This window comes from Polypterus senegalus, chromosome 3, assembly GCF_016835505.1.
Source record: "Polypterus senegalus isolate Bchr_013 chromosome 3, ASM1683550v1, whole genome shotgun sequence".
Lineage (NCBI taxonomy): Eukaryota > Metazoa > Chordata > Cladistia > Polypteriformes > Polypteridae > Polypterus > Polypterus senegalus.
In genome coordinates, this window is record NC_053156.1 from 305735250 (window position 1) to 305807338 (window position 72089).

The 72089-nt window shown below is 50.0% G+C and overlaps 1 protein-coding gene across 1 annotated transcript; it reads left to right on the forward strand.

The window, feature by feature from the left end:
* Positions 1-24834: 24834 nt before the first annotated feature.
* On the forward strand, positions 24835-46531 carry gnmt (glycine N-methyltransferase). The gene is made up of 6 exons (XM_039749550.1): positions 24835-25145; positions 31119-31246; positions 33482-33595; positions 41040-41182; positions 44089-44207; positions 45137-46531. Exons 1-6 carry the CDS (start codon positions 24940-24942, stop codon positions 45306-45308), a joined length of 882 nt encoding a protein of 293 aa, XP_039605484.1. The 5' UTR covers positions 24835-24939; the 3' UTR covers positions 45309-46531.
* Positions 46532-72089: the final 25558 nt, after the last annotated feature.

Below are 72089 nucleotides of genomic sequence, written 5' to 3' on the forward strand. Positions count from 1 at the left end.
ACTCTTTGTCAGGGGCCAACAGCTGCCCACCGGTGCCCCCAAGAGTCCAAACACTTGGTGGGCACTTCACTGTAAATGATGCCGGGGTCGGGGGGATTCCCCTTGGAAATTTCAGCAGGCAGACCCTCGATCCTTTCTGCGAGGTGGGGGCTGTTGTGAGGATGTTTTTGCCCCCTTGGTGTGGACACTCGGTCATTTCTGGGGGTTTAGGGAGCAGGCACTTGAGGGTCTCTTCAAGCAGAGGGGCGACTTACAAGATCCAAAGACCCTCTGCCCCCAGGAGCCCCTGAGCCCCAGTGGTACTGCAGGTGGTACAAACCCGAAGCGTAAGCCCACCTGAGGTGCACAGAAAGGGGGTTTTCATTGTTTTCGGGTTCATTAATAAAGGAATTGACTTTCTTTGTGAGGAGAACTCGTCTGTTAATCACGCGGCTTCACTTCTCTGGTTTCTCATTTTATTTGTGAAATATTTCATCCCTCAACGTCAAAGGGTCACGTGATTTAGTGAACTTACTGAGCCAACAGACGAGCAGCTACGTCGGGACCCCAAACTCCAGCCAAATAGCTGCCGATTCTTTTATTAATGAAATCCCCCGTTTAACTCGATGGCTCAGCGTCTGTCACAGTCGGAGACCCCTGGACTCGGCCATTTGTGACACAACACTGACATCTAGTGGGCTGCCTTGACATGTGGCGATGTCACTGTGTATTCGCAGGGCACACGCGACGTGTTCTCCGTCAATTATCTGTCACCTCCTACAGGACTTCTGGGAATCCGCACTCCTGGGCGACACCGCGACACTCCCTGTCCTCAATTCGCCACGCAGCCGACACACTTTCTTTCGTCACGTGACTTCGTTTATCCCATCCTTCCACCTTCTCAACCCATTGACACGGGGCAGCTGCAGCCTTTACTTTCGGCGTAAGGCAGGAGCAGCACCTGGACGGGGCACCCCCACACCACCACACATCAAGGGTCACTTCAGCAAGGCCAGCCCACCTCACCTGCCTGTCTTTGGACGGTGGGGGGACACGAGGAGAACATGCAGACTCCACAGAGCAAAGCAGCTGCGCGAGCACTGCGCCACCGTGCCACCCTCCAGTGAGCCCAGTAACGGCAGCACCGTGAATTGTGTGCAGCTGACCTGTGGCTGGAGGTGCGCTGAATTAGCACGCCTGGGGCCTCATGTATAAACGGTGCGTACGCACAGAGATGTTACGTCAGAACTTTTCCACGTTCAAATCGCGATGTATAAAACCTACACTTGGCGTAAAGCCACGCACTTTTCCACGGTACCTCATGTCTTGTCGTACGCAAGTTCTCCGCTCGGTTTTGCAGACTGGCGGCACCCAGCGTCAAAGCAATGGTACTGTTCCTGTGTGATACTCTTTATTTTCATGACGCGGCTTTATAAATACACCGAAACTAACCGCATATTGTTTATTAGTGTAATGCATCTGATTGTAATGAACTCGTAACAATATAATGGTCCAGGGAACAGCCATAGTATTCCAAATACCAGAACTGCTTTAGCGTTGTTACTCTCACTGCACCTTCTTCTTCTTCTTCTTCTTCTTCTTCTTCTTCTTCTTCTTCTTCTTCTTCTTCTTCTTCTTCTTCTTCTTCTTCTTCTTTCAGCTGCTCCCGTTAGGAGTTGCCACAGCGGATCATCTTTTTCCATATTACTCTCACTGCACCACTCAGAGTATTTATATCACTGTATCTGAGTGTGAATCACAGCAGCAGCTGATCAGAAAGAGAATTATCGGTATACGGCATTAAGCACACGCTGTCTCAGCCACTGCAAAATGTTTTAAAGCCTTTCCTGTACGGACCTCGCGGTTCACAAACAGTTTCATCCCAAGAACTTTAAATGCACTCAATCAGTGCTCCTTGTAGATCTGCTAGGACTTATAAGTACAATCACCCCACTGTAAACTTATAGCACTACAGTTATAATATCTCACAACCTGAGCCACTTTATAAAGCGCGTATTCACATATGATGACGATATCATTTTTAAGGTGAAATGCAGCAAAATATGTTTGTTAAATTATACACATAAAACTTGAACTTCATTTAAATAATCTATATTCTTCACTGGGAGTGTCTTTAAGGATAGAATAATTAAACATGTACTACGAAGATATTTCAATGTTCTTTAAACGTTTTGAAGAATCGGCGCTAAGCTTACAGATGGCTTAACTTCTATTACAGAGCTGATTGTGTGGCGATCGGTTACTTGGGGAAAGAAAAGCACTGACTGCAGTGACGGCTACGCCAACATATATTGAATATAACACAGAAAGATAAAATAACAACACAGCTAAAAACGCAGCGACAAATTTCGACAAAAGATAAATGCTTGTCATGAGCACGAGGCTCATGAAACATGTGTTTAATAACGTGCTTTAGCTCCTATCATCATGAAAATGACTTCACGTATACATCTCAGTATTTCAGTTATTCAGAGAGCTGTAATGTCACGAATGTCATGGACTCTGTGACCAGTTGGAGGAAGAGAGCCAGTTTAAGAAGCAAGTAGTGATTCACACACATAGATCACATAGAAGATCAAATACAAAACAAAGCATTTAACGTGCTACTTTAATTACGATGTGATTTGAGAAACTGGTTAATTAAACGATTTTAAGATGAAGTTTATAATGTTCTACTTTAATGACAAAATAAACTACGTGATTAAAGTGGAAATGTCGAGATTGAAGTTGACATTTCGTGCTTTTTCCCCACCGTGTGCCTATTTTTTTTTCTCTGTACCCTAATAATCTTTCATACGACACTCAGACGGTGGGCTTACAACTCTTCTTTTCACGGCGACTTTGATATGTGACTTCTTTTTTATTTCCGGCACTGTGCGATTTTGTGGATGTGAGCTTTCAAGTTTCTCCAACACGCTATGTCACTCGATCAACTTCATTTTGTTGATTATTCCACGGTTTATTTGAACAAATTGTATGTTTTTCCTTTGCCTCCACTTGGTATTCGCTGAAATTCTTATATTTCCCCCCGTGCTTTTCCCATTGTCTTTTTACAGAAGGCTGCGCTTAAGGGCGATTTATATGGCGTTATTTCAGTGCCACTATTCTGAGCGCACGTAAAAAAATATTGCAAGTGCAAGTGTTGCATTTTGAGGAGAAATTTATTTTGAGCGTACAAAAGCTGAATTTGAGTGAACAAAATTCATTGCTGCGTGCAAAAAATGTATTTCAGTGTTTGCACTTATCCATATACACACACACACACACATAGCACCCCCTCTCGCTCAGTTTTTCATTTGCGCTTGCTCGCAATGTGTTGCTTGCGCTCACAACATTCTCTGCTGCAAGCGCTCAACTCTCTGTACACCGTTATAAGTGTGACACAAAACCAACCAATCACAGACTTGGTTTCAAAAATTCTGATTGGCTCTTACGGTCTCCAATCAGCTCGCTAGCTTCCGCATTCCGGAAACAGTCCGAAATGTAGCTAAATCCAGCTAAACTCAATTAAACCCCAATTTGCGGATAATATCTTTAATAATTTTATTTTAAAATATATTATTTGTTAAGACTATCGTTGGTGTAGTATAATGTAGTTGCATTATACAACCATGCCAGCTAGCGAGCTGATTGGAGACCGTAAGAGCCAATCAGAATTTTTGAAACCAAGTCTGTGATTGGTTGGTTTTGTGGCACATTTATAACGGTGTACAGAGAGTTGAGCGCTTGCAGCAGAGAATGTTGTGAGCGCAAGCAACACATTGCGAGCAAGCGCAAATGAAAAACTGAGCGAGAGGGGGTGCTATTGTGTGTGTGTGTGTGTATATGGATAAGTGCAAACACTGAAATACATTTTTTGCACGCAGCAATGAATTTTGTTCACTCAAATTCAGCTTTTGTACGCTCAAAATAAATTTCTCTTCAAAATGCAACACTTGCACTTGCAATCTTTTTTTACGTGCGCTCAGAATAGTGGCACTGAAATAACGCCATAGATTTATATTGATTTGCATATTCAAAGAGACGTAATTCTGGGTGGATTTGGGGCGTTACATAATGCGCGTGCACGAGCGTTAGTTTTCACGCTGATCGGGATTTATGTAGCAGAAGAACGTGGAAGTTGGAGTTCGCACAGATTCCTGCATCTGGATTTTTCTGTGCGTAAGCACATTTCGGCTTTTGTGCGTACGCCATGTTAGAGTGCGAGTTCTACGCACGGCGTTATACATGAGGCCCCTGCTCTTTTTAAAATGAAATAAAAATGAAAATCAAATAAACTAAAATAAAAATAGACACCGGACATTTGAAACAGGGCGGGGCTTTGTGCTCAGGTGCAGCCGTTCGATGTGCGCGCGAATCACAAAGGCACGTGACGGGTCGGATTTCTTGTTTGTTTGTTTATTTGTTTGTTTGTTTGTTTGTTTGTTGTGTCGGAGGCGCAGGCGGGCAGCTCGTGCGCCACTCAATTCCTTTCGATTCGCTTCTGCGCGTGCGCATAGTGGGCGCCTTTCAAGTTCACCGATTCACCGCCGCACCTTCAAAACGTTGACGGGCATTTCTGAGCACAGGTGAGCTCGAGCGAATTACCGACGGGGATTTGGTGGTCGCTCGGGGCGAAGGAAGGCGGCGCTGCGCGGTTCATTTTATTACAGGGCGCGTCATGGCGGGGCTTCGCTGAATTCTTGTTTTAGTGGTGACCGCGGCGTGCGTAGCCTCTCGTGTTTTGTCCCGTCATGTGAAGCCCCTTAGAAAAAGTGGAAACGAGGGGCTGTCTACTCAGCTGCCGTAACGGAGGTCTCTGATTGTGTCCAATGGCCTCTAAATACAAGTAAATGGGGGCATTTGGTGGAGTGGCACACATTCGCAGGCTACGTCATGATGAGTGAAACCCCCAATGGACCCTAACTGTGGACCTCCAGAGCGCCGCTCCATCGACGAGGCTGTCACTTTGTATTTTACGTCACTGGTTTCACTGTGGCGGGGCGGGGTGTTGGGGGCTTATCGGATTTAAGTCGAATAAAGCACGTGACTCAATCCTGCACTCCAATTGGCTGTCCAGTGGAGCCGCTGAATCGCCGAGTTGCGGGGGTCCCCAGCAGGACCCACCTACTTCACGTCGAGTTTAGCGAAATCCTGGAAAGGTTCGTGAGTTTCGGCGAAATGCATTGAAGTCAAAGTGGAAGGAGAAACTGCGAGAGCTTTGAGTGGATTATAGCGGTGAGGTGGTCTTTTATGTGTCCTTGAGGTCTGCCAGCTGCGTGTGTTGGACTGATGATTGTCACCAAAAGTGCGACCTGAGCGGAGAGGCAGCTGTGCTAACCACTGTGCCACCCTGAGGTAAAATGAATAGAACTTATCAGCCTGCAGTGACATTCCTGGGAGACATTGGCAACAGGAAACAAGAATTCCATGAAACTCGGCCCCCCATAAGCCCACTCGACCTAAAGGCTGATTTATTCTTCTCCCTTGAGCCCACGCCATAGCTTTGCTGGTAGGGTACAGGAGGAGCCTCAGCACCAACAGTTTTGCCACGAGCCCATGCAGAAGCTGGCCGCTTACACTTCAGCGTCTGGGTGACAGAGGACTGGCACTGTAAACCAATAGGAGTGGTAGGGAAGGGCATGGATAGGAAGAACTGCCCACCAGCTGGTGACCTCTGGCTGTCACCTGGGCACAGGAAGCTCTGAGCCTGTGATTCAAGAGACCTCTGTTACATACTTGGGGGTTAGGGGGGTGGCACTACCTACCTACCTACCTACCTACCTACCTACCTACCGACTATTGGCTGGTACAGCTCTGTGATGTCACACTGGCCTTGCAAAGCATCATGGGGTACAGGAGAAAAAAGAGTCCTCTAAGCCGACTGGCCGGTGAACTTTCATGTGAAAAAAATTTGGAGAAGGAGATCAGCGGAGAAGCCAGAAAATATGCCAAGAAACCTACTTTGGCGAATTGAAGAGCTCGACCCATCGCTGCCCGCTTGCACTTTTCTTTGAAGGATGGCGGCTCTTTGAGTAGAACTTGGTGGGTGAGGGGTGAGGCAGTGAGAACAATTCAGAAGGACCTGGAACTTCATTAGGGTGGGCAAACACCTGGAAATTGGGGTTGAATGTAGAAGAGGGTGGACAAACAGAGCAACATGGCAGACAAAGAGCTGAGGGGGCCGACCTCTGAAATGGACTTTGGAAGCACTCGCTGAAGCACCTGACCATCCCGTGACGTTTTCAAAGCCCACTTAATCCGGAGCAGGGTTATGGGGGGCTGGAGCCTAACCCAGCAAGCACAGGAGCAAGGCAGGAACAGGGTGCCAGTCCATCGCAGGGTGAATACACACATGCCAAGGCCAATCCATATAAACTGCATGGCATTGGGAGGAAACCCAAGCAGACATGAGAAGAGCGTGCAGACCCCACACAGGGAGGACCCCCAGCACAATCCCTGGACTTCTTTCTGCAGGCTAGCAGCTCTGCCACTGTGCCACCCTGAATATAAATGAAAATGTGCCATGCTTAGTGAGACTGCAGAGCAGCTCTTGTGCCCGCACTATGGTGAAGACAATTCAGCCCCCGCAGATGCCCAGAGGAGACCAAGCAAGAGCATCAAATTGTGGCCGAATGTGACAGACGCAGGGAGCTCGGTCGGTCCGGTCTGACCAGAGGGGGCCACTGGGTGACACCTGCAGTGCCCTCAAAGGCATCGAGAATGCCACTGGCGGGTGTACACAGTGACACGCTGTGCTGAGATATTGTCAAGTAACGGTGAGACGTTTCATGGTGATTCTCTAATGCTGGTGCCAGGGACTGGTGATTGGCACATGAAGGTAAGAATCTGTCTGTGCGTGTCACAACGAAGGACCTGGCAAGCCTCGCAGCTGAACATCGGGCACTCGAGGACCCCTAGGGGCGAATAAGGGAAGAGCAGTCAGGACTGAAGCCAAGGCGCCATCTTCATGCTGAGGGTTGTGGGGATCAGAAAGAAGGCCGAAGCAGAAACTCTGAGAAGTTCGAAGGACGACCTGCAGGAGACGCGGTGACCGCTGAGCCATCAGCTACACACACGAGTGACAATTTCACTGAATGGCCACCTCTGCTGTGACGTTTAGGTGCAACAATGAAGCCTAAGAGTGCAAAGGGCAAGGGTCACTCGGTTTAAGACGATTCTTGTGATCATCCGATGATGACGGTCACTGGTGTCACTTCTTAATGTTGTTGGTGATGAGAACTTTAGTTGTCACCGGGGGGAAATTTGGCTTTTTACAGAAACTCAGAAATACATAAATAGGAAGATAAAGAACTAAACACACACACACACACACACACACACACACACACAGGGACGCGTACAAAGCAGGAAAAACTCAGAAGACAGTAAAGCTCTGCCTTGTCTGTCCCCATCCCAGTGAGGCGCTACACAGACGTATTGTCTGTCACAGAGGGCGCTCAGATTTGTCTTCATATGACAACCTCCAGAGGGTCCAGAGTGCATCCCATAATTGACCTGCCCCTTTAAATGAACTTCTTGGTTGGGTGGTCTTCTCTTGAAGTGATGTCACCAGCTCAGCCCCATCACAGAGTTGTAGAAGGACGTGACTGTCAAGTCAAAGTCTGCTCTGGCCTTTCTTCTGTGGCTCCTCTGTGGTCCGAGACCAGTCCATCCTGTCACCAACGTCACGTGGACCCCCAAAGTGCTTCCACACATGCACTCCTTGAACTGTGAGTGGACGCAGAGCCTGTTTGGTGCGGTGGAGGTCAGTCGGCAGTCCCGTGGTCTTTGCTGATGTCAAGTTGCAGACAGCTCTCCTCTGTCTCGTCCCCCCTTATCGATGCCCCCCAGTAAGTGCAGAATCATCTGAGACGTTCCACAGGTGACCTGACCTGCTCTTACATTTCTAGTCGGAGGTGAAGTGTAAAGGTGACAGGCCTGTTCCTCGTGGTGCCCGCACAGTCCTTGACTCTCACAGACGGTGGTCCGCCTGACAGATGGTCCGTCATCAGGACCCCACAGACTCATCCACCTACATATCTCCCCTTTACCTGAAGACGCTGAAGAAATCAAACAACGTCGTCATCGTCACAGTGCAGCCAGCTCTGCCAGGTGTGGAGCAGATGGGTCATCGCGTCCTCCATTCCAGTCTTTGTCTGATTGGCACACTGCAGTGGTCCAGGTGGCCTACCTACTCTCAGATAGTCCAGTAGCAGCCCCTCAGAGGTCTTCATGATGGGATATGTAAGTGAAGAGACGCCTGCCTTCTGAAGAATGTGAACAACAAGGAGGTTTTCCACAGCAGTGGCACTTCCTGGAGCCTTAGTGACGCACTGACCAAGTGACAGGGGACATCACTAAGGTGGTCAGTACTGGCCCACTTAAGAACTCGACGACTGACTCCATTTGGTCTCTTTAGTGTGTTTCTTCCTCAGTTATGGACATTGATGGTCAGCGGTGGTCTTGTCACTGGCCAATCCACTTGACGTGGTGTGTGGAGACTGGTCACTGGTGGCAGAGGTGGCAGAGGGAGGGACAATCTGTTAAACAGCTGGTTCAGGGTGTTAGTGCCCTTGTGGCACCTGAGACCCGTAATGATGCCCTGTTCATGCCAGACATCCTCCATTTTTAGGCTGTGTATGCCCCTCCTTTCCTTGGCACTCGCTGCACGTCCCTCAGACCCTCTTTGTCACCCTAACCCTAATTTGTTTTCTCCTCGTTCATTGAGCACCTTAGTAATCAAGGGCTGAGCAGCGCAACGTCTTTGAGGGGACAGTGGTGTCGACACAGACGCTATACAGTAGACTGTGACACAGTGACAGTGTCACTCAGTGTCACCCCCATGTCACCCAAACATCATTTTCCAGTCTGTCGTTGTTTGTCATTCAGAGCCTCCAGGCTGCTCTTCCTCACTGTCTTGGTGGTGACAGGGTGCCATCTAATGACAGGCTTGTCACTGATAATCAGATCTGCCTAAAGGTGCCAGTGGGTTTCACATTTGGACACCGAGCTCCTGTTTGTTATGTCCTCGAGTGGCACGAGTCACAAACTGGTAGGAATCTGTCACCGTTTCCTTCAAAGTCACATGGGTGAAGTCGCCACTGCAGGGTCGAAGTAAGTGGTCATTAAAGTGTTGGTGACACAGTGAATCGTTTCTGTCACTGGGCCCCCTTTGGCAGAGGGAGGAAGATGATGGGATTTATCTGAGAGCCAGAATTTCAATGTCTGAGTGACAAAGTGAGTGACAAAGTGCAGTCTGAACTGTCATCTGCTCCCCTTGACACTGATGGTCCTTCACGTAGACGGCTGGTCCTCCTCCTGCCTTTGCTGCACACCGCCTGGGGGTCTCTGTCTGCTCCAAGAAGATGAAGTCCGGCCATCAATACCACCATGTCAGCTATGAATGATTTGAACAAATTCAAATTGGAATATTTATCAGTGACATATTTGGCTCACACCATTGGAACACAGGAGGTACAACTGGTACAACTGTTTGGGGTCACACGTTGGTGTCAGGAGTGGGATTGGAACCCAAGGCCTCAGAGTTGGAAGTCCAAGCATTAACCTCCACGCCACAAACAACTGAACTTCATTTGTTTTTTTGGTTTTTTGCCTCTGGCACCTCTTGACTCAAGAAATTCCAACATGTGACGCACCGTTGGGCTGATGTCAACTTATGTAAGATGTCAAGTTTTTTTGGGGCGGTTCTCACCTATTTTGCTCAGGAGGAGATGACCTTAGGATAAAGAACAAACCAATTGGGGTCTTCGGGCAAAATGACCAGGGGCCTCTCGTATAACGCCATGTGTAGAATTCACACGCAGAAGAAAATCCTAATACTTAAAACAGTGCGGATGCCAAGGTCCACGTGCTGCCCTTTAAAAAACCCAATGCATGTGAAATTTAACACACGTGTATGCACTGACAGCCCCGCCCTGACTCCGCCTACAATGTTTGAATATGCAAATCCATGTAAATAGCCCCTTCCATTTAGTGTTTTGTTCAAAGTGCCTTTCGTATCTATCTATCTATTATATAGTGCCTTTCACTCTATCTATCTATCTATCTATCTATTATATAGCGCCTTTCACTCTATCTGTCTGTCTGTCTGTCAGTTTAGTTTCTGTACATCTCAAAGTGAGCGTGGAAATGGGCGTATGTGACATTTAGACATGAGACCCCTGAAGGTCGCCCCCTGACAGGACATGAGGGGGTCACACACCTTTTGAAGGAGTGGGGGTCAGTGACTGAGACGCGTGGAGGGTCGTTTCATGCTGCCTTGAGACTGCTGAGCACATTCATGATTAGATTTTGGATTCTGTAGTGGTGGTCCGAGCCCCCCACTCCCTGGAAGGTTAAAAATGACACATTTCAACCCCTAAGCATGTGGGGTGTCATTTTAGGCCACTTCAAGGGCAGCGATTTTAACTATGAGGTCATTTTGTTTTTTGGATCATTTACTTGCCCTCTGTGGACCCCCGCTGGAGTGGAAATGATGACAAAGTTCCGTTACACAAACTTCCATTGCAATCGAGAACATCGAGGAATTTTAGACGGGAGACGTTTCAGCTGAAGCACACGTTTGAATATTCAAATATCTGACTCCACTATTCCGGTTTATTTTCCACGTCCACCTCATGAGGTCAGTCATTTCTGATGAACACCCCCAGTTAGGGGGGCTTACGCTCATTCAGGCTTTATATATTTTATTTTACAGAGTCCCCCTGATGATCTCTGCTGGAAAGCACTGGATTGGAGTCGAGTGGCCGTCATGATGGCAGGCTGCTCATATTTGGGGTTTTCTGCCAACACAAAATATTTATTTATTAAAAAAAGCCTACATAAAAAATAACAGAAAGACTAAACATAAAGAAAAGGCAGTGAAGTGAGGGATGAAGACGAGGGTGAAACCCGCCAACACCTTCACCCCATAAAACGCAGGCCTGGCTCCTTGTGATCTGTGGAGGCCTCAGAGCCTGCCTCGTGAGTTTGGTGCCCGGCCTACTTGTTGAGCTGGCAGACCCTAAAGCCCCCTCAGCCAGAAGAGCCGCGTCCCACAGCCTGGGTGGGTTTAGCACGAGGCACACAGCATCAGGCTGCCCACAGTGCTGCACTCTTCATGGATGTTTCTTTTTAAAGGCCTGGCACTTGTGGCACCTGCTTCTCTTCTAGGGGCACCAGTGAGCCCCTAACCCCAAACACACAAGGCAGTCCCAGGCTCAAACAAAGGCTGTTTTATGACATGCGAGCACCAAAGCGAGTTTTCTTGTCTTTCTTCCTCCATCTCCTCCAGTGGAGTGTTGCCTTCCTTCCTCCCAGCTCAGACTCACCTGGACAATGCAGTACAATCCCCTTGATTAAGGGCCAGAATGCACTTCTGGTGCCCATTTGAAGCACTTCCAGGTCACATGAAAGTCCCAAATAAGAGGGAGTGTCTCTCCCTGCAGCGCCCTCTTGTGGCACCCCTGGACCCCAGCAGGGCTGCATACAGGCACCTCTACCCAGGACTGCTGCCATCTAGCATCCTGGAGGAACAAAGATCCTTTAGAGCAGTGGCACCTAGGGGGCACGAAGTAACAAAAAGGGGGGCATGAAGATGTGAAACAAAGAAAACAAGAATCAAAAATATGAAAAAAAAAAACATCTGTTGAGACCAAAACAAAAGAACTGAAACTCCATTCTGATACTAGAACAATAAATATAGAGTTAGATAAATGTCGATAAAAGTGAAGTAGGTAGAATAAAATATGAATCATGATGTGTCATACATTAAAAAAAGAACAAATTGGTATTAGTGGGCTCTTTTCAAAAAACGTTACGGGCGTGCGATTAAAACTGTCATGAAAACTCAGGTCACAAATACTTAAAGGTTGAGAAACGCTGCTTTAGAGCAAACACTTCCCTGGCCTTCCCTTTCATCCTGGCCAGGGAAGGTACCACAAACACGCCCAGTTGGGACACCTCTCTGTGTGCCAGGGCTTCCCAGTCAGGTAAGAAATATTCTTTCTGGTTTGTGATGTCTGTCCATCCACCCACTCCTCTCCCTTGGCTGTGACGCCTGCCTGTTCTTTTGGAGCTTCCTCTTTGGATAAGGAACCATCTTCTCACCTGGCTGGGATGCCAGTCCACCTGTGTGGCACTTACAATGATGTGAAAGGCACTATATGATAGATAGATAGAAAGATAGATAGATAGATAGATAGAAAGGCACTATATGATAGATAGATAGGGTGAAAGGCACTATATAATAGATAGACAGATAGATAGAAAGGCACTATATAGATAGATAGATAGAAAGATAGATAGATAGATAATGTGAAAGGCACTATATAATAGATAGATAGATAGATAGATAGATAGATAGATAGATAGATAGATAGAAAGGCACTATATAGATAGATAGATAGAAAGATAGATAGATAGATAGATAGATAGATAGATAGATAGAAAGGCACTATATAATAGATAGATAGATAGATAGATAATGTGAAAGGCACTATATAATAGATAGATAGATAGATAGATAGATAGATAGATAGATGTGAAAGGCACTACTATATAATTAATAGATTGATTGATGTTTTCTCACCGGGACGATTTCTTGCACTGCCCCCTGGTGGAATCCTCCAGATTTACATGAAGTCAGGGCTCGTTGCTGGCACACGCGTGTCACGTAGCATTAAGTAGATTAGATGGTCACGTCAGGGTGGGCTGCAGTTATGCTGAGCAGTTCTAGACCTTTGCAGGGAAGTTAAGGTTAGGAGTTGGTGGGGTTGGCGAGCACCACCGAAGTCCTGAAGGGGTGGGCCTGTAGTGACACTTGGGTGTTTTTGGACGGGTTTTGATTTTTTGTGAGGTCGGGCGCTCAGTGCACAGCATGGAGCGATGAGGAGTGAGGCACACGCGTGGTCTGAGCCTCACCAATAGAACAGAAGCTCCTCCCGTTCAGCCGATGTCACATCACGTGACATTTTTGTCGTGGGCTCTGTCACATTTGTTATCACTGTGCTGTGTCAAATTACACGGCTGAACATCGCAGCCCAGGTGGCATTCACTAACTGAGCGCCAGTCTTCCAGTTGAGTTGTGCCCGCCCCTTTTTTTTGACAGCCAATAGCGTGCTGCCTGACTAAGCCAGCACTGTAAGGGTTAACAGGTATGGGGAGTTCAGCCACAATCTCGTCTCTTTTGTTTTATTTAATTAGTATTATTTTTGTTCTATTCTTTCCATTCCATTGTGTTATGTAAAACACGAGGCATCGGACAGACGAGCTTCCCTTCCATTGGTCAGGTGCCCGAGTTTCTCACTCCTCGCTGCTCATTGGCTGTCAGCTCTCGCGCACGCACAGCCTACCACTACGACTGAAGACAAAATGAGACCTTGAGTTTGCCAGGGTGAGTCGCCGACTCGCTGCCCAAGTTGATGGTGATGTCAGAATACCCGACCGGAGGGTGACGGGCATGCTCTGCCAACTGCCACCAATAGGCTAAGATTATGTAAATGAAGGCGGTGGCTGAAAATCACTGGGATGGTCGTGTAATGTGACAGGTAAAGGGAGGGGATACCTGGAGAGCAAAAAATTAGGAGGGGACAAAGACAAAGGCGTTCAAACCGATCTGATTGTTCCTCGAGCCTCGTGAATCCATTGTCATGAACGGCACTCACTTTAGAGCCCTGTCATGTGATACACTTCATTTACATAATCTCAGTGACGACTCAGCCAGTCAAAATCGGGGGGCCGATGAGTGCTCAGATGGGAGTACAAGGCACAGAGTGCAGCGGTGGGTGTTTGAGACACCCAGGGGTCTGAGATCTTCTGCCTTATCTACCACAATAGAATGGATAAATAAAAAGACTGCAGATGATCTCAGGGTGGCACCACAGGCACCATCATGTCACATAGGCGGGCAAGACTGTAACACTTTGGAAACATGAAACAGGCAGGCAGTTGACGAGCAGTCGTGTGATTTGTCATCGCAGGTGACGAACTGAGCAACTGCAGCTGGCCAGACGTGTGTCGCACTGCAGCTTGTGGGCGGAGCTTTTCAGTTTTAAGGCCCCTTTGAAGATAAACTGAGTGAGTGAGCGAGGAGTCATCTGGGGGTCTTCAGCATTGATCATTAGTCTGGAGGAGATGGTGGGCGTCTTTCTCATTATATATTTAAACAGACTGATCCAATGGAATGCGGTGGAGCAGATATGTGCTTTGGTTTAATAATATAGCGCCTTTCATCATCACTGTAAGCCATACACAAAGACAGTCCATGTAATCATCCATTTACACTGGACCTGACTGCTGACTTTGGGGGTCCCCATCTGGGTGTCCCACTGAAACTTTTCTGAAGACACCACTGACTGCCACTTCTCCGTTTGTAGGGATGGGGGCGGAGCCTAGGAATGGACCATGTCATTAAGTGACTCCGCCCCTATGGCTCTACATCAAGGAGGCAGGGCAGAAAGTGATGCCCATGTGACCAAAATAAATAAATGAATACATACATAATCTAATATTAAATAGATAATGATTTAAGAAATTAAAAACAGAATTCTAACAAAAAAAAATGAAGATTAAATTAACAGGCAGAGATTTGTGGCTTTGGCTCAGACATCACAAGTGCCAATGGGCACCTCCTCAATCTACGAGCTAAGACTGTGGCACACACTCTCAACAGCCTTATCAGATGCCAAGTGATATGCCCGCACACACCTACAGATAAGCCATAGGTATGTAACTGTGGCAGCAGTGCCACTAAACCAATGAGGTGCCCGTAAGGCTGATCGACATCATGTCGTGTTGCCCTGTTGATACCTGATGCCAGGTATGTGAGGGGGTGGGGGTCCTCGATGGCGGGGCAGCACTAACAGCCATCTGTGCCCTTCTGAAGGTTGGCACTCATGTTTGCTCACTGCAGCTCACCACCTTTGCCAGCTTCTCTGCGACTCCTGCTCTCCTCCAGTACCCTCAGAGCGTCTGGTCCAAAGGTGACGGCTGCCTCCGGCCCACCCCGTGTCCTCAGTTTGTGATTTCATCGTCTGCGTTTCTCATTTTCTGGCTGTAAATCGCCTAAATTCCTGCGAAGAGCCGAGTGCAGCTGATGAGCGACATCAGCAATCCACAGCTGTGACCTTCACAAGGGGCTCACATCTTAGACGGCACTGTGGGCATTACGTCTGCCAGGGCTGTAGGGCAGAGGTGCAGACGTCTGGGTCTCCCGCAGGTTATTGAAGTACACAGTGGGATGACATTTCAGCTATCAGTCGCTGTTGGCACCTCCTACTGGTCTGATATCACAAATTGTAAAGTCCCAGTAAACCAAATCCTGAAGATGACCAAGCCATGGCTGTGGACCCTCACAAGGCGCTATACAGACTGAAATGGAGGACACCTTGAAGAAGGTGGATCAGGCGATGTGGGACTGGCATTATATAGCGCCTTTCAGTAATGAAGTCCGTGCCAAGATGTGGTAATCATGAGTGAAGTTAATGAGCCCAGCTGGGTGACGTGACACTCTGAGCGTCACACACAGGGACCGACTGCTCTGGGTTGAGCAGGATTCCTGCAGTCTCAATGTAGCGCCTTCCTGTAGTGGACCCCATGCCAGGATACGCTCCGTGCAAACACCCAATGCCAGTCTACTCGCAGGTGACGTGGCCTTCTAAAGGCCCCATTAGGAGTTGGCGCAGTGGCCTGAAGAGCTTCCATGCAGGCCTTTATAGCGCCTTACCAAAGTGAAAAGGAAAAGGCCCGCCAGGTGAAGTGACTCCCTAAAGGACACACAATGAGTCACATCAGTGCAGTTCTCACATGAGTCCATATAGCGCCTTTCTAGAGTGACCACTCTCACGGAACAAGCAAAGGTCCAAAGTCGGCCTGTCATCTGTCATTTTCATGAGTTTATATAGCGCCTTTCCAAGTGAGAACCCTGTTGTGATGCTTTACATGAGTGACCCTAGCCAGGTGATTTGTGACACTAAATGTCACAAATTTGGTCCACTGCTTCTCTAGCACCTTTTACCACAGTGACCACTGGGACTTGTGTCCCCTTCTTGTGTCACACACTGAGCTTCTGTTAGGGACTGAAGAGGCTTCCTGATGACTCAATATAGCGCCTTTCCTCTACAACTCCTCAGGTGCGTTACAAACAAACACCCAAAGTGACTGTTCATAGGTGAAGGGACTCCTTATGGGTCATGGAGGGAGTCACTTCATACGAGTCTATATAGCGCCTTTCCAAAATACAAACCATGTCACATAGTGAGTCACTTCAGTGCAGTCTATAAAGCGCCTTTCTAAAGTGACAACTGTCACAGCACAAGCAAACACCCAAAGTTGGCCCGTTTACCCTCCTGTGGTGAGGTGACTCTGCCAAAGTCACATGGTGAGTGGATATAGCGCCTTTCCAAAATAAAAACCATGTCACTATGCTTCACATAAAAAGCACACTCAGGTCACACAGTGAGTCACTTCAGTTCAGTCTATATAGCGCCTTTCAAAAATGAAAACGAGCACAGCTGGGAGCAGCGACCCTCTGTTAGTCACACTGCCCCGGACTGCACAGGCTCCCTGAGGACTCTTTATAGCTGTCAGTGTCCCCAGGTTCTGTTAACTGGTCACAGGTGAAGTCAGGTGACAAGTCAGCTCTGAGGATGGAGTCTGTATAGCGCCTTTCAATGGTGAGCACACACTCAGAGTCCCACCGTTTACTGTATGGAGGGGGACATACAATACAATAATACAATACAGTTTATTTTTGTATAGCCCAAAATCACACAGGAAGTGCCGCAATGGGCTTTAACAGGCCCTGCCTTTTGACAGCCCCCCAGCCTTGACTCTCTGAGAAGACAAGGAAAAACTCCCAATAAAAACCTTGTAGGGAAAAATGGAAGAAACCTCGGGAAAGGCAGTTCAAAGAGACCCCTTTCCAGGTAGGTTGGGCGTGCAGTGGGTGTCAAAAGTAGGGGGTCAATACAATACAATACACAGAACAGAACAATTCCTTAAGACAGCATAATAATAAAAATTTTAGAAGTACAGTTTAACAGTAGATGATATGACATAATTAGGTTTCGATATTTTTAGAGTCCTGGAGACCTCATCCATCTAGCTGCATCTCCATTTGGCCATGCCACAGCTGAAACGTTGCTCCGATGAAAGGACCCCTCTTTCCCATGATTCCTGTGATCCTCCATCAGGGATGACTTTACCATAGGCAGGCAAACAACTTGGCAGGTGGGCCGTGGCACCAATGGCCACATTTGGGTACCGAGAAAAGAAACAGAATAGGTGAGGGTTAGTATTCAAATATAATTATCATGTTACTTATGTTATAGTGCTAATGACTAACAACAGAGATGCAGTCTGTACAGTTAATCAGCAGCTCTAGTCAGGATATGCTAAACTGAAGTAGTGAGTCTTCAGCTGGGATTTAAAGGCTGAGACTGAGGGGGCATCTCTTATGGAAGCAGGAAGACCATTCCACAGTTTAGGGGCCCTGTAACTAAAAGCTCGACCTCCCACTGTTATTTTATTAATCCTTGGAATCCTAAGCAGACCAGCATCTTGAGATCTTAATGTGCGCTCAGGTTTGTAAGTCATGATAAGTTCAGACAAGTAAGCCGGACCTCCGCCATTTAATGCTTTATATGTTAAAAGGAGGATTTTGAAATCTGCCCTGAACTTAACTGGGAGCCAGTGTAAGATTTAAGAACTGGAGTTATGTGTTCATATTTTCTTGTTCTTGTAATAATTCTTGCAGCGGCATTTTGGATTAACTGGAGGCTGTATAAAGAACAGTTTGAACAGCCAGTGAACACCGCATTGCAGTAGTCAATCCTACTAGAGATAAATGCATGAATTAATTTCTCACAATCCTGTTTATTTAGAAAGCGCCTTAATTTCCTAATATTTTTAAGATGGAAAAAACATGTTTTGGACGACTTTGTAATATGCGCTTTAAATGACATGCTAGAGTCAAAGATAACTCTGAGATTGTGGGCTGATTCAGTAAAATTAATTGGGATTCCAACTGAGTTAAATGACGACAGAATATTGCTGTGATCAGCGTCATTCCTCCAACAATTAACATCTCTGTTTTATCTGTATTTAAAGACAAGTAGTTCTCATTCATCCATTCCTTTAATTCACTAACACAACTAATTAAAGACAACATCGGAGAAACTTCATTTGATTTAAATGAAAGGTATAACTGGGTGTCATCTGCATACGAGTGAAAATTAACATTATGTTTCCTAATGAGAGATCCCAGTGGAAGCATGTAAAGTGAAAACAGTGAAGGTCTGAGTACTGAGCCCTGCGGGACACCATATTGAACTTCTGTGTATAATGATGGAGTACTGACAGCACATTTCTGTACATACTGGAATCGATTTGATAAATAAGACATGTAGGGAGACAGCTCTGAGGACTGAAGTTTTCATGACTCTATATAGCGCCTTTCCAAAATGATAACCGTGTCTTAGCGCCAGGTGAAGTCACACTGTAAAGGACACCTGGTGAGTCATTTCTACAGATTTGTCATATGAGTCTGTTTAGCGCCTTTCTATAGTGAGGCTTTACAAGCAGGCGAGGTGACTCTCTAAAAGTCACGCACACTCAATTATGTGGAGATTTCAGAAGAGTCTACTGTATATAGTGCCTTTCCAAAGAGAAGGTGGCATCACGAGGTTTCATATATATAAAGGGACACAGTCAGGTCAAGTGACAGTCTAAGTGTCACACGGTGAGCCACCGTTTTGAACTGAAGAGGCTTCCCGATGACTCTGTATAGCGCCCGTATCTCATAAGGTCACATGACGAGTCAATTCTGTACAGCTCTCACACAAGTTCAGGTGACATTCTTCACAATGAAAGTCACACCAAGATGTGTCACCACTGTGGTCCACCACAACACTTCCATACTTCAGGGTGGAGTGCTGCCAAAGCAGGGCCACCATGGGGCACTCATGACAGTACTGGGTAGTGAGTCAAGTGCAGGAATGTTTTCTTTGCACCCGTGTCTGCCAGTGACGTCATTCTATGAGGGTCACACCGAGTCTCTGTGTGACTGAGCTGGCAGGACGGTGGCTCACAGTCCAGAGCCTCACCACGGGGCCACTTGAAGATGTCCAGTGTTTGTGAAGCACAGGCAAGAAGAATGTGGGCACTAAGTAGAGGCGGTCTGCTTCCAGTGCTGTGAAAAAGTATGTGCCCCCTCCAGATCCTCTTTATTACTGCAAATGTCCGACTCTGAACACGTTCAGGGCTTCAGCAGAAATCCACTGGTAGGTAAAGAAAGGGCATCTGAGAACAAAAGTCACGTCATTTATCTAATGATAAAATCAAAATCATCCAACTGCACGGTGTGAAGAAGTAATTGCCCCCTACCCTTAACAGCTGCTTCGCCTTACTAGTGAAACATTTCAATTGGCTGTTAGCCGCCACCTCCCCTTGTTCATTCATCCTACTCTTTCCTTCTCCTTCTGTCACAGGTGATGCCAATAAGTGACTGTCCCCTGCCTCGTCTTCTCTTAGTGGCGGGTGCCAGTTGTGTCTCAGGCTGCTCACTTTCAATCTAAGTGGGTGCCATGAGCCACACCGCCCCCTGCTGGCCTCTAAATGCAGCCAAGACATTTGGCCAGGTGGTCACTTTTAGAGCCCCCTGCTGGCCACTATATAAAGTGACTTTCTTAATCTCTGTAACCCTTGGCAGTTGACACACCAATGACACCTCAGCACACAGGGGTAGTCGGGGGGTGGGGGGGCTCTCTTTTTACAGGGGTACATCATTAAACCCACAGAGCAGAGCAGGCCCTAGTGGCACTTCATTTAGGTCAAATACTGGGGATCATTATATGGTACCGATCTTGGGGTCCCCCTTCCTGGCTCAGGGGTCTCTACTTTTATGGCCTCTTTTGTGTCTGAGGCCTTAACTTGGTCACCCTGTGCCACACGTCCCTCTTGTCTCCATGGAGCTGTGTGTAGACCTGACTGCTGGCCTCTGAAAGTCGCTCTATGAAAGGCTAATTAGTGGGTTGGGCGTCTCACGTTCCAAAAGCTCACAACAATTGGTAAGGGTTTAGGTGGACTGGCGCCCCTCGTTCGTGCCAATTATCGATGACAGTTGTTTGAGGCTCCTGGCACTTGGGTTCAGCACCTGGCTTGGCTGCTGTCCTTATGGCACCAACATGCCATCCTCCCAACCCCAAATGCATTAGGTGAGTCGGTGTGGCAGACTATAGCTGCAGATAGGAGTATGCCACATGACGGACTGGCACACTCTTCAGGGTTAGCACTTGACTGGTTGCCCCCTTCTGGGGACTTCTGTCCAAATCCTTTGTCCTTCTGCTCATGTGCCCTCTCAGGTGCCACTGTGTTTTTCTCCTGCTATGCAGGTTTCCTTCTGATATCCTAGAGAATCGTGTTTTAGATTAGGTGGGACTGGCACCCTGTCATATAAACTGGGGGTTCCGGGTTCAAGTCTCAGTGGCTTGTGCCACTCCTGCTCTTCCTGTCACTTGAGCTTCACTCTTTCTCAGCATGAAGACATATAGAGTGGGAAAGATCAGGGAGCCCCCAACTCCAAAATCCAAACCCATGGAAGACCACACGGACACAGCCATCAAAGAAGAGGAACACGGGTTCAAGAGTAACAATCCTGGGATCCCCCATCCCCACCCTGACCCATCATGACACCCTGCTGGCCCTTCTCATTCGCATGCCACTTCAGCAGCAGTTTTTCCCTTGAAATGTGACAGATGCCAGGCATGTCGACTCCAAAATGCATGTCTGGAAATGCCTGGGATGGTGGCATGAGGCAATCGCTCCGGCAGGAGGCTGCAGATGGAGAAATGCGGCTAAAGGGCGGCCGACACGCCTTCAGGAGCCTGCGGGTGCACTGGGTGGCACGCCCCATGGAGCTGCTGCTGTCATTTTTAACAGTGCCATTCCCGGCACTGAGCAGACCAGTCACTCCCACAAAGAGAATGCATCATGCCCAGAAAGGTGGCACCTGGGCAAACAAAACAGGAGAGGAAGGAGGAAGTAAAAATCGGGTCTGCAGGTTCATGCTCAGTGAGGCGGTGCCAGCCTTTAGCAAAGAGTCAGGCAGAGGCCCGCTGGAACTAAACAAGGGGGCAAGTCAAACTCCAGAGAGGTCCTGCCATGTCCTGTGCATTGTGTGGCAGAAAACGTCCCTGGCAGAGCGCCAGTCTCCAGAGCCGCTCAATGCAAATCAGAGGGCCACAAGTCTGAGCTTCTCCATACCCTGGAGGGGATGCCAGTTCAAAACGCAGAGCTGGAATGAAGTCACCAAGCAGCTTTTGGCATGCCAGGGAAAACAAAAGTGGCAACCAGAAAAAATGTCCACAAAGGCACTGGGAGAACATGGCCACTCCACACTGGTCAGGACTAGAACTCAAGTCTTTGGGAGATGGCAGGGACCACTCTGACCGCTGGGCCGTCACCCCAAATTCATGAGGGTCTTTGGCAGCACCTGTCATCCAAAGGCATTCTGGAGGTACCAGGGGAGCCCACCGCTGACCTCCCTGTGCCAGTCTCAAGTATGACTGGCATCTGCCCTTAATGTTCCATTGGAGTCTTCCTCAGCAGGGTCTCAAGGGGCTTCCATCAGTGCCCACTTCGAGTCCACCCCCTCCTCACCCACATTGGCTGGTGCCAGAGCAAAGTCCAGAAAAGGCACCAGGAGAAGATGCCAGCTCCACCTGGGCAGAGATTAGGCAGGACTGGAAGCCAAGTCTTCGGTGGAGGGAGGTGCCACCATTTCCACTGTGCCACTCCTCACAAATTAATCACTTAAAATGAGGGTCTTTCACTGTGGGTCTCATCGTATGGCATCTGACAAATGTCTGACAAAAAAAGATGAGGAAACGATGACACCAAAGGAGCCCACTGCTGTCACCTCACCTGTGACCATTTGAAACAGCCAACTGCCATGGCAGATCTGACCAGGCCACCACCTGGGTTATCCTCACCTCTGGTGCCCTCCTCCTCCCCCTGACTGGTGGCTGTCCCCTGTGACCGTCCCTCACTGAGCCTAACCCCCTTTCTGTTGATCATCTCCATATCCTGTTGGCATACTTGGTGCCCAGTCTGCCATCTTGTAAACACAGAATGAGATGACACAGTGAATGGGGTGGCCGTTTCTGAGCCCGTCCCTGCCCGGATGGGACACCACCTCAGAATGCAGATCCGCTATGGATTCCAGCATGGCCACCAAGTCTTTGGAGATGGCAGGCAGTGGCTCTTTCCACTCATCATATTATTTTATATTGGGGGTCTTTCACGAGAGGTCTGTTGTAATTAATGTCTGGAGAAAATGAAGGTGGGGGGCAGCAGTGTCAACTCAGTCCCTTTGCACTCGCGGACTTATCCTGCTTGTCCTGTCACAGTAGACCTGACCAGACGTCCCTGTGCCAGCCTCAGGTATGCTGCTTGCTAGTCATCTTCACGAGGGTCTCAATAGGTTCCCGGTGGTCCTCTTCAATGTCGTCCACTTCCTCCCCTAATTGAGGGTTGCCCCCTTTAGTTGGCTCTGGTGGTTCAATTGAGGTGTGGCTGGCGAGATGGCCGCTTTTGCTGACCTTTGCCTGTGTCTGTTCTTCTCCATATCGTCTAGTGGCACTTGGCGTCACGGCCACCAGCTGCCACTTCTGAGCATGGAATGAGATGTCAAAGTAAAAGGGGGCATTAAGTTCACCATGGAGGGGACGCCACTTCGTAATACTGGGCCAGTATGGAGATGTTAACCACCCTTTGGCTACCAGGGAAAAGGCCACAAGAACACCAGGAGAACATGCCAACTGCACATGGGCAGAGGTTAGGCAGGACTGGCCACCCAGTCTTTGGAGATGGCAGGCAGCGGATCCTGCCACTGTGCCACTCTTCACAAAATCAATCAATATTTACTTTAATTGTCATCTTTCACAGTAAGTGCCAACCAAAGGCATCTGAAAAAAAGAAGTAAAGGTGCCACCTGGAGGCACCAAGGGAAGCCAACCCCTGTCACCTTCTATCAGTCTACTTGCGATGGTGGGCTTATCCTGCTGTGAGCTGCTGTCATGGCAGACCAATGCCAGGCACCAAGACATCATTAAAACCGAGTTTAGACTAAAATCAGACCAGGACTGGAAGCCAAGTCTTTGGTGATGAGAGGCAGCTGCTCGTGCCACCGTGCCACTTGTCACAAATCACTCAGTCGTTATTCAAGATGAGGGTCTTTCACAGTAAGATACCCCCTCTGATTGACCCATCCCTCCTTCTGCCTTCACCAGGCTGCCACTTGTGTCAGAGTGCCCCGCCAACCCACATCAGATCAATCGTTTAAGGTTGGACTTTTGGGCAATTTGTCTCCCTGGCACAGAAGTTTTCTTTCCCTTTACTCCTCTGTAGTGTAGTGTTTGTGTGGCACAGTAGTTGGCACCACTGACAAATGCATCCAGTGACTTGGATTCAAATCCTGGCCCAGGAGCGGTTTGTGTGGAGTTTGCAGTGTCACTCACGGCACAAGAGGATGGTGCCTGGGCAAAGGAAACAGAAGCAGAAGGAGGATTCCTGGCATGACATGGACATAAAGAATTATTGGGTACAGTGCCAGTGTTCACTAAGGAGCCAGGCAGAGGCCCGCCAGACCTAAATGACAGAACCAGTTCGGTGCCGCATGGATAGGCTTTTGCCCCCCAAGACACTGAACTTGATTAGGTGGGCTTCATAATGGAGAGAATTCTGTTGGCAGAATGTCGATGAGGTTTGTTAGCCAACATTTCTCGGTTGGCTCGGTTGGTGAAGATGATGTGGCACAGCGGCTATGGAACTGGACTTGAAGGCTGCCAGTTCAACTCCTATTAAGTGACGTGAATCACCCGTGATGCAGTTTGTCGAAAGGGGGCTTGCTCTGTAAAGGCGCTATATAACACAAAGGCGGCTGGTTGGTAGACCTTATTGAAGCGGAGCTCCGTGTGCTCTAATTCCTATTTATAAATGCGTGTCTGTGTTCTCTCGTAAAAGGCGCTATATAAGAAGAAATGGGCATTATCTGATTTGAACATGATGGTGGCATTCGGGTGGCAATCGCTTGGCATCTGTACCCCATATAGTGCCTTACCAGACAACACCCCTACAAGGATGCTAAATAAGCGACATTCTTTGACTTGCAGCATTGAGTTTAGGGTCCTGGGTGGTCCGAGCCTCTCCCAGCGGAATTGGTTGAAAGGCAGGAATCAGCCCTGTAGAGTCAAATGAAGGCGAAACGGTATGAAAAAAGGAAGGAGTACAGGAAAGAGAACTTCAGGGGTCACACATCATCTGTTATATTCTTACTTTGAATCCAATGCTGTACATTTGAGGGGTTTTTTTCAGCTTCTCCGCGTTGTTCGTTTAAAATTTCTGTGAAGCACAGGAAAGGCGCTATATAAATAAAACGTGTTATTAATATGGTGGGCACGAGGCGGATGCCAGAAGTGACGGAATGCTTAACCAACATTTGGGGGCACGAGCTGCGTCAGAATCAGGGGTCTTGACTTGTTAAGCTGCTCTCGTCCGCTAGGCTGCGCCGCTTCAGTGTGGAGAACGAGACGACCCCCGCTTGTGGATTAAGTGGACTGAAGATGAGGGCGTTGCCGACGGTGATTCGTCCACTGCTGAGACACAAGTCAGCGACCACAGGGGGGCGCTACGCTCATCCCGGACAGTAAATGGTCGGCTCCGCGCGGGTAGTTCGCACTTCTTTACTCGCACGCTGGAGGGAAGGGGCGGGGCGGGGGCCAGGCAGCCTCCTCCAACCAGAGCGCAGGGGGGCGTGGCCAGAGGACAGACAGGAGTTCATGCCCCGCGGCAAGTGCTACAAAAACAAACGCTGTGACAGCGGCGGCGAGGGCTGAAGCGTGGGGCACTGCCGACGGACTTTCCAGCACTTTCCTCTAAGAGATTTCGTACCGAACAGGGATGGTGGACAGCGTGTACCGGACCCGGTCGCTAGGTGTGGCCGCCGTGGGCTTGCCGGACCAGTATGCCGACGGCAAGGCTGCCAAAGTGTGGCAACTGTACATCGGTGACACGCGCAGCCGGACGGACGAGTACCGGAACTGGGTGGTGTCGCTGCTCAAACGGCAGGGCTGCAAGAAGGTGCTGGACGTGGCCTGCGGGACGGGGTATGGAGACCGGCCGAGCCGGGGGTCGCGCGCGTACCTGTCACTGTTCAGCGAACCAGTCCTCCGGGGGGCGCGCGCTTTATGTTTCTTCCGCCGCCTGTTGCACCTTCGACACGACTGAATTATTTTGGGGCGAATTGCGGTAAACGCACGGGTACGGGGTACGGGGTACGGGGTACGGGGGCCGTGGGGTGTGAGGGATTAGCGTTTTCAGTTCCAGTTTACAATAGGAACAAACCCTGGACGGGGCTCCACGCATTCACACAGGCAGTCCGGGCCATTATAATGTCGCCAGTCACCTCAGCGGGCACATCTGCGACGACACAAACGGCCATCTCATTGAGTTCGGTTGAAGAGACTGACGGGTTGTGCTTTTGTTCAAACGGACCTTCGGAAGTTTTACGAATTCTGCCCAAGAAGACGTTCCCTGAACTCCCGTAATGTGGAAAAAACGTCACAAACTAACGAGCTGCCCACCCGCTAACACACCTGGAGAGGTCTGAGGGTCGGGGTGGCCGGGCTGCCAGTCTGTCACAGGTCCAAACACACACACACACACATGGACAGACGGTCGTAGTGACTTTCCAAAGTGTCGACGTGCCAGTGCCCCCCGTATGCTCCTGGCATTTCGCTCTAATGAATGCCATGGTGGATCACAGACAGAAGGTCACTGTCTAGAACTCCTCCTCTTCCTCATCTCCTGTTAGTAGATGCAGAACCTCCAATCTTCAGGACCTGAATGGACTTGGAGGCACACCGGGGGTCTTTGAAGGCCTTTTAATTAAATGGGCAGTTTCCTTTCCTGCCTGGCATGCCTTTTGTGTGAAGCTGGCGTGTTCACCCTTTATTTCTTTTGTGTCCACAAGCTTCACCCCTCAGTCCAACGCCTGGCATGGCTGGTTGATGTGGGACACCGGTTTGGCCTGGCGTGTGTGTGTGTGTGTGTGACTTGTGATGAGTTGTCACCCTGTGTGGCTTTGGTTGATGCCGCACACCTGCTAAGCAGGTTCACATAATGGACGGATGGACAAGCGTGACTAATATAATAACTAAGGGGCACCTGTGCTGCCATCTGCTCGTCTGTCCATTTTCTGTTCCGGTGGCCATGAGAGGGTGGAGCCTAACTTGGCCACATCAGGTGCAGTGCTGAGGCCAACGACCCATCCTGCTTAGCTGAAGACACGCCTCCTCACCTGGCCAGGTGTGCCATTTGTTGGCTTGAATTCCAGAATATCAAAAGGAAAACCAGCGTAAGACCACCAGGGTCTGCCCCTTTAACCTGAGTGGTCCACTGGCCTGCTGTCTTTGTCGTGTTTATTATGCCCTGATAGGCTGGCAGTCTGAGCAGGTTGGTTCCTGTTATTACAAGTTCCAGCTCCTCAGACCCTAAAGTGGGCCGGAGAATGTGATGCCATGTTTAGTGATCTAAATGGTGGTGGTCTTGTTTATCAGGTTGGGGTCAGTGTGGTGTGTGTGGGTTCAACTGCTCTCTGAGCCCACCTTGTTCAGCAGAACCCCTCTGTGCGCAGAAGCCACTCGTGGTGTTGTTACTTTAGCAGGAGTGAAATCGGGACCCCCGAAGTGGACCCCACAGGCTTTTCTGATGGTGGTATGAAAGATTGTCCTTTCACCCCATAATGATGTCCCTCAGTCACCAGGGAACTTATGCCCACCCTGTGTCCCCAAATATTCATAGATGAATGCTCCACAGAAGGGTCGAGACCCTCCACCAACCTTGCAAACCCGCTTATCCAGGGCAGGGTCCCAGTGGGCACATAGAGAGGCCCTGGTGTAAGAAGTCCACACGTGCTGCTCACGGTGATGGTGGAGAATCTCGGCGCCCCCTATTGGGGAGGAGGTCTGGTGTCCGTGTGTCTGCCATCTAAACATCCCATAAAACTGGTGACACTCTGGGGACAATGGTGAGACTTTCTCAGATATTCAAGCCATTGAGGCTGGCAGGGCAGTCACTAGGCTGACAGCTTTTAGCACAACTGCGACTGAGGACCCGGGTTCAACTCTTCTCTGTGTGTGTTTGGGGACCCTCTTGTGATTGTGCCCCACCTGTAAGGTGCCATTAAGGGTCAGAATTCAGTGGTGGCTCCGTGGTTACCACTATGGGACCCAGGTTCAAATCCTGGCCCATTTCTTACCCGGCTGGGTGCCCAGTTTCAATGGCATGTTTAAGACCCTCAGTTCTTAGTGGTGACCTGGCCTGGCATGCAGGGTTGGCTCCTGATCGAGTTCTTGGCACTGGCAGCGTCGAGTCCTGAAGGCTTTGTGATGTTTGCCATTAGGCGGTGCCCGTGCCCAGGTTTGTCACATTCTACCACTAGAAAATCAAAGATGGACATAACAGAAACTCAAGTCGTTGGCACAAACATGAAGGGTCCGGTTTTTAGAATGAAAAACACACCGTTGACCCTCGGGGCCCGGCTGGCGCTCTATTTTTACACTGGCAGACACTCCTGAATGGTGGATCCTTTTCATGGGGGGTCTGAACTCTCCTAGTTAGGCCCTGTAGTGGTGAGGGGGGGGGTTGGCATGCCGACCGAGAATACTGGGAATGGCTTCTCCCAGGACGTGCAGTTGACTTTTATTAATTCAAACCCCAGTCTTGGAGAGATGGCAGCCTGGACCTGCCACCCTTAAACGTTACTGAATACTCCAACATGGAGGGACCGTCTACTCTGTCACGAGGCCACCGGCCTTGAACACGACTGGGGACATGGGGACACGGCCCACCACTCCACAAAGCCGGGTTCAAATCCTGGTGTCTTTCGTATCCTCAGACTGGTGCCTTTCACTTGGCTCTGTGTGATTGAGTGTGGGCCTAGTAACAGAGTGGCACCTCATGCAGGCTTGGGCACTGCCCTGTGCCCACTTGTGTTAGGACAAGGCCCACCAGCTCTCCACCATAAAAAAACAGGTCTAGACAATAGATGGGCATGTGGACTGGCACTACCCAGCTGGCCACTCATTAAATTAAAAGGACAGAAAGAGTTGGCACCCAAGCTGGCACAGGGCGAAACACCATGAGCACCCAGATCTCTCAAACACTTTGAGCAGACAGTGAGGGGGCCGTGTCCTCCTTCGGGTGTCCTGTGCAGCAGTGGTCTGGGGGAGGGGTGGGGTTATCCGCCCACTGCCATGTTTACCAATCCTGAGGTCATGAACTCCGATTGTGCCACCCAATCAGTGCTCTCACTTTCTAGGCACGCCCAGTGTTTGCCTCCTGTGCCCACTGCCCTCCCCTGCAGTTCTGCTCTGCTCATGGTGGCAGATAAAAACGGCAAGTGGCACCATAGGGGACTGGTATGCAGACTGGCATTGCCCATTGGCCTGAAGGAACCAAGTGAAGCTGACTCTCATCCCAAAGAAAAGGGCGCTTTACTTCAAATGGCACCTTTGAGGTAGAACTTGGTGTGTCACCTCTGTCACAGGGTGCTCTTGGCGTGTGGCTTTCAGTTTAGGGGTCCCCCCTCTCTCTCTCTGTGTGCCCATTGTGTCGTGCCATCTGTATTCCACAGGTTATCAACTGCATGGCCCCCTCGGTACGTGTCCTCCATTGTAAAGCAGATGGCATCCTCACATAGTGGGACTTCCTTTATAGAAGGCCTTGGCCCGCACCATACAGTGCCTTCAGTTTCCAGGGTCCTAAGCTGCCCATGCTAAGGGGTCCTCTGTGGGCACCCACTATATAATGCCCTCGGTTCATTGCCAGTTATCAGCTGTGCAGGACGTGTCCTCCTTTCCATAGCAGCCTTACTCTAGTCTTACTGTGCATGTGTCGTCCATTATATAGCGCCCCCTCTTTGTATTCTCCATCAGATGGCAAAACTCCTCCGAGTAGCTCGTCTGGATTTGGGGACATCGTGCCAGTTCTGTACATTGTGTGTGTGAGAACAGAGCAGACCTGGCAGGCCCTCTGTGTGCCAGTCCGTGCCAGTCCAACGTGGACAGTCGGACATTCAGAAGAACTGACAAGTAAAGCCGCTTGCTCTGGCGCCCCCTGGGGGAGTCCTGTGGGATTCTCTGCTAGCTGCAGTGTTGTTGTGTGTTTAATTGGCCCCTAAGGCGCTATATAGGTAAGGCCCACTGCTTCATGACTCTCACTGTTGGAGCTGCGGCAGGTGAGGGGGCACCCAAGACCATCAGTGTTGTTGTGTAGTCCCAAGAGTGACCACTAGGGGGCAGTCCTTATTATGGCGCCTCGGAGCTCAGCTGCCATGAAGGCCAGCGGACCACTCAGTTCAGCAGCGGCAGGATTGCAGAATGCCACGTTAGAGCTGAAGTCAGCAGGCAGGGCGGCGTGACGTCCGCCTGTTAACTTGTTTGTCACTCGGCGGCGAGCTCGACTGGCTCGGCTAAATTTGGAGCATCGCCAGGGACGCCAAATAAATAAAGGAAGAGCAAAATAAAGAAGCAGCACAGCTGCTCCGGACCACCGCTCGGGCGAAAATAGACGGTGGGGCCTGGCTGGGGTCCACCGGTGAGGAGTGGAGGGCTGGGAGTGCTGCGAGGATGGGCTCCACCCCACCTCCTTGGACCCTGCATTGGATGGCGGGGGATTTTGGGAACGTCCACTTCTTTCATTGAGCGCCTTTCACCGTGCACTGCCTTATTTCTTATGCTATATAGCGCCTTTCACGGTGAACCCCATCCCTGATTGCAGTCATAAAGCTGCACTGTTTGCTATTTATTTGAGCTGTGGCTGCGTTTTCCCAAAGTTCAGCAGCTTCAACTCCAAAAAAATGGGATTTGACAAAAGCCTGACGCCCAGAAATGATTCCACAGACAAAATGTCTTCGTTTTGAAAAGTTTAGTTAAGTTTCAAAGTAAAACAGTTGACACAAAAAAGAAAGAAAATTAAAATAGCAAAAAAAAAAAGGGTTAATGTTAAGAAAAGTTTAAATCTCATTACATCTCAGATCGTTACTCTTTACTTATCATTTCTGTGTGCTCATCCCGTCTCGGAGTAGACAAGGGGTCTTCAAGCCCCTCTTTACTGGGACCAGTTCTTACCACAACTGAGCTCATTATCACACTGCGTCTCAGTCACAGTAAGAAGGGTCTCTCTTACTAACTTAGAGGGGGAAAAGACTAAACCAGAAGTTATGACAATGGCAGAAATTTCTATTCTATTCAAATTAGGCAAACACTAATAACTGAGTTTAACTCAAAACTTTAACTTGCTAAGATTGGCCATCCCATAATGATTCTCCGTTTATTTTATAGAGCGCCTTTCATGGTGAACATCCATCCATCCATCCATCCATCCATCCATCCATCCGTCCATCCATCTATCCAACCTGCTATATCCTAACTACAGGGTCACGGGGGTCTGCTGGAGCCAATCCCAGCCAACACAGGGCGCAGGGCAGGAAACAAACCCCGGGCAGGGTGCCAGCCCACCGCAGGGCACACACACACCAAGCACAATTTAAGACTGCCAGTGCACCTAACCGGCATGGCTTTGGACTGAGGGAGTAAACCCACGCAGACACTGGGAGAACGTGACAGCGCTACCCACTGCGCCACCGTGCTACCCCTTTTAATAAAGTCCTATTTGTTATATAGCGCCTTTCAGGGTGAGCACCGTCTTCTGCTTGACTGCTAAAGCAGCAGGGTTTATTATTCTATGTAGCGCCTTTTTGTGGTGGCCGCTGTCCCTTCTTCAGTTCCTAAAGCCTGACTACGCTGCTGTGTCACATTTGTCATCACCCTTAGGTGGACTTTGAAGGTGGGCACTTGTGCCCCAAGCCTTGGTTCTGATGCCATGTGTGCCCACCAGCTGCCATGTCGTCTGATTGATTAAGTGGCCGCAGTGCCAATTCTGACTTATCCATCTGCCGCTGACCCCTCACTTCTTAGCCAGAGTGGACTTCGGTGGAACTTTCCAGAACTGTCCCCGTCTCAAGATGTCCAGCGAGGGTCGTCCTCACTCTTGTCGTTTTGTCTTTTTGTTTCCAGAGTCGACTCCATCATGCTGGTGGAGGAAGGCTTCACGGTGATGAGTGTGGATGCCAGCGACAAGATGCTGAAGTATGCGCTGAAGGAGCGCTGGCAGCGCCGCAAAGAGGACGCCTTCGACAAATGGGGTAATGGCGGGCACAGCCTGCTGTAAGGCTCGTGGGCTTCTTTATTTCACCATTCAGAGTTGGGTTTATATAGCGCCTTTCACGGCACATGATGGATTCAAGCAGCAGAGTTTGTTGGTGGTGATGCCCTCGTGGGACACTGATGTGCTTGTGCCAGTCTGTACTTCTGCACATCCTAAAATGATGACAAGGGTGGTCATCTGAAATGTCACTTTGTGCTCGCCCCGCCTCCCACCAGGGTGACGCCTGTCAGGGGAGGGCCTGCTTCACTTAGTAGTGAAGTCTGAGCCACACCCCCTTTGCTCATTAGCATACAGCCACACCCATTGCACTGATTTGTCTGTGAGCATAAAGCCACACCCTCGTTATTAAGGTGGGCCACCTCATGATTACACCTTCAAAGAAAGTCCCATGTCCTTAAGATCTGAAACAGTCAGTCGAGGAGGAGGAGGGCTGAGGGGGCAGCAGGCCAGGCGTAAAGAGACCCCTCGATAAGTTTAGGAAAGCGGACCTGACACCTTGATGAAAAAGAGGGGCCGATGCCAAGCAAGCCCCTCAGAAGAAGAAAAACATGGAAATATAAATGCCCCAAAATGAAAAGGTGCAGAAAACAACCCAATAATGTAAGAAGACCACCAGAGAGAAGGTTAGCCCCCACGATGGAAAGCTGTTAGACCGGGGCCTGAGTAAGCCTTACATACAGAGAAGCCCACCTATGTGATTAGGACCCTTAAAACACAATGACAATAAAAAATATGAAATCCAACATCAATAACCAGTAGAGCAATAATGAGAAATCAAAAAGAAATACTGTGGCCTGAAGGGGGCGCTCTGACAGTCCACACCCACCCAAGAACCGCGCGAAAAAGCAAACTATAAAGAAAGAGTTTATTAAATCCTAAATACAAAAATCATGAAATAGTAATAATTTACTATCTGACTTTATTTATCTATTTATGAGAAAATAAGTCATAAAATAGTACAAAAATAAACACAGTGGCCTGCAGGGGGCGCTCTCACAGTTCCCAGGAACCAAAGAGTAGCAAGAAAATCAAATTATAAAGAATGGATTTAATAAATCCTAAATGCAAAAATCATCAAACAATAACATAGTAATCAAAATTAATTGTTTTATTAAGAAAAGATAATTAATATTAAGTAAAAAAATGTGGCCTGAAGAGGGCGCTCTCACAATCCCTAGGAATCAATGAATGGCAAGAAAATCACATTATAAAGAATAAGAAGGATTTACTAAATCCTAAATACAAAAATCATGACATAATAATAATATACTATCTGAATGTATGTATTTATTTATGACTAAAGGTAATAATAATAAAAAGCCACAATGGCCTGCAGGGGACGCTCTCACATTCACCTGATAAAGAGCAGAGAGGGTCCGTTGTAACACGAGGGTAACGCCGCCGCCATTCACTGGGCTCTTACGTCTCTGCCGTCTTCTCCCTCCACGTCTCTTCTTCCTCCCTCCTCTCCTCCGCAGTGCCGTATGGTCAGGAGGACCCCTTGGATGACTTCCACGAGAAGCCCAACTTCCTCATGCGGGTCAGTTGAATAAAAGAAAAGAGCCAAGGCGAGCCTTGAAGAGTCCTGGCAGAGCTCCCCCTGGTGGCCACCAGCCTGCCAGTACACCCTCCTTGTCTTCCTGGGCAGCAGGGAGACCTCGTTATATTAGACAGTACGTCTCTCTCTGCTGCCACCTGCTGGCACATTGGTGACGTCTTCCACTGCCCTGGACTTACATTAGTGTTCCAGGTGCCACTTACTCCTATTGGCAGTGGCTCATTTTAACTGACACTGAAAGCAATGCCAGTGTGTGTGCCGCCTGGGCACCCTACTGCCCAACTCCTGTCTTGGAGTGGGGAACACACTGCGACTGCCCCCTTTTACTGCTCATCACAATAAAGAATCCAAAAAACAAGAGAGGCAGACGCTCCAAGGGTCCTTGTCATAGTGAAGCCCGAAACGAACTCCTTGGCAGACTGGCCCGTTACGCTATCTGCACCCATGTCCTGCTGACCGCGGTGCTGACGAGGCTGCCAGGTATCCTCAGACTCGGTGTTTCTTTGGGGGTGTTTCATTGTGCTGTCACTCTGCCCACACAGTTAGCTTGCCAGGCTGTCAGTGTGCTGTGCTCTTGAAGCTTGTGGCACCCTGCAGGACTGTCCCCACGTGTGTCCGTCCCCCTTTGACGTCGTGTTTGTTTTCTTCATGCAGTCATTGAGGAGGCTAACTGGCTGACGCTGCCCACCGACGTGGACAAGCCGGGCTTGGGATTTGATGCCGTCATTTGCTTAGGAAACTCCTTTGCCCATCTGCCCGATTTCAAAGGTAGGTGACACCTCCCCTTTGTTGTGTCAATGTGAATGTCGTCGCTGATGTGAAAGCCGATGGCTTTGTCCGAGGTGACCACTGAGGCCAGGGTACATCAAATGCACTTTCACAAATGGAGCCCGGGTGGCAGAGTTTACATTGGCACCTCATGTTCTGGTCTAGTGCCCCCTACTGGGTGAACCCACCTAGGTGAGCAATTCCTTTCCAAACTCATTAAGAATACAAGACCCGAGTGTGCAAAAGTGTTAACCCCCGTTAAATGAGCGGCTGCACTTCTGTAGGTTTTATGTGCCAGGTTGAACTTTTAATTTTCTTTTAGATCATTAGAACCATCTGGACGAGGGCAGGCCATTCAGGCCAACAAAGCCCACCAGTCCTGTCCACTTCATTCTTCTTAAACGACATCAAGTTGAGTTTTGAAAGATCTTCAAGTCCTCCTGTCCATCACCTTCCTTGGTCACTCACGTGTCTGTGAGTGGGTGTGAAGTTCACCCTGAACGAGTGTCCAGCTGTGACCTCATTTTAAAGTCACTGGTCTGACCCCCTTCATCATTTCAGACCCTTCCGTCAGGTCTCCTCTTCATCACTGTAAAGGCTCAGCTCTTGTACTCTTCCTCATAACTCGTCCCCCTGGACTCACCCCCAGTCGCTCTTCTCTGGACCTTCTCTTGTGCTGCTGTGTCTTTATGGAGACCCAAACTGCAGCCCAGTACCTCAGATGAGGCCTCACCAGTGTGTTAGAAAGCCTGAGCAGGTCCTGCATGGTCTTGTACTCCTCACGTCAAGGCGCTATATGACTCTGTTAGCCTTCTTCATGGCTTCTGTCTGCCAGTTGATCGTCCTCTATGACTCCTAAAGGTGGGCTTTCAGTTTTCAGACCCCCATTGTGTATTCAGACCTCCCACTTTTTTATCATTCTTTACATTTACTGACATTAACTTTCATCGTCCACAAATCGGCCCACTCCTGTCTTCTGTCCAAGACCCTCTGTGATGAATTAACGGATTCTCGATTATCTGCCAATCCTCCTGCCTTGGTGGGGCGGGTTGACGGTTCGAATTCCATAAACGCCAGAAGTGGCTCCGCTCCATTGGGCCCCCCGAGCTGGACCCTTAACCTCCATGTGGGTGTGACGTTAATCTGCGTCCAGCCCTGCAAGTGGGGCGTTGGTGGCAGGATTGGCACTGCAGCCACCATAACGCCATACCCGCTTCATTCCACCTGAACGCGTGTGGCACTGAGGCTGCACTTGGGTCCTAATCTGGGGGTCCTGAGGTGGTTTGTCATGTGGTGGGTGTGGCAGTGTGCTGTACCCCCCAGTGCCAACCAGCTTGCTCTTTTTATTCCTCATCAGATCACTTATGAATATTAATAAGGCAATTTATTTGTTGTGTAGCCCAAAATCACACAAGAAGTGCCACAGTGGGCTTTAACAGCCCCCCAGCCTCGACTCTCCAAGAAGACAAGAAAAGACCCTTGTAGGGAAAAAATGGAAGAAACTTCAGGAAAGGGCAATTCAAAGAAAGACCCCCTTTACCAGGTAGGGTGGGCATGCAGTGGGTGTCTCAAAAAGAAAAAAAAGGGGGGTCAATACAACACAATAGGCAGAACACAGCAAATCCTCAACTTTACAAGTACAGAGTAGAATTTAACAGGAAATGACATCCCATAATACGATTCCTGGGGCCTCATGCATAACGTCGTGCGTAGAATTCGCACTAAAACACGACGTACGGACCAAAGTGGGAATGTGTGTACGCACAGAAAAATCCACACGCAGGAATCTGTCTGTGCGTTCGCCAACTTCTGTATTCTTCTGCTCCATAAACCCCAGTCAGTGTGACAAGTAACGCACACGCCTGCTGTCCCGCCCCCAACTCCTCCCAGAGTTGAGCCTCTATGAATATGCAAATCAATTTAAATCGCCTTTAAACTCCGCCTTCTGTGACAAGACAACGGGAGAAAATGAAAGAGTTTCAGCGAATACCAACTGTAGGCAAAGGAAGAACGTAAACGGTGGGATTAACAAGAAAAGGAAGTCGACCGAAATAAAAAAGAAATTGTCACGTATCAAAGTCACCGTGAAAAGGGGAGTCCACCGTCCGAGTGTCACATGACAGCTTATTAGGGTACAGAGAAAAAAAAATAGGGACGCAGTGGGGAAAAAACACGAAATGTCAACTTGAATCTCGACATTTCCACTTTAGTCACGTCGTTTATTTTGTCAGTAAAGTAGAACATCAGAAACGTCATCTTAAAATCGTTTAATTAACCAGTTTCTCAAATCCCATCGTAATTAAAGTCGCACGTTAAATGCTTTGTTTCGTATTTGATCTTCTCTGTGTGTGAATCGCTACTTGCTTCTTAAACCGGCTCTCTTCCTCCGACTGGACACACGACATTCGTGATATCACAGCTCTCTGAATAACTCAAATACTGAGATGTATACCAGAAATGTTTTTATATGATGACAGGAGTTATTCAACATGGGAGCACGGTGGCGCAGTGATTGTGCGCAAAATCTGATGAAATTACTGCAGCAGTCCTGTCTCTTTCAGACGTACTGACCGCCAATTCCTGTCCTTCCTTTTCTCTCTCCGAGTAACCGATCGCCACACAATCAGCTCTGTAAGAGACGTTAAGCCGTCTGTAAGCTGAGAACGACGATTCTTCAAAACGTTTAAGGAACATTGAAATGTCTTAGTAGTACGTGTTTAATCATTCAGTCCGTCCATCCTTCTGGCGTACAGCAATCAGTCGAGATGAATCCGTGAACTCGCTGGCGCTGCGGCACCGAGTCCTCACGTGTTTAATTATTAACAATCCAGATTATTTAAATGAAGTTCAAGTTTTATGTGTATAATTTAACAAACATATTTTGCTGCATTTCACCTTATAAATGATCTCGTCATCACATGTGAATACGCGCTTTATAAAGTGGCGCAGGTTGTGAGATATTATAACTGTAGTGCCAGTTTCCAGTGAGGTGATTGGACTTAGAAGTCCTCACAGTTCTACAAGGAGCACCTGATGGAGTGATGGAGTGCGTTTGAAGTCCTTGAGATGAAACTCTTTGTGAATCGCGAGGTCCGTACAGGAAAGGCTCTGAAGTGTTTGTCGTATGGCGGCAGTTCAAATAGACTGTGCGCGTGGCTGAGACGGCGTGAGCTTGATGCTGTACCCGATGATCTGATCAGCTGCTGCTGTGATTCACACTCAGATACAGAGATAGAAATACTCCGAGTGGTGCAGTGAGAGGAAAATGGAAGAAGATGATCCGCTGTGGCAACTCGTAACGGGAGGAGCTGAAAGAAGAAGAAGAAGAAGACGAAGAGTAACAACACTAAAGCAGTTCTGCTATCTGGACTACTATGGCTGTTCTCTGGCCCATCATATTGTTACGAGTTCATTCCAATCCGATGCGTCACACTAATCAATGATATGCGGTTACTTTCAGTGTATTTATAACATAAGGAGTAACCGCACAGGAAGAGTCGCACTGCTGGGTGCCGCCAGTCTGCTAAACCGAGCGCAGAACTTGCGTACGCCAGGGCATGAGCTACCGTGGAAAAGTGCGCGGCTTTGCGCCAAGTGTAGGTTTCATACATCGCGATTTGATCGTCAAAAAGTTCTTAGGCAACCTTCCTGTGCGTACGCACCGTTCATACATGAGACCCCTGGAAACCTCGGCCATCAAGCTGTCTCCCCCATTGGGCCATCCCACAGCTGGGCCAGCCAATCCGATGAAAGGGCTCCTCTACCTGATGATTCCTGCGATCCTCCATCAGGGATGACTTTACCTTAGGCGGGCAGGTGGGCCGTGTCACCAAGTGGCACATTTGAGTACCGAGAAGAGAGACCGAGTAGGTGAGGAGGGCGAGTACCCAATGCTAACTGTCATGTCACTTCTGTTTTAGTGCTCATGTCAGTCTGCACAGTAAATCAGCAGCTCTAGGCAGGGTGTGCTAAACTGAAGTCGGGAGTCTTCAGCCTGAGACTGAAGGGGCATCTCTAATAGCAGCAGGCAGACCACCCCACAGTTTAGGGGGTCCTGTAACTAAAAGCTGTAAGAGCAGCCGCCCCAGTGCTGCTCCCTGCTGGACGCCACTCTTAATTCTGGTGGTGAGGTTCTACGCATCATCTCACCCGCTGCTTCCTGCATCTGAGCCAACTCTACACCCATCTACATGCCACCTGGGATATGGGGGGGTATGTACCCTTCAGGGGGGCATCAGATAGAGTTGCAGCGCTCCCTCTTGTTCCACTGCGGTATCGTTTACCCCAACTGAGCCAGGAATGCGATGCCCAGACACACACACACACACGAGAGGACGTGAACTGCCATTTAACTCCATTAGGAGTACAAATCCATGTGGAAGTGATGGTGGCACACCAGGACAGTGCCACAGGGCAGTGCCCCACCCAGCGCTGGCTCAGGTTTATTTTAATATTTCAGTTTTCATTCACATGTACTTCCCTGCTGTTTTCTCTTTCTTCATTTTCTTGGTTGTCTGTCGTGTCTCCAACATGTGGAGCCTAAAGGGGGGGGACCACCCGCAATGCAGAAAAAGTTGTGACAGAGGGGAGCACCCACCACATGACGTACCACCCAGACTGGGACCCAAGTGCAGTGGGTGACACCACACTGAGATTACAGTGACTGGAGGGCCAGTCCTGCCACCAACCCCCAAGTGTTCCCTGTAAGTTGCAGGACCCTCTTGGTGGGCTGGACGCTGATTACATGAAACATGCAAATAAAAATGTGCTGTGACTTTGATTCCATGGCAGACGTTGTGACCCCTGTGACATTTCCTGCGTCGTTCACCCGACTTCACGTCATTTGTGAATATCCAGTCAGCGTTTCAGGCCTGCAGCCCCTTTGAAATGAAGGTGGGCCGGTGACACATTTGGCACTTTGTGACATCGCCATTCCTGCTCACCTTCAAAGACGTGGTGGCACTGAGGACCCCAAACGATGTTCTGTCACTCCGTCCTCCCAGCAGACATGTCTTATGGTGGTCAGCAGTTCGGACTCGTCGTCATCGTCACATTTGTCATCTCCAGATTCTCTACTGAGGGCAGGCGAGGGGTGCAGGCAGGCCAGTTCAGCCCCCCACAGCCATGCCTTTGTCACCTGTGCCAGTTGTGGTTCTGCATTGGACGTCCCTGGCCAAGATGTCACCTTGGAGGCCATACACGTTGCTCTAGAATCTCAATGCTGCCATCACCAGAGTGCCAATGGTGCCAACACAACCCCAGACCCCACAGGCTGATAAGAGTCCGGGTGGTCCGGCGTCCATTTCTTCCACTAACGGCACTGGAGCGCTGAGTCATCTGCCCACAGCACACATGTGGTGGTCCATCCAGACATCCCTGAGCCCAAAGAGGTCAAGGGGACAGTGGAGGTTGCGGTGGCCTTTGTGACTGTCACTCAGTCTGGCAGAGCTTTGCCAAAGTCATCCATTGGCCGTGAGGTTCAATCAGCCATTTGGAGATGCAGTGCCTGCCGTCTGAGGGGTCGGGGGTCCCGGCTGTTCAGCTTCGTCTTGCACCCCTCGCCCTCCGCGGTCCTCGAACCGTTGAATGCTGTGATGTGCTGCCGAGGGCGAAACCCGCCAATCCCTTCCAGTCTTTCTTCTTACACCCCTCTGCTGACAAACTGGAGACCCTCTAAGCCTTTCGTGGACCCCAAGTCAGGATTCCAGTCACCTGCTGGTGTCACCCGTTTGTCATTATTTCGTTCTTTGACCCCCTCAGCAGCCCTGAACCGCAGGAATGGCTGGATATTCACAAGTGACGTGAAGTGCCTCAGGGTCCCACCGTCAAGGCACATTTAACCAGCACCGCGTTTGGGTTTTGTTTAATTTGCATTTTCAAAATTGTGCCAACTTTGTCAGGCCCACCCAGCCACCACTACTGGTGAGGATGTGGATTAAACCAGCAACTGTCCATCCGTTGTGCCACATCAGCTGGAATGGCACTTTGTACACCCGAGGTGGTCTCCCTTCAAACAGGCCATTCAGCCCCAATGACTCCCCCAACACACCACTTGGTCATAGACCCCCCGCGTCAATGTGTGTGTTTTGGGGGGGTCTGCCCCCGTGTCCCACCTGAAAGTGGCCGCCCAGATCCACTGTTCCGATCCGCTTTATAAGGTCGGCCCCCTCTTCATCTCCCCTCACAGCTCAGACCCCCATAGTCCACCAAGTTGCTCTCCCCTTTTTTTGACTAAACCTGCACGTAGCCCCCCGACACGAGGCCACTCCAGAAGTAGACCCTCCATGCACACATCAGGGGGTGCTATATCAGCTGGGGTGCAGATCGGCGTGTCTTCATGTCATCGTCACTTTTACTGACCTGTCTGCTGTCTTGGTGGGAGGAGCCCCAAGAGTAGGCGGGGCCACCTGATCAATGACCACCACTAGCTGCCCTCCACTCTGTACACCCCGAGGGTCTCCCACAGAGCCCGGAGGTTCACGTTGAAAGTGCCAGGCAGTCGGTGAGTTTCTCGACCCTTGGACCTCATCGCTGCGCCTCTTGGCCTCTCTGTGGACGCCGAGTTGGACTTTGGGGCCATTGGGAGCCTCACAGCATTGCAGAGCCCCTCTGATCCCGCGTTTGCTACGTTACGCTGTGCCGCCATCTTTAATTAGTCGCTTTGGCGCCTTCGTGTCGGGGTTCTCCATGGACGTCACCGTCCAGAATCCTCCACAAAGTGCCATGCATGTGACGTCACCAGCGCACCCTTATTGGGGTCGCCGTGAACGTCCCTTCCATATCGGAGATTGATGGGCGTAAAGCTCAGACGTGCGCATGGCGGAGCCTCGCCTCGCCCTCCCATTTTTTAAGCTTCTGAGTTTCAGTTTCTGGTCGTTGACTTCTGATTTGCGGTTCCAATGGACGACTCCTGCCATTTTGATTTGACTTTGGCTTGTGCCAACTACATTTGTCTTGTGGTGCCACTCATTGAATGTGTCCTGAGTGACGCCACCATGTCTGGGAAGTGGCATTGGCCAATTGTGACAGGCGTCACCTCCTGGCCCATAGAGTTGGGGTTATGCTGTGGGGACCCCGGTGTGGACCACTGAAACCAAAGCCATGCTGAGAGGTGATCAGGTGGGCAGGCCTCGCTGCTAATCGCTTCCTAAGTGTGTGTGTGTGTGTGCCCCCCAACCCATCATGAACCTGGTGAGCTCCCCAAAGTCCACCATCACACATTTTGGCTTCACCTTCACAGGTGATGTGGCTGGCACAGGTGAGCCCTCAAGTGATGCCACGTGTTTATATGGCACCTTTCACCATCCCGGGTGACTCTTTACACACAGAATGGGACGCGACGTTTTAGACTTGTAGGCAGCTGAGGCAGCTCAGAAGTGCTTTGCCATGTCTGAGCCACCAGGGGGCCTCGCTGATTGACCGTTTGTGTTGTTTTTAAATCCAGGTGACCAGAGTGACCAGAAGCTGGCCTTGTCCAATATCGCCACCATGGTAAAGCCTGGCGGGATTCTGATTATCGATCACCGAAACTACGACTATATCCTGAAGATGGGCAACGCTCCGCAGGGCAAGAACATCTACTACAAGGTAAGGCAATGGCCGCTCTTTGCCTGGCACAGTGGCCCACTCACTTGGCTTTCCTGTGCTGTTTGCATCATTAGGCTGAGTAGCTGAGATGCCATTTTCTGAATGGGGTGCCACCTGTGTAGAGAGGTGAAGGTCAAAGGGCAGAAGCCCACCCCACCTAACACCATAGCAGTTGGCACCCTGAAGCCACCTGGTGGGTGACTGTAGTTACCTGTGATGGGTGGGCCGGTGGTGTCGAGACGTTTCTACTGGCCTAACACACTAGCAGCTCAGACTTACTGAGATTCCCGTGAGCCCCAGAAGCCCCAATGAGGGGCACCGCTATGTTTTTAGCCCCCCTAATTACAATCCGGAATGTGCCTAAGCCTGAGGATTGTGGTGGACACCCCTGATGTTCCTCTCTGTGTGTGCCCCCCACCACCACCCTGGCTAATCACGTTGGCCCCTGGTTTGCCAGCGTCCCACCACTCCATTCACGTCTCATAAAGTCAGTCACACAGTGGGATGCTGGTGGTCCTCCTTTTAAAGCTCATCGCTCAGCTGACCAGGGGTTTAGGGGACACTGCAGGGCCAATGGATCACCAAGACCACTTCACGGACTGCAAGAATCAAATCAGAATGACACGGAATGTGGGCGGGAAAATCGGCAGTAAAGGGGGGCTTCTCTGACGTGTTTTAATAAGAAGGTGAGTGAGTGAGGGACATCATGAGGTGGCACTGCGCCCAGTGCCCCTTCACACAGAGAGCCACACGGAATCAGAGACCAAGTAGTGTGATGGGTGGGCAGGAGGGCCTCTGAGACCCTCAGACCTCAACTTGATGCTATCTGCTGGGGGACTGCAGCTCCTGTTGTTGTGTTCTGCTGTCCGAGTACACAAATGACGTCACCGGCCCGCCGAGTTTAACAGCTGGGGGGTGTTGGCGGTCCTTGGCCTCCTCTGTGGCCAGCTGCCTCTTCCTCACGCTAGTTAATATGTCAGCGGTTGGCAGCAGCTGAAGGACATTCTTCACTTTATGAACTTTAACTTGTTTGTCCAGAAACAGCAAAGCCAAAACTCTGACCTGCTGGGGCGCCCGAAGCTTGAGACACAAGTGGGGGTAACTTGGCACTGCCCAGAGTGGGGGAGGGGGTCACCAGCTGGCTCTGCTTGGGTGAGGTCCTGTGGTCATTTCTGGTGCAAATGGACAGCTGTTAGACTTGCTATGTGAAACCTTCAGGAGAAGAAATGACAGAAAAAGTCCAAGCCGGGGGTCCGTGCTGTCCTTCATCAAGTCCCAGTGCTAAACTGCAGAAAAAGGGGGTCTTGAAGATGAGTAGTGATGCCCTCACCAAACCAGACTGGACTTCTTCAGATATATCCGTGCACTCAGATGACCAGGCAGTGTGCCGTGCCCACCTTTTGCCCCATCGCCGTGATGACAACTGTGGGCAACATGGCAGTGGCAGGGCACCCGAAAACCAAGGTGGCATCAGAAAAAGACCTAAGAGAAGAAAGAACACACGGAAAACAAAACCTGCCATCATAAACGGATTCCTGGACCCAAGGGAATTCTCAGAGGCATCAGGGGGTCCGTGGGGCGAGAAACGCACACTTGGATAGCACAGAAGTGGCACCCTAGATAGGTGGGCCATCTCGGCCTGGCTTGGTGTCACACGTGCGGCTCTTTTGTGACACAGATTGGTGCGCAGACCCCAGTGGACACATCCGCCAAGTTTCTTTTCTTTAAGGAACTCTAAGCTCTCAGTCGGGGGGCCGCCTCAGGCCAGGTGAAGAGCAGGTGCACTCCCTTTTAGCGCTTGTAGGACCCTCAGATTCACGCCAGGGTTTAGAGGGGATGTCTTTATTTAGGGACCCCAGGAGCCCTCCTCCCCTGCCTTGCGCACACTCATTCAAACTCACACACACACAGAGACACGTCAAGCAAGTCAGGAATTAATAATAATAATAATAATTAATATATTAAAAATGTAATGGGGGTTAAAAAAAATAACAACCAGCACCCGTGCAAAACTCCCACCTAACTGACCACGACGACACACTCGGCGCCAAACGATCAACGGCAAACACGCGCCACGAAGGTCCAAACGCCGCCCAGCACAACCACAATGGCGGTGAACGGAAGGAGGCCCCCCTGTGAGCAGACCCCCGGACATGTGTATGGAATTTGTGATGAGTGGGAATGGCGAGCAGTCCGGGGGCACAACGTGTAGAAGCAGACCCAGAACCAGGACGCGGTGATCATTGGGTGTGTGGGCTTTGTAATCCCTTGGAAGGTGACGCCATAAGACCACCGACCTCCCACCGGCCTCTGCTGGCTCACTTTGAAGGTCCGCCCCCATAGCTGGTTTTCCCCCAGCAAGCTCTGCAGCAACACCCAGAGCCGCCCAATGGCGAAGCACACCTGTGACTGCTGGGATTCGTAGTCCAGTGAAGCAGCGCTGCTTCAATACATTGAATTAGAAAGAAATTGCAAACCTGAGCGCTGTGCCACCCGCCACCCCCTTCTTTGGTGTTCCTTGTGCCCGCTGCACCCCCTCCCCTGCCCGTTTTCTTACAGGTAGCAGTGCTACAGTATTTATAAATGATAATATAAGGTAAAGGTGCCATATGTGCAGAGACCACAACTATCCATAAACATCCATTATCCAACCCGCTATATCCTAACTGCAGGCTCACGGGGGTCTGCTGGAGGCAGGAAACAAGCCCCGGGCAGGGCGCCAGCCCACCGCAGCCTAAGAAAACAACAGTAATGAATTCATTTTGTTCATATAGCGCCTTTCCCATACAAAACCAACATGGAGTTGGTGTGAACTGGACAGATGTTAGTGTGTGCCCGCCTTCTCCCTTGCCATGGCACACCTCACCCCGCGGTCAGTACTAAACTCACCTCCTCTTCCTCTCCAGAGCGACCTTCCTCAGGACATCACGACGTCCGTTCTCCTGGTCAACAACAAGCCCCACATGGTGACGCTGGACTACACCCTGCAGGTCTCCCAAGAACAGGATGGCACCGCAGAGCTGAGGTACTCTTAAAATCAAACTAGCAGTCCAGCTACTGAGAGCTGTTCCAACAACCCCCTCTCACCCCCCAGACACGGGTTCAAAGATTAGGGCACACCCCCCACCTCCTCCTCCTGGTCAGGGTTAGGTGGCGCTGCAGTATTCATGAGCAGGTTAAAGCTGTGCCAAGATTTGAGAGCCATCTGTCCATGGCGACACGTAGGCCTGTCTGCCAGTCTTGAGTGCAGGGCAGGATGTGATGCCAATCCAGAGTCATGTGATCAGATTGGCACAAAACATACGAGAAAGACACACAGAGAGAGTCAGCCTGGAGAGAAAATCCCAAAACGCCACACGGCTGCTCTGCTTGGACCACACCAGGAGGGCAGGGGGCACGGCCAGCCCAGCTCCAAGCTTGTGCACCACCTGTCCATTCTCTGGACACATCTCCATAGATGGTAGCTGCCCCAGTTCTCTCATGAAGAGACTCTCACCCACCCTACTTACCCCGACTGAGTTCTGGAGTTGGGACCACCTTGAAGTCCATGCTGCAATGGTAAACAGTGCCCTCTCGTGGCACTGGCAGTAACTGCACTCCAAATGCTATAGTAGAAGCAGACCCACCAACCATGACCGGGCCTCCCACCCTCCAGATTCAGGTTATACCCGCTGGGCAGGATGGCCCCTTGATGGGCACAGTGAGCTTCTTTCCAGTCTCCATTTTGACCCGTCCGATGAGCAAAGACCCTCGTGACCAGGCATGTGATTGGCCGGTGGGAGGCTGCTGACCGTTATTTAAGGTGAGCAGGGGGAGCCATTCCATGATCTGGAGGCCCTCTATAGTAAGTATGGGGGTCTTGTGGTCTGCGTTTTAGGAGCTGCATGGAGCTGTAGACGGCTGGCCCAAGGTGGACCACCCCTCTCTCACGCTGTCCCTCCCTCCATTTTCCAGTAAGTTCCGCCTGTCCTACTACCCCCACTGCCTGGACAACTTCAAGGAGCTCCTGAGGAAGGCCTTCAACGGGAAGTGCGAGCAGGAGGTGTACGGCGACTTCAAGCCCTACGTGGACGGCCAGGCCTACGCCCCCTGCTACTTCATCCACGTGGTCAAGAAGAATGCCTGAGGAGCAGCTGGCAGGAGGGGACCCGCCTCGGAGGGGAGGGAGGTGAGGTGGGGTGGGGTGGGCATCCAGGGCCCAAACAATGAGCTTAGCGTGTGACAGCATCTCCCGTCTGGTCGCCTGCATCGAGGTCTTCGGGTTGGACCACTCAATTTTTTTGGTCACGAATCTCACTGCCTGCTTACCGACCTGGCAGGCGCGTCAGCAGGTGGGCTTTGTCTCAACTTTATTTTTTATGCTTTTTGTTGTTAATTTCTAAATGTGACAATCATGGCTTCTAATGACTGAAGAGCTGAAAATACAAAGAGAAAGACAGGGGGCACCATGTGCCACTGTGAGTGCCAGGCTGTGGGAGGGAAAGGGTTAACATGGGCACCGCCTCTTGTCCGCCGGAGGGGTCTCTTATGTCAAAGCTCATCCAGCCCCCCAGCGTTGGGCACAAAACATGGGGGTGGGCCCTCAAGCCCACTGGTGTCCCCCCGATGGGGGGGCTCTCTGCTGCCCCCTGATGGTCTGTTTTCTACTTGCCCATTCCTGCCATCCTTCACCACGTAGCCTTCATCAGGTCCCGGCCCTGGTGACCAGTTTTGTGTCCTCAGTGTGCCAAGAGAGATCAGGCAAGGAAACCCAGGAGACAAATGGGGAACAACCTTATTATATAGCGCCTTTCCATGGTGAACACCAGTCAGGGCGCACTCATCGTTCTTCAGAGGTCGGGATGAAGTCAACCGCCTGGTGTTTCTATGTAGTGAGCCTCTTCTTGGGTTAAGTGGCAGAGGAACTGAAGACTGGGAGTGAGCGGAGGGACTGAATGTGAGGAGTGCTGCTTTAATATAGCGCCTTTCCACAAATGACGTCATGTCCTTCAGAGAGTCGCGCCTTTTCCTGTCTTCTCCACTTGAGTGCAGGCAGATGGAGGGATTGACAGGGTGGTCTTTACCTTGTCGCACTGTATAGTGCCTGTGCATAGTGAGCAGAGCCAAACCACAGTGGCATTGGTGTCAGCGGTGGGATTGAACTGGCAGCCTTGTGCTTTGACATTCGCCTCTCAGTCATATTAATAATATTAATAATAATCAACACCACCGCCCATCTGCTCGAGGGTGAGATGCCCTTCTCTTTTTTGCATTTGCTTGCCCCTCTGTGCAGTGTTTAGTGATGCCAACCAAGCAACCCTTCTTGCCCCCTGGCAATGTTATATAAATAAAATCTTTTATTATTCTCTATTTATCTGTCTGTCTATTGTGGCACACCTGGCAAATTCTCTTTATGTTTAGCTTGGTGATTTAACCCAGTCAGACTGCCAGTTCAGGCATTTTCACTTGAGGACCTATTATGGTGCCCCATCTGTGCCCGGTAACATCTCCGAGGCACATCAGCCTGCCCAGGCAAGATGAGCCACTACAGTAGCTTTAGAGTCTGTCTGAGGTGGCGCTTTGTAATACCAGATTGTGCCAGGGCACTTGCATTGGTTTAATAAAGGTGAACCCCAACAACAGAGGGCATGGCAGAAGGTGCTGCCCCGGCACACCTACTCTGTATTTAAGATCCTCACAACATGGCACACACATGCCGCTTCTCAAGAGCATTCACACTGTCTGAAGAAGTGAGGTTTGGCACCACAGGCAGCGGGCACTGCCAGGAACTCATTAGTGTGAATGGAAAGAATGGAAACCAGACGAGTGTGGTGCATGGGCAGGGACTGACCCTGGTACCAGATGGGACGTTGGCGCATACCCATGGGTAACCCACCATGGCACACACCATGTCTGTTTCGAGTCGCCAGTCATCCAGGACGAGGGATTCACGATTTTCACTACAAACGACCTGAAAACCTGATGCAGACGGCTAAAGAAAATGGACTTTTAATAACGGGAAGCGTCACCCAAACATGAGTTTCTTAGGCCATGACGTGTGTGTCACCACCCTGTGCTCCCTGGCACCAGACTAAGCAGAGGGCGCTCTATAGCAATGCGGTGGTCCCACTGCCCTCCTGTGGTACAAAACTAAATGGCCGCTCAGGTCACACACCTGCCGGGTTCTCCATGTCCCTCCACCGGTCAACATGCCTTGTGCCCCCCAGGCTAGTAATTAGATTGGGGGGGCACATCATGACCACATCACTACTGAGGTCATCTTGGGCTGACATGACTGGCCATGACACCTGTCTGGTGCTGCTGACCCCTGAAGTTGATTAGTCAGTCATTCGGTGTTTATATAGCGCCTTTCACAGCTTGCTGTCACAATGTGTCTCACCACATGGCAGAGATGAAATGAGATCCAGTGGGTGGATGTGCTGCCACAAGGGGGCGCCATACGTCTTCACACACACACACACAGCCATATTTTCAAGTGACAAGTGCACAGGAGAGTGCAAAGTGAGTTCTGACTTGGGGTCACTCAGGCGGGTGACAGGGCCATAAGGACCACGTGATGAGATTATTTAGCATCTCCCTGAAGTCCTCTACACACACAGACCTGGTGAAATGCCAGTGTGCTGCCACCCCAAAGTCCAGGTGGGTGCCAAAGGTTGAATGGGAAGCTCTGGGAAGTACAGTTCATTACATTAGCCACTAGGGGGTGCCGTTGTCTCCTTAGTCACACTCAAATGGTCCCCAGTTGCCACTTTCTGTGTCACAGCTCCAAGTCACAGAAGAAGAGAATTCTGGGAAACTAATGTCAGCCTTGTGCTTTACCGTTCACTGCATTCAGCACTAGAGGGCCACAGCAGTACCATCCCAAAGTGCTGCACACATACAGGGTCAGAGGGTCCGGGGACAGTCAGGGTCATGTGTCACAGGGTTTGAGGGTCCAGGGATGTCTGATAATCAACACACCACATGTCTCTGCTCTCTGATGCCATCTTTAGTGAGTGGGGTGACCCAACCTTAAAATGCTTCCTGTCATCCTTACCAGTGTGACCACAAGGTGGCACTACAGATCCCCAAATGGCTGGCATGCTCCGCCCAGACACAGTCCCGGCTTCAAGTGAAGTCCTTTAATTTGTGCCACAGGACCTTCAGATGGGCAAAGTCAAAACCAGTGCACTGTGGGAGTGGCAGGGGTCTCTCCTGCTCCTCCTCCTCCTCCAGACTCGGACTTATCTTCTGGTGGTTTCATCAGACCACCAGACCTTTGGGTCATGACGATACTCTGTGAAATAGGGTGACCTCCTGGCAGCGGCCTCTGGTGGCACCCAGGGACCCTGACAGGGCTGCCCTACCAAACTGAAAGTCCCATAGAACTGTGTGGGAGTCCAGACTGGGACACGGCCACCTCTCACACTGGAGGGATAACCTGTCCTGAATATCCAGTGTGCCCGGTCCATCCATTAAGTCAGATGTCCCACCTGGAAATAGGAACTAAGAGACCTCCTGGCCGGGTTGTAATCCATCCATTACGGCTTTGCTCTTCATGCCAGTTGGGATGCCAGTCCATCTGTTATGGCATTTACACCACAGAAGACCTCAGCAGGCCTGTGACATGAGGAGACCCAGACAGGAACAGTATAGCGGAGCGAGGCCCCCATTATAGGGCACGCTTGTTTCCCTCTTTTATATAGCGCCTTTCTGAAGTGCCCACCTATCCTGTTCACTTTCCAGGCATGAACAGCAGAAAGTTGAGGGGCTCAATTAGAGGACAAGTCAGGGTGTGCAGTTCAATGCTTTAGCCACTGGGGGGTGACACCAAACACCACAGCTGACCACTCCCTCTGCCCACCACTGCCCACCTTGCATTCATTTGGTTTAAAAGAGAAAGACGGTTTGGCCTTCAAGTCACTTCGTGTCACACAAGCTTAAGAGCTGAAATGACAGCATTGGGATTTTCAGTTCACCGCAGTCACCACTAGAGGGCACACCAGGACAAGACGTCTGGCGTTAACGGAGGCGAGGGGGGCGACGTCACACCTCGTATGAGGGCCGTGCTTGAGCAGCAGTGGACCACCCCGTAAAAGTGAACGGCAGCTCTGTGGGGGTCTCAGCGGGCCCCTCATTACACAATGTGAACTGAAGACATAGATAGATAGATAGAGTGAAAGGCGCCATATAATAGATAGATAGATAGATAGATAGATAGATAGATAGATAGATAGATAGATAGAGTGAAAGGCGCTATATAATAGATAGATAGATAGATAGATAGATAGATAGATAGATAGATAGATAGATAAAGTGAAAGGCACTATATAATAGATAGATAGATAGATAGATAGATAGAGTGAAAGGCGCTATATAATAGATAGATAGATAGATAGATAGATAGATAGATAGATAGATAGATGTAAGGCACTATATAATAGATAGATAGATAGAGTGAAAGGGGCTATATAATAGATAGATAGATAGATAGATAGATAGATAGATAGATAGATAGATAGATAGATAGATAGATAGATAGATATAAGGCACTATATAATAGATAGATAGATAGATAGATAGATAGATAGATAGATAGATAGATAGATAGATCTCTGTTGAAAGAAGATGAGCCATATCTCAGTGGCATCAGGTGCATGAACCTAACCAGGATGGGATGCCCTGTGCATCACCATACAAATGGCAGCAGTTCTGGTATTAGAGAATCATGAGTGGATGTGGGCATTCATTGGCAAAATGATTGGCATGATGTCCCTGTTAAGGATCGTCACCCGTGGAAAGTTCTATTGACACTGTGTGGCAACAAAGAACAAAAAAAGTTGAATGCACAACTGACTTGAAGATGCCCTTTGATCAGCCCAGCAGAGGGCGCTGTAAGACTACTTTTTAATGGCCGCTTTCCCATTCACTTCTGCCTGAACTTCCTGGAATCTCACCATCCCGCCTACATGTGCCCACTAGGGTCCATTATACAGCACCAGTTGTGGGCACTCCACGTGGCATCACACCTCCAGACGCTTGTGACCTGCCATCTGAATTGCTGTCCTTTCTGCTCAGCCACAGATGGTGATCCCGGACATGGCAATGCTGATTCATCATCATCATCACCACGTGAAAGGCACTATATAAATGTAGGCTGGACTTGAAGAGCACTTTATCCAAGAGTAGAGACAGAGAGTGAAAGCCACTGCATGATAGTTAGAATTCCATTTTGTGTATAATTCCTAATATTTGTTCACAATGTTTTAAAAATCCAAAGCATTAAAGGCGCTATATCATTGACTTGGCTTCAGTGAATTCCCTTATGGCCCCCTGCAGGGGTACATCGAGCACAGGGCCGCCTCACGTTTCGTTTTCGCTCGTCTTCTATTTTTGGGGGGTATGTAACACAATCCGAGCCTAAAACCATGCAGTAAACGCCTACTTATCCCGCGGCGATCCTGTGATGGGCACATCGCCAGGCTAAGCGCATCTGCGCGACGGCGACTTCAAGCGCACGCGGTGTGGCTTTGGACTCCGCGTCCTCGTGCGCAGCTCATGCCTTCCGTTCTCTCCAGAGGGACCTGAAACGCCGGGCAGGGACCACATGAGAAGCCCCGGGGCGGCGCTCTGACCCGTTTGAACTCAATAGGAGTGTGCCTGGCACGGATCTCTACCAGCCTCGCGATATCCGTGGTGCCTCCAGACCCGCAGGAGGGCGATCCCAAGCCAGATGTGGGCGGCGGGCACATGTTTCTAATTTCGCTCAGTGTGAGCGCTCGCCGCTCGAGGCGGACTCGCAGTGAACTCGGCGACCTTTGCATGAGAAGCGCAGCCCGCGGCCGAGGGGGGCTTTTTGACGGACTGAAGCTGTGCGAATGCCCTGGTCGTCAGGGCCGCCAATGCGTGTGTGCCAAGGGCACGTTCAGACCTCGTAGGGGAAAGAAAATCGATGCCCTCGATGGATCTCTCTATGTAACCAAACAAGGAGAAGCGCCCGCAAATTCCCTAAGACCCCAGCTCTTAGGACCCCTTTATCAGACACAGCACTCGACAAGCTGCAATTACCGGAAATCACGGCGCGTCCTTGCAAAGCTGGCGGCAACGGTCTGCGCCCCACCACGAGTGCGTGTATACCCGACTTCACCGAATTCTGACACGCGAATTAGCACCGGTGCGGTCCCGTTATTAGACTCACATCACTTTCTTATGTTCGTTGCGGTGTGCGTTTGATGAAAGGCGCTATACAAAAGGACGCGTCGCTTCTTGTCATCTTCAAAGTCAAGCGCAGTGGAGAAGAGCGGCAAAGAAACTGCACGAGTGTTGGGGAATGACGGGTGGGAGTGTGACTGTGACATCTGAAAGGTGCTATATAAATGACAGCTGGTCTTGATTAATTGATAAATAGATAGATATGAAAGGCGCCATATAATAGGTAAAGTGAAAGGTACTATATAATTAATTGATAGATAGATAGGTAGATATGAATGGTGTAAGGCACTATATAATAGATAGAGTTAAAATGCACTATGTTATTAATAGATAGAGTGAAAGACATGATAGATAGATAGATAGATAGATAGATAGATAGATAGATAGATAGATAGATAGATGAAAGGCACTATATAATAGATAGATAGATAGATAGATAGATAGATAGATAGATAGATAGATAGATAGATAGAGTGATAGATGAAAGGCACTATATAATAGATAGATAGATAGATAGATAGATAGATAGATAGATAGATAGATAGATAGATAGATAGATAGATAGATGAAAGGCACTATATAATAGATAGCTAGCTATCTGACGCTGACCAAGCCTTTGAGGACACATCAATAGGACAACAAGGTTTTAGATAGATATTAAATGCACAACATAAATGAGGGACAGGCATTAAAGTGCATTACATCATAGACGGATATGAAAGGCGCTATATAAATGAAAGACAGACTTGAAAGTCACAATATAGCAGCACCACATAATAGATAAAGGCGCTATATAGCACAGACAAAGTCCAGAGGAGGAGTCCTTGGGCAGCCCCGCTGAGGGCTCCTTCTTCCCCGGCGGTTTCCTGGTCGGCTGCTTCTCATTATCCTCGGCTGTTTTCACTGGCATGGAAGAAAATGGAAAAAGCGCCTCTCTCTCTGGCTTCTCCTGCCCGCTGCTGGTCCTCGCGGCCGGCCGTCCTGCGGTGCCTTTCATGCCAGGCGAGTCTGTGGTGAGCTGTGCGGCTGCGGGCGTCGTTGTCTGTCGAGCGCTCATTCAATTCGAGTCTTGTGGTGTCGCCGCCAGTCTGCCGCTGAGGCCCGGGGCCGCGTTTGTGTTTTTTTTTTTTTTTTCTTTTTCTTTCTTTGTTTTTCTTTTGTTTGATTTCTCAGTGTTGTCGGTGACGGTCAGTCCACAGTTGCGGCGGAGCTCCTCCAAGCTTTCATAAAGAGCTGAAATTGAAATTTGAACGCGGGTCTCGGGTTTTTTTAACACACGAGACCTCCGGGGAGGTGAAGCCAACCTGCAAGTCCCTCCAGCCTGTCCCCAAAATGTTCCCAGTACGCATATTTGCGGCCACAGGAGGGGACATTCAGAATGAAAAGTCAAGTAATTGGCCGGCTGGGGGAGTCCAGCCTATGCAGCGCCCCCTGTTGGCCCAACAAACAAAGCCTTGTGTGACTCCGCACTTCTTTCTTATTCTTCTTTTATTTTCTCTCTTCATGTTTCTCTCTCTTTAATGATTTAATGTGTCATTTCATTTCGTGTGTCATTTTCTCTCTTCCTTCTTCATAGTGAATTGTATTAGTTGTGTGAACTGATTGTCTGGCTCATTGACTGCAGGACTGACTGACCGCCCAATTGGTCAGGCACATGACTGGCATGGGGACCACCTTCTTGACTCTGATGAGGCAAACAATACCGGACTGGGACAACAGGGGGCGCTGACGCTATCTCTGTCTTCTTCTCTTTCCAGTTCCAACAAGAAAACCACTGACTCCGCCCACACCACCAGAGTCGGTCCCACCCCTTCCACTATAGAGGTTGACTTGAACCCAAACCATCAAGGAGGATGGAGTGCCAACTGACAGGCCGTTCCCTGAACCAAGCCACCTCTCTTTTGTGTCCCGTGAAGTGTTGGGATGTCTGTCACCAGCTTATCTCAGGTGACAAAATGGCAAAGCAAGGCTGGGGGTCTCTTATCTACATTACTGTCATTGTTCCTTTAGTCCCTTTATGTCAAAGGGTCTCCTTTCATATCCCATGTGTTTAGTGGGTGGTCCCCGCAGAGGCGGGGCCACCTGCCCATGACTGCCCTCAGCCCTATTAAGGTGGAGCAACACCCCCAGTCCCTTGCGGTTCATTGAATGCTCTGCTGAGTCCTCCTGTTCCTCCTCTGGCTGGGGTCCGAGCCTTTTCTTTTTATTGTTGATTGTTTTGTTTCATTTTGTTTTTGTTTTTTTGTATTTTTTGTTTATCGTTTGTGCTCCAAAGCCTTAAAGAGGTGCCATGTGTTTTGTGGGCGGGGCCACCTGCCAAACGGCGCCCTATAAAGCTGGAGGATCTTCCACCGTCTGGGATTGGCGAGTTGGTTCTGGTTGGCTGAGCCTTTGGTGGGCCGTTCTGGTGTTTTAGGACCCTTTTGTTCTGTGTTTTTGTTTTCTGACATGGTGAGGGTCCTTCTGTCTCCATTATGGCGATTTGGTCTGGAGGAAGTCTTTGTATTTGATGTTTTTTTCTGTCCCCCCCTTGGACAATCCTGGAAGTATCGATGGATCTCGTGTACCTTTGGCTGTTTTTGAGAATTCCGGAATGTTCTGGATTTTTGTGACCTTTTCGTTTCATTTTTCTTTGCTTTGCGTTTTGAGACTTTTGGATTTTTGCTTTTTCTATTCCAGGCGACTCTTTTTGCCTTTTGTGCTCCTGGGAGCTTCCTGGCACCCCAGAGCCTTTTCAGTCTAATTACTAATGTTATCATTATAACCAGCCTGCCAGGGTTTTGACTGTGTTTCCCCCTCCAGTGACTTACTTTTGGGCGTATTGAACTGATGAATCCCAAGTCTTAAGAAGTGCACAACATGATGACATTGGGCGCTCCCAAACAGCGAGGTGTCACTAAGAATCAGCCCATGGGGTCCTTAAAAGCACTCGCCCTCTGAGACTCGAGACACTCACCTGAGCAAAGGTGTGCTAAGAAGTCTGCCAGGGAAGTCTGCCAGGGGTCCATCCGAGCAGTTTGGGCCGAAACAAGCGGAGCACAAAGGAAGTTTCCCAAAGGAATCCTCCTTCAGATAGGAAGATGAAAAAAGAAAAAATGCCAATGTGCCAGGTCAGGGCAGAGCCAAACCCCCAAGATGGCCTTGCTATCTCATCACTTAAAATGTTGACTCGTTCCTTTCTAAGGAGTTTCCATTAAGATATGGAGCTCTGGCACAAGGATGGCATGTTAAGGGCTCGGTGATGATGTGCAATAAGAAAGGCGCTATATAACACGTGGGTGGGGTGCTGCCTCACCAGCTCCATGTGCTCCCTTTGAATTCCATGCCCGTGTCCAGGGGGGGAGGGAGGAGTTTCTTTGGATGCCCCCATTTTGGAGTTCCTAAGGTGGGCTCTGCTCCCAAAGCTCCGGTGGACGAGGTGGCTCTGAGACTGTCGTGTAGTCCATGGGTGTTGACAGGAGCTTTACAGTCGCAAACGTCAGGATCAGCTCGGCCTTGAATAATCGTGGATTAGGGGGGTTTACGGTGGTCAACTGTTGGCAGCCTGGTGGTCTCACGGTGGTCTCACGTCTACAGGAGCCTGGGTTCAAATCCCAGCAGTGCCGACTCTGCGTGTTCTGCCTTTTCTTTGTTGGAGTCTTGAGGCTTTTCCAGTTTTCAGGAGGTCAGGTGGGCTGGCACCCTGTTTAGGTTTGCTGCATGTCTGGTAGAAGACCCCAAAATACGCCGAGCACAGTAAATGGAAGGATGGCTTGTAGACAAAGAAGAATATATTTGTAAGAAAGGCGCTATATAGATGGCAGATTGTTTGAATGAGTGATCCTCCTCACTGGAGTCCCAACAGCACAGGTACCAAAAACACTTTCACTCAGTGCCCACTAGAGGGGGAACAACACCCTTAGAACCCCAACTAGACAGCAAAAAGGGCCTGGCAAGATCTTCGTCAAATATAAAAAGGTTTATTTTAAGCACAAAGGAGGGCAGCTGCTGGCGATTGGCCCCGGTGAGTGGCCTCGCCCCTTCCCACAAAGCACATGGCACATAACAAGAAACACAAAGAAAAATAAAAGAAATTAAAAAATGCAAATCAATGATAGAAAATGAGACAAAACAGACCAGACTCCCAGTCAGGGGGAGAAACAGGGCACTCATAACTGGAGCCCCCCGGCATGACAAAGGAGTCCACTGTTGTATGCTGAGGACACAGACACGGTGAAAAGGCCTCCAAAATGAAGCACCAAGCAGATACCACCTTACCCAAGGCAGCCAGCCCCCAGCATCCACCTGCAGGCTTCAGCTGAGTTGAAATATTCCAAAAGGGAGAGGGGAACCATAAACCTCAGGCTAAAGATAGGAAAAAGGGGGAAGAAGACTCATTCTAAATGACAAATGTATTTATGTGAATAAAAAGAAACAAAAGATGTCAATTGGCAAAATGGAGGGCACACAAGTCCAGTCTGTTGTCCAGTAATCAGAAACAAGAAATCCAGAAACCAAAAAGAACCCAAAGAAGTCCAAGCGGCTCTCAGTGATCCACTGCTGGGCTCCTCACTCTAGGCTGACCATGAAGGCGGGGGGGGGAGCCAACAGTAGTGATGTCATGGTGGCCCCGCCTCCTATGGCCCCACCCACAAAATACAGGGAATGGAGTCTCAGAACATAAATATGAGACAATAAACCAACATCACAACATGAAAAAAGAAAACAGCAATAAAAGAAGAAAAGAAATCCGAGAGTTGACACGGATGCTGAGCGTCCAGCCAATCGCACCCTAAAGGAAAGCTTCTCTCTGCTCCGTGTGGTTTGCAGTAAGAGCTGAGATCAGTTTTTATTCTCACGTTTTCATGGAGACCACCACAGGCCTCAATGGGGAGACCACCAATACTGGACAACAGCAGACAAAATCAAAACGTCCACAAAGAGAGAATCTCAGCTTCTTCGTGTCTCCACCTCACATGGCAGAGCTCAGCGCTGGCACTTTGTGTGAAACAAATCAGAGCAGTGGGTGAGCGTCAGGTGGGATCAAGTGCGGCCCTCCACACCAGAATGAAACATCACGAGGAGCGGAGGACAAGACATGGAGGGTGCTGGACAGGGAGACATGCGGCAGAGCAGAGAGAAACTGAGAACATGGTGCAAGTGTGTGGAGCCATTCACAGTGAACCAGCTTGGCACCCCCATCGTGGCCAATGCCCACCCAAGCTCGGCTCAGAATACCCACAATTGAGTCTCATCATTGTGCCCACAGGGGGTGGTGGCGCTGCAGTCTCGTCTGTGATGAAACTTACAGGACGGATTGTACGCACGTTAAAAGATGGCGCCCTGTGCTGCATAATCATCGGCTCTCTGTGACGTTGGGTCACCACCGAGATGGTCACACATGGGCACCTGGGGATCACCTTCCAGGCTCAGACAAGGTATGCAGTACCCCACCATGGTAAGAGGAGGCACCACCGTTAACAACGCCATCTCTCTCCTCTTCTGTAGCTCTGAGGACACCGAAGACACGCCTACCATTAGCTAAACCCCGCCTCTCCCGGTCTGGACCATACATATTTGAGGGCGCTCAGAAGATGGCGCGTCAGGCGGAAGGTCACGTGACGGAGCTCCTCGACCCAGACTGGCTTGGCAGAGCCGATACCTTTGAGATGGCACTTGTTACACCTTATTTCTGTTGTGCCAGTGCCCATCCATGTTTGTCCTCATTTGCACTTCAAATTCTGTGCCAACTGCCCTCCCACCCTGGTAAGGGGCAATCTGAGACTGGGCCTGTGAAGATCGCCATCGACAACTCCCTCCATTATTTGGTTTCTTCCAGTACTCTTTATTTTGTATTTGCTTATTTAGCAGACACGTTTATCCAAAGCGACTTACAAAGCAAATTCTAATAATATGAGAATGAAGGATTGAGCGTTAAAGAGAACAGAGAACAAGACATCGTATGACTACATCATGGCAAAAAAATCACACGTCGGCCTCCTGAAGTCTTCATCTGCTGTGGAATAAACAGATTTGGGGTCCACCAGCATGGCAGCCCCCCGTACATGAAAGTAAGTAGCAAAACAACAAAGCAATTCTGTCTTTCCAGAGAGCTCAGGAGTGAACTGAATACATGGAGACAGCGAGGCGGCCATATAGAGGAATGGCAGGAAGGGGCGGGTCGAGAGGAACTAGGAAAGGAAGTGACATCATCAGTGGGAGGTGACCCCGCTGAAAAAAGAGAAAGTTTCAGAGGAGAGCGCCAACCTCTGGTCTGATGGATAATTACAGTTATTGAACTCCCATGTGTACGTGTGGCACGTCAGCAGCCACCCTGGAGGACCCCAGCTAAGCAGCGAGAAGGTGCGTCTCCTGCACATCAGTAAGGTGGGCTCAGCTCAGACAGACAGACAAAGGGGGATCAACTGTCCAGCCTCGGCACGTCCGGTCAGCCGGCAGGCAGAAGGGTGTCCAGGGGGACCAAAGGCCATTCAGAGAAGACCAGAATGTTGAAGTGGACCCTTGAAGTAGAAGAAGTGAAACGACGAACTGAGGAGCTGCACTGTGAAGAAGCTGGCAGGAGGACCTCCAGGTGGACCAGAGCCTGGCATCATTAGTGATGGACCGTCAAGTCCTCAGAATGTTATGAAGAAAGAAGAAACAGCAGGACTGAAGAAACGTGTCTGGAGAATGAAAGGGACGAGTCCAGAGTCACCCGCAGTGAATACCAAGAGTGACGGGCTGGCATCTGAAAGGCTTTGGAAGGCCATCGTCATCGGCAGAGGGACAGCTGGTGAAACCTGTGAGATGTTAGAGGGACGTGAGGCCAAGATCTGCGCACCAGGAGAAGAAACGTGACGCCTTGTCTAAGGAGCGAATAGAGGGGCAAATGAGAGGGGGGGGAGCCAACACCCCTAGAAGTGGCGGTCCTGGCCGTCCGCATGGAGCCATTGCTTGAAAAAGGACCATTGTGTTCCTGAAAGGGTCGTATGAGGTTTGGCTCTTTGGGCTTTGAATGGATTCTTAATATGTGAGCAAAAGACAAGCGTTTAGGGGTCTTCAAAACTCGACTTGACGTTATTTGAGAAGAATGGAGTGGGGTGACGAGCTTTGGTGGGCTGCCTGGCCTGCTCTCATCCTCATTGTCCTAACGTCTACAACGGCCAGATCAAGAAGGCCAGCTAACATCCGGGACCCCGTGGGGTTTCACTCATCCGTCGGCTTCCATTTGAGCATCAATCTGGAATCTGTTGAGTTCTTTCTGAAACCTTCCTGTTGGGGGCTCATGGTTCCCCCCATGACGTCACACTGAAGAGCCACTTTGGCAAGAGAGAGACATACTGGATACTCCTATGACACCACGACTGACATGATGTGACACAATGGGGCAAGAGGGGGAATGACGGGTGGGCGCTAATTTGAAATGGTGGTCCTAAGGGCCACCAGCAGAAGGCTCAAAATGACAAATGTCCAACCTAAGCATGTGGGCTATCGCTTTAGGTTATGTCAAGGTCCGTGATTACGAATTTGAGGTTCTTTTTGATTTTTGATCCTTTGCTAGCCCCCTATGGACCCCCATCAGAGGGTGACAAATGACAGCTTTCTATTACAGTCGAGAATATTTACACTGGAACCATTTCAGCTGAAGCCCACATTTGAACATTTCAAATAAGTCCTTCTGTTTATTATGTACGTCTACCTCATGAAGTCCATCACTCCATTTCTTATGAACACCCTTTAAAGATTATTATTATTATTATTATTATTATTATTATTATGATGATGATGGTCTCGTCGAAGATGCCCAGTCTAGAGCTTTGGATCGACACCCAGTCACGGCTGGCGTTTCTCACTTGCAGGATTCCGGCTCGGTGGTTCGAGGCTTTGCCGTTGTGGCATCCACAGGTGTTCCCTCTCTGGTCTGGAAGGCCAGGTGCCCGCAGGTGGGTGTTAGAGCCCCCCGACCACGCCCCACCCCAACGCTCACCCTCCTGCGCCTGCTGCGTTGTATTCTCCAATGACGCCACTCCTCGCCAACCTGTCAATACCGCCTCTTAATTAAAAGGAAAAAAAAGTTCCATGGAGCGCCATTCACAGCAGAATCGGTTCAGATGTGGTCGCTATGGCAACCCCATCAGTCGGTGAGGCGTGTGCCGCGTCCCCTCAACTCTCACCGTGGCGCGATTCACGTTCAGAGCTGCCACATGGAGCCGCACGCGTGCGTTCACGAATGTCTCCTAGTGCTTTGCCACTTTCAATCTATCTATCTGTTATATAGCACCTTTCACTCTCTCTATCTATCTATCTATCTATCTATCTATCTATCTATTATATAGTGCCTATCTATCTATCTATCTATCTATCTATCTATCTATCTATCTATCTATCTATCTATTATATAGTGCCTTTCACTCCTATCTATCTATCTATCTATCTATCTATCTATCTATCTATCTATCTATTATATAGTGCCTTTCACTCCTATCTATCTATCTATCTATCTATCTATCTATCTATCAGTGAGTTATATAGCGTCTTTCACTCTATCTATGTATCTATCTATCTATCTATCTATCTATCTATCTATCTATCTATCTATCTATCATATAGCGCCTTTCACTCTATCTATCTATCTGTCTCTCTCTCTCTCTCTCTCTCATTGAGTTAGTTATATAGCGCCTTTCCCATCTGCCCATCTCTTCTTGCGCTAGCCGCAGCAGACAGGAGACGACGGCCCCTCTGACACCACAGCTGTTCGAGTGAAACGTCCCACCAAGCTGTCGTGCAGCAGACCGCGCTGGCCGGCATCTTGGAATTCAAAACAGAGCCGTAGGAAATAGGACAATTAGGGAATTCTTGGAAAGAGTGACAGCGAAATAGCAGTAAATTAGGAGACACGAAGCGCCTGCCTTTGACGGCATGGCCAAAGGTGCATTCCTCTGCCATGTGTTCATCGTCAGGAGGCCAAGACCTGGGAGTCGGCGCCCACGGCAAAGCTGAAGCAATTATTTCTGCAGACTGGGTGTGCCGCTGAAAACCATCTGCCCTCGACACACGGGGGGACCGGCAGGCTGTGAAGTGGTGGATAAAGTCACCATGCCAGCACAAGGTTTGATCGGGTTACTGTGCCCTCTTTGAGGTGCCACCTCTGCCACATTTGCCCATGCAGTGTGAACATTTGGCTGATTGTCTGCTCTGACAGCTCGACCACTCTCTGTGTAAGGCGCTATATTGGACTACAATTGATTTACTGTTCACTCTGAGCATCTTATGGTGGTGATCGGCAGGTGGCACCCTCTGAAGTGATCTCTCGTCAGGGTCTCCACACGTGGCACCATGTCATCTTCAGTTCCTGTTAAAATCCTTGGCTTCCTGGTCATTGTGGTCAATACAGAAATGTGAACCTTTGGCCGATCATTTGCTCTGACAGCAGGGTCTCTCAGAAAGGCAAACTGAAATTGAACCCATGTTAGGGTGGGAGTGGCCTGCATTGGTCTCGACGGCCCACCTGGCATGAGTCCACTACTGTTGGCATCAGCTCTGGCTCATCATAAACCTGACAAGCTTGAAAAATGAAGGTACGGACAGATGGCCACCCACACTTTAGAAACAGGAATCAGTGCCACGATTGTGGGTTCTTACGCCCCCAGGCTGACGTGTCATCAAGGAAAATAAAATCTACACGGAATGCCAGGGCCCGTTTGGCACTTCTAAATCTTAGTAAGCGTGCCAGTTATGACAAACTCCAAAGACTCAGAGCATCAGTGAATGTGAAAGGACCCGGACCCCCGCTGTGTCCACCAAGACGTAGGACCAGTCCAGATAATTGGAACTTCCTGTGTGAATGCAGGAGCTGCTGATGTGAGGCGCTTTATAAAAACAGAGGACACTGGCGGGGTCCCCTCAGTCCCACTAAGCTGCTTCTCTCGTATTTCATCCAATGGTGTGCACTTCCCTTTACCTCCACCAGGTGTCACTTTAGTCTGTCAGTCCATTTTCCAACTTATCGTTCACTTGATGCCCACCAGGGACATGGAGTGCCAGGCAAGGTAGCCAGTCTTGAAAAAAAGCCCAAAGCCAGTTAACCTAACAGGGAAATGGGAGGAAAACCCAGTTCTACCACAGGATTTGAGCTCAAGCCCTTAGAGCTGGTGGGCAGCAGTGCCCAGTGCTGCACTACCCAACTGCAATTCACTTCACTGCCATTTGTGTGTTGAACCCAAGCAGCCAGAGGCCCCTGGCACTGTGAAATGTGAAGTCACTTTGATGAAAGGCTCATTCACATGGATGGGGATGCCATGGCAGAGCTGTGTGGGCAAATGCCCACGTTGAGGTGAATCACCAGAACGATCATAACTATGCAAGTGCCCATCTGATCGACTCCACCTGCCTGTGGACATCCATTGTGGGCATTTAATGAGATACACCAGGATTGTTAGGAATAAAGCACAGCTGGGAAACCATGGAAGTGGTCAGATTGTGGTCCAGTTCTGCCCACTTGGAGAACCAGAGGGACTGTGGTGGACTTTTCACAAATTTAAAGGAAGGACACGAAGTGCGGGTGATGAATGCTGAATGGACCACAGGGTGGTGCCACTTGGTGAGCTTCAGTCGGCCGGTCATTGTCTATAAGGCGAGATTTGACCATCCAGCAGGTGGCCTAAGGTGCCTAATGTCCCAGAGGCCCGGCTCAGCCTCTCGGAGTTGGATGGGCACAGAGAGCTCTCTAGAGGTGCCAAGGCAGGCAGGCACTCATTTCAATGGGCAGTCATGGTGGAGAAGCAGGGTGGGGAGAAGTAAAGGGACAGAGTGTTTAGGTGAGAGGCACACGTGGCGTCAGGAGGCGGGGCCTCACTTGGCTGTAACTGGCACAGGGCAGGAACCACAGAGTGAGACCGGGGTGAGCCGATGAAGGCAAAAGGAGCTCTTTGGGGCTTGTGGTCTTTTGTCTCCGTCCCACCACACGCCCCTCTCACAGTAGGACGCCTTCACCTTTACGGTCTGAAGTCAGGCTTTGGACAGCGGGTGCCATGCCCAGGTGTTGCTCCTGCCTTGCACCCCCCTGCGCGTCTACTCAGCATAAAGCAGGGTTGGATGATGGCTGGCCAGCATTTGGGCAGTTTGATGCCCCGGCAAAGTCGGTTTGACCAGTCGATGGCAGTCAGGACTGACCTGAGAGTGAAGTGAGCCCCCCATGTCGGGCACATCAGTGCACCTCTCCTCTCTTTTAATATTCGCTGCCAGCTGTTGTGTTGCTAATGTGACTTTTATGGAGAGAGTGGCTTTTATTGAATAGAAGTGGTTGCCATGGCACCTTCTTTCAAATGCCACCAGAGATCAGCCGCGTAGGCCATCAGCGCTGAGAAGTGGGGGGTGGGGGTCAATGACACAGCCTCAGGTTCCTGACCCACGTGTGCCCTGATGTCTGCTTGTTGAGGTGGGGGGTCAGCCGGTCTGGAGGGTCTCCCCTTAACGTGTTGTTCAATTCAGCACATGGAATTCTGGGAGCTCTGCATCGTGCAAGGCGCTATATCACGCAAAGCAGCCACACTAATGCCCACCTGATTGACAGGTCAGCGCCACTTCAGGCCTTCAAGGTGCTTGGCAGAAGGAGGTGGGAGACCAACTGACCCTAACTCTGAAAAGGGGCACAGGTGGCATGACAGCGCATATGGGGTTCTGGGCACTTTCTTGGTATCATCCTGTAAAGCGCCTCATGTTAAATGTTGAATTATAATTTTGACGTGTTGGGCGTCATTGTGAACTTCTTACTCCTCCTCCTCCTCCTCCTCAGGGGCTCGATTTGGGGACAGTGCAGGCCACTGAAGCCACATTGTCACATTTCTAGAGCCAGCCAGTGACAGCCTTTACCAGTTGACATGACATGTTTATAGGCTTATACGGTCACGATTGTCACATGTGCAGTCAGACTGATAGACAGAGCGATAGGAAAGGCGCTATACAGTATAATGGGCACAACAGGCGCTGGACGAAAGAAAAGCCGATAGAAGGGGCAGAGACAGGGAACGGCAGACATCAAAGGTGTCATTTAACAGAAAGGTGTGAAAGGCACTATATACAATATGTCACACTGTCACGTGTACAGAGTACTAGACAGACAGAAAGAGGCTAAAGAATTGATGTGACAGGCACTATATAACGGACAGACAGATATTAAAAATGGCTGACAATTGTGAAAGGCACTATATAGGTGTATGTGCTCATTACTGTCACACGGGCAGAGTCAGTCATGGATTGGCAGGTCACTGATTGCCTCTTTGATTGCTTGATTGACTTTTCCATGTCTGCCCGGGCACTGAGCCCCACCTGTCGACCTCACAAGCCCCTCGCACCCGTGGCACACACACACACACACACACACCCCTTTGGCCCTCCACTCTTTGCAGCCCGAGAAGGTTTGATGGGCCAACCTGGCAGTGGAAGGCTGAGTCTGAGAAATACCCTGACAGTGTGCCCCCCTGGCGCCAGCACCTTATTTGCCTTTTCAGTTGACGGTTTGGCGCGGGACTGCACTTCAAAGACAAGCCGCTGCCTGTCCTGCCCGCCTGCCGCTCTGCCACGTCCGCGGGCTTTGAGATGTGATGTGCAGGTCCCGACTCGCCCTGAGGACCGCCAAAGCCCACACCTGGTGCCCTGCTTCTGTCCCGCCAGCCTTGAGCCCTGTCACCTTCTAGCTGATGGCTGGGTGGAGTGAGATGGGCAGTGGTAAGTTGGGGGTCACACATAGTGAGGACTGGACCAGACCACCCAGGCCCAGCCCTGAGCCAGGAGCTCACTTTTGGATGTCCTTGTTTGGTGTTTGTTTTTTGGACTGTCCCCTTGTCTGTCACTTTGTCTGCTATGGCTGACTGCGGACCCCCAGAGGTTTCTTTTCTCCACTGATTCTGAGCTTTTCTCCTCCTGTCCTCCATTTTGGAGTTGGGTAGATGCCAAGATGAGTGGACTGGCATGCCAACCAGGATTACCATAATGGAAGGATAGCACAGAAGGAGATGCCACCTGGTCCTACCCCGTCGGCATGCCAGTCCATTTGCCTTGGCATCAACAGCTGCTTGCCCTTCCCATGTGTTTCGATGAATCTACAGAATGTCGCGTTACGTAACGAGCGATTTGTGAACACTCTGAGTTGGCCCTCGTGAAAGGCGCTGTATAGAAATCACCATGAGCACAGCTGAGCTGTAATGTCACCCGCTCGCTCCAGCACATGCTGACTCTCAAAGGCGCTACAGGAGGTGGGACCACCCAAAGCACGCAGGAGGTCTTCTGCTTTGTAAAGCACTCCTTAATCCATGTTGGCCCTGAAAGGTGCCGTATAAAGTAAAGGCTGATTGGTCACATGTCTAGCAAACCAAATTCACCAAACTCTGGACCTTTCCAGGTACCCAGCATCCTGAGATGCCACCTATTGGTAATGGAGGGCATGGCTGGGCTGGCAGCCTTACTTGGGCGGTGAGTCTCAGGATAGGAAGAAGGAGGATGTGAAGTGAGGTGGTCCTGCAGAGAGGAACTTCAGCAGACTTCTGTAGACATTGTATATAGCGCCTTCCTCCCTGTCACTTATAAAGTGCCTTTCATATCTACAGATGATGTGTGGATTTCAGTGGACTCTGTGCACGTGACACTAATGACCTGATAACCCTGGTGTATATAGCGCCTTTCACACACGTGTATGTCTCTGTCCCTATCTAGTGCCTTTCACATCATTACCTGGAGACGCGTTGCATGTTAATTAGCACATTTAAACCTACCGTACAGCGCCTTTCACTGAGTTCTGCCTTTTATATAGCGCCTGTCATGTCTGTCTATCCCTATCCATCATACCCGAGAGTGAGGATGTGCGGCCTGTTTATTAGCACATGCAAGTCACACTTATTATACCGTACAGTACCGTTCAGATCTGTCGGTCATTAAACATGAAGCTGGCAGGACTCCGGACTCTTCACACCTATTAAACAGTATAGCGCCTTTCACATGTGCCCATATGCAGTAATCGATGATGTGAACGTACTGGGCTCTGCACATGTGACACCAAAGACCCTTTTAGCCTACACTGACACCTTCCCTGGTCAGGACCATGACAGGCCACCTCTTGGCAGCTGATGTTCCTCCAGTACTCCGGGTGGCAGCACACCTCTGGACGTGCACACCCACAAGGCCTTATGGGATATGTAGTCTTAACAGGTGGCCTACGGGGATGGCTCCGTGAGACCTGATGCCACTGAAGCGCCCCCCGGGTCTGACCTTATAAGTGGCCTCTCCTCCTCTTCAGATGGGTAAGCTGGGAGCCAGGAGATGAGGAAGAGGAGGAAGAAGGCTGAGAAGGGCCGTGGTGAGGCGGCACCTGCCAGTGACTTTGACTTGCCATAGCCGTGATTGAGGTTTGGAGGAGTAGCACGCCTCAGTATTGGCCGCCCTGCTCTCGGCGACTACGCCAAATGCTCCTGGTCACCTGGATGCCAGTTTGCTGGAGGGGCCGCCATCACTCCTCAGATGCTTCTGCCGCTCCGTTGTCTAATGGCCCCTGATGGATCGACCGCCTCCTCGCTGCCCTGAATTTTGATTTCCGCCTTGTTGTGCCTGAGCCGAGATCGGAGGTGATAGGCACGACGTTGATGTATGAGCAGCGGCGGGCCGTTCCTCAGTGGCGCGCCTTAATCCCCGTGCTGTCGAGCAGCCTTCACGCCAGGTGCGCTCAGTCACGCTGATGGATTTCAGCTCCTGAATTTAATCATCAGCTGTGTGGCACGGTGCCGAGGCCGCCCGCTCTCCGTCTGCATCTCAGACTGAACTCAGATCTTTAACTTCAAATGGATTCAGCAGTAAAGGCACTCAGAAGAGGCCACTGGTATGGGCTGGCACCTATAGGGACCTGACTCCAGAAATGGGCACCGATAGCCAGGCAGGAGGGAGTGACAACCAGAGTGGAGTGACAGCTGACAGAAATGTCACCCTGTCCTTAATTAAAGAAATGGAGTCAGAATGTCCACTGTGAGCACCCAGGACCACCGCAAGAACTTCCAACTGTCGGACATCTTGAGTCCTCCTCGTCCAGACTGGATGCCAGTCACTCAATACACACAACTTTGTGGGAGAAAATCCTGATGGCCTCACAGGGAACATGCCAATTGCACCTAGAAAACTGGACTGGACCCCTGGGTCACTGGAGCCCATGGCAGCAGTGCCAACCACTGTGCCACTAGAGCACCTTTAAGGCAGTCCAACTAGCCATCTATCATGGAGTGGAAGCATGTGGTGTGCTGGAGCTCACCCTGGCAGCATAAGGTGTGATGTAGGAATTGACCCTGGCCACTCACTCATACCAGGTCAATGCCACCTTACTTGCATGTATCAGAAATGATGGGCAAAGCAAAAGCGGAATGCTAAAGAAAAACCAGAAACACACAGCTGCCCACTACGCACAAGCAATCACCTGACTGGGATTTGAACCCGCGTCTCCTTGGACTTGAGACAGCAGCTCCAGTGCAATGCTAGTGGTGCCACACTGGCACTTGAAAAGGGGTCCTGCATAGACCACCACGGGCCAGTAGAGGTCACTTGTCCCACAGGTGCAACAAAAGGCAGTGACAAGTGACTCGCAATGCATTCCCGGGCACTAGAGGGCAGGGGACCAAACGGTTGGCACAATTATGGAAGCCTTTGCTTTAGGGTGGTCCTGTACAGGACTGGCACCCCCCAGATCAGGTCTGAGTTTGGGCTTCACGTGACCCTGAAGAGAGGGGGTTCAGATGGATGGGTTCAGCCACAATCTTCCGGATTTTTCCACAGAGACTTTCAATCCTAAAACTTTTGCAGCCCTGCTTGCTCCCCCAACCTGGTTTTGTGAACTAAACAGAGGAAGAGACGAGGCGCCTCATTATTTGCGGAAATGACATTTCTCAAGTGACGGATGAGAGAAATTATGTAAAGAAATCGGGATAAAGCGCAGAACCAATTTCAGGGTCTTGTGATGCAAAACCATTCTCCGGCAACTGACAGTTCCCATGGAAACAGAGAAGTGCCAAAGTGCCGCTGGTAATTGACAGCTCCTTTCATTGTTGCCTGCCTCGCTATTGACGGATGCCAGGTCCCCTGCCAGCTCCCGGCCTGCGGTGAAATGCAGGCTTTTACACTGGCACTCTCGAGGCGCCTCTGCTCTTCTCTTTGAATCCTTAGCAGAGCCCTGGCATCCATCAAGAGTTGCCAAAGTACCAGCTGTGCCAGTCCTGGTGTTTAAAAAGTTTGGAAGGGACGGGTAGCATGGGACCCTCTAGACCAGGGTGGTCCAACTGGAGGTTGTCATAACAGCAAGTCACTAATGATCACAGCCTTTACTTTATATAGTGAGAGCCAATAATACAACACATGTGGGCACACAAACAACCTCGAGGGCCAACCTCAAGACAACTGAAGTGCAGAATGAAAGTCTCAGTGGACGTCAGACTCAGCCAGCCAGCCGGGCATCACTGAAGAGATGGGCGGAGCCAAGACCTCAACGCTGTCAGGATGCGACATTAGCCCCTCCCTTCATGTGCTGCTATTTCAGCCATCATGCGTAAATGGGTGGAGCCAAGGCATCAGGGTTGTCACAGTACAACTCTAACTCCGCCCTGGCCCCTCCTTTCAGGTGCTGCCTGCCAATTATGAAGTCATTATGAGCAGATGGGTGGAGCCAAGGCCTTAGGGTTGTCAGGCTGCAGCACCGCCCCTCCCTGGACCCTCCATTTGTGTTCTGTTTGCTATGGCTGTGCCCATCTGCCTGTTAGAAATGGGCGGGACCAGGACCTGCATGTAGTCAGGATACAACAGTGGCCCCGCCTCCAGCCCCTTCTTTCATGCCGTTTTCAGTTTTGTCCTCGTTATGATCCTGCATAATAAGTTATGGCTATGATGGTCTTCCAGGCTGCTGAATTCACTTTATGTGTCATTTTCTTCTTCATTTATTTGCATCTTCTCCCAATGCCATTTAGTATGTTGTGGTGCAGTTGGCAGCACATTAATAAGGGCTTTGGGGACTATAATCACGTGACCCGTGACATCACCATCACGACGGCTTGAACGGTCAGCCTTGTGTGTAGACTGACAATGGTGGACGTCTCAAGTCTTTGGAATTTTGGCTTTGAACTTCCACTATAGTTTAGACTTGGTGGAAGATTAAATTCACGTTCTGGTTAAACTTCTTATTTAAGGTCTCCTTGTTTTGCAGAATACGTGCTCTTTGCCATGGCTCCGCCCCCTGCCTGTTATGCTGCCAAAATGAGGCGGGGCCAAGAACTCAGCACTGCCTATTATGGAGCAATCATTAAGGAAATGGGTGGGGCCAAAGCCTTGGTGGTGTCAGGATGCAACATCAACCTGACCCCCACCCCCTTCCCTTCATGGGACTTTCAGGAGGAAAGGGGCGGAGCCCATGATGCACTGTCAGTCCTGCCCCCCTCTTTTCACATGCCAAGGTTCCGCCCATCTGCCATTTATGACAGGGGTCCTGGAGCGGACACAGTCCTGTCACACTGAGCCACTTTTAGAGAAGATTTGGTGGTCTTAAGAGGTCCCTTGCCAGACTCCTAGGAATCCACACCCTTCTTTGTGAGCTCCTTAGGGAGCACTTTTGACGTTGGCATGATGGCACCATACACATCAATAGTAAAGAGAACACCAGACTCTTGATATCTTAATTAAGGAGGTTCTAATCATTGGCACCTCGTCTAAAGTGCCTGATTCTTGTTTGATGGGTTTGAATTGCTGATAAATGTGGGGGTGCACCTACTTTTTCCAGATCAAGACTTGCTTGCTCATTTAGATTATGAGAATCAAGACCCTGTGCCAGTGTGATGTGTCCTCTCCTCAGGTAGATCACCTTCGCCTGTGGGCACAGTTGGCATGAAGACTGACCGTTCAAATATGTTGAAATGGGGGGCACTTTCTTTTTCACATACCTGTTTGTGTGTAGACAGTACGACAATAAAGCCCACTAGACTTGACGTTTGTCCAGAACTGCGGCCTCTTCTATCCGTCCGCCTGCTCCTCTTCGCTTTCCCTGCCGCCATTGTAGACGATGCACTCCTGGTGGCAGGTCACGCAGGTCTGGATTTCCACCTTTGCCATCAGTGGACCTGGCAGGATTTGATGGGTGGGGCCAGGGGCACATAAAGGGAGTGGCTGAGGGCGGGGTCACTGGAGGGCTCTGGGAGGCTCTGCCTGCGGGGCGGACGTTGGCGTTTGTCCCTTTTTAGGTGTGCAGCTGAGTGTCAGAGGTGGTGGGCTGACTTGAATTGTGAATCCGGACTTGAAGACTGAAGTGAAGAATGAAGACACATTGGGACAACCTAGGGACACTGGGGACATCATGGGCACACACCGTGAGAGCATTGGGGCGACTAGCTGTGACCAGGCGATGGAAAGGGAAATGGAGAAGACTGGAAGAAAATTCAATGGAAGAACGGCCTATGGGTGCCAAGTGGCAGGGAGAAGCAAAAATCAAAACCAAGGGTGGAAATCCCTGAGAGCAAAGGAAATACCCATCATGCCCAAGAAAGTGCAGCGTTGATTTTTTTTTTTTTAAACTTTTAAAGTCCCAGAGTCCCCAGTAGGACGGGCCATCGTCAGTAAGTGTACCGCGGTGATGTCACATATGCCAAGCAGATCACACGGCCTACATGGCAGGATTGCTAATCCACAAGATGGCCACCCACTCATCAAAACAGGGGGGCTGCCAATGTTCAAAATGGCAGCACAATGCGGATGACGTAATAATAAAACTCAAACCAGGTAAGTGAGCTCAAAGTGGCAGCGACACCCAACTCACGACGGCCTTACGCTGGACCGATGGCGGCAGGGCTGTGAGCTTAGAGAGCCGCCAAGTGTGATTCATGACGCAGGATGGTGTAGTCGGCAGGATTTCAGATTGCAGGCAGATGATGAGCTTTGAGCAACTAGAAGGTCAGGCTGAAGACTGCGAGATCCACAGAAGCCAACAGAAGTCACAGATGAAGACGAGGCACACAGTGCATGATGGAAGGGCGGGTGATGAAGGAGGAAGTGCAGTTAGGACTCAGACCAGACATGCAAATGAAGCAGAAGCCTGGACCACCCGACACAAGAAGGATCTGGGTGGGTGAGATGTGGGGCCTCCTCTCGTTTCTTAAGTTCTCATGTAAAGGCCCTGCCCCCCCACTCTTCCCTCGACCAGCTCTGCCCAAGCCCTTACCCTCCCTGCCCCTCGGGTGCCATTGCTGCTGGGCAGGCACTCGCCTTTAGCTGGGCCATCCTCATTCTTCTCTTTGTGGCCTGAAACACTTGTGGTTGTCACTCTGCCACTCATCATGTACAGCATCTCGACAAAGAAAGTGAGCAGTGAAACAGTTGTGGGGTCTGACGCTGAGAGCAGCGCGGGTTCAAACAGGAGCTCTTCAAATGGAGCTGTGGGGAAAAAAACGGACCAATGATGGGCACCCTTTGAGTGATTCAGAGCAAGTGGGGCACTGCCAGCCAACTACCAGCAGATGGGGCTGCTGTGCCCAATTGAACTAAGCAGAGAAAAATGTCTCAATAAGCGAATGACTTCCTCAGATGTTTGCCGCCATCCCCACTTTCTTCTTCATCATCAGCAGGTTTTCTCTTTCAGATTTTCAATGTGGTTTCCTTTTGAAGCAGGTGGCATTGCCTTTGTGCCTGGTGCTACCTGCCTGATTCCGAGTTACCCTCGCCATGCTTTGATTCAAGTGGGCACAGGTGCAGCCTCAAATTCTCAGTTTCACCCAGGGGCTTAAAGGTGAGAGACCTTTAGAGTAATTTGCAATCGTTGCTGTCATTACCATATGGCTCCGCCCTTTGTATCAGTGTCCCCACTCCTTTGGCAGCTTGGCTCTCTCAATGCCCCTCCCCTTCTGATGTGGCCTCTCCCCAGGCTCCGCCCCATCTGACAGCATGTCTTTCATAGACCACACCCCTTCTGAGGGCTGATGGCGTCTCTCTCTCTCTCTCTGCCCCTTTTCCAGGTCCCTCCCCTTCAGATAGCATCTCTCTTGCAGACCACGCCCCTTCTCACAGCATTTCTCTCCCTAGCCCCACCCTTTCTGACCTCATCTCATTTGTGGGCCTCACCCTGTCTGACAGCATTACTCTCACAGGCTCCACCCCTTCTGATGATGTTTCTCTCTCCTCTCTCTGCCCCTACCCCAGGTCCCTCCCCTTCAGATACCATCTCTCTGCCCCTTCTCACAGCATTGCTCTTCCAGGCCCTGCCCATTCTGATAGCTTCTCTTTTACAGACTCCACCCCCCAGACACATTACTCTCACAAGCTCCACCCCTTCTCTCTCTCTCTCTCTCTCTCTTTTCATGCCAAACAAACACCAAAGGTTGGATTAGAAGAAGTCGGTTTGCTGCACCTGTGATAAGTGGCTAGTGGTCACATGACATGAATCAGCCAATGACTGGTCTCCTTCCTTCCGAGTTGCTTCTCGACATTGCCACAGGCAGGACAGCTGTATGAGATTGTCATAAAAATGATTACCACCCAATCCGACAGAAGATGGTCATCTTCTACCTCCACAGATCCTTGTGTGATTAAGGATTTTGGTGCTCAAGGACCTCTCAGGATCCTCGCAGGATGAGTTGGAAAGATTGAAATTGATAAAAACCTTGTTAACAAAAGACTATAAAATGACCAGTTAGTTCTGAAGATAGCTCTGGAATGTCCTCCTAATCCTCAGATTTCC

Bases quoted from the DNA above. Each gene is read 5' to 3' on its own strand.
- gnmt (XM_039749550.1), top strand. From the start codon at position 24,940: ATGGTGGACAGCGTGTACCGGACCCGGTCGCTAGGTGTGGCCGCCGTG. The intron at 31,247-33,481 runs GTAATGGCGGGC...TTCTTCATGCAG, and splicing joins GGACGCCTTCGACAAATGGG to TCATTGAGGAGGCTAACTGG. The intron at 44,208-45,136 runs GTACTCTTAAAA...TCCATTTTCCAG, and splicing joins GATGGCACCGCAGAGCTGAG to TAAGTTCCGCCTGTCCTACT.